The sequence below is a fragment of the Vicugna pacos genome, chromosome 7 (assembly GCF_048564905.1).
Source record: "Vicugna pacos chromosome 7, VicPac4, whole genome shotgun sequence".
NCBI lineage: Eukaryota > Metazoa > Chordata > Mammalia > Artiodactyla > Camelidae > Vicugna > Vicugna pacos.
The window spans coordinates 13911912-13972609 of NC_132993.1; the positions used below are offsets into that span (position 1 = coordinate 13911912).

Consider the following 60698-nt stretch of genomic DNA (forward strand, 5'->3'; position numbering starts at 1 on the left):
TGTCTTACCCGAGAGTGACTTAATGTAGATGAATAAAATATATTGCTCTAGTTGAACTGAAAATAGGCACATCTCTTCTATGAAATTCTAATAATCTTCTTATTAACTTTTAAAAAAAATTTGCATACAGTACAATCTTCAAAGTTCTTTTGAACTTGCTACCTTCTGAAAATTCAGTTATCTCAATAATTTTCAAAGTCTTAAGTATAATGATTTTATAAAGCCTCTTCTTTCAATGTGTTTCCTCAAGCCTCCCTTTTAAATGTTTTCTTTTAAAATAGTTATCTATGGACTATTTTACAGTGCAGGATTTTATTTGTGTATGCTGGTTGTCTCAAGCCATTCTGCACAATGGTGGTCATACAATGAGTGGAGGTAAGAGTGACAGGCAGTATTGGCATGGACCACTAGTTATGGTGATGCTCAGGCCCTAAAACATGCAAGAGAGAACCAGCAATTATTTATCTCTCAAGCTGGGTAAAAGCTACACAAACACATACTGGATGGAAACAACAACCAAATCAGTACAGCTTAGTTGACTGCTGTGGTGTTTAATTAGCTCTATTTTAAGACTTTTCTACACTTAGCCCTCTTCCCTACTCAAGGTGCAGCAAATTACTTTGATGTTTATAATGCATGTATGGATCTTATTTTGGCTGTGTCTGTATTAACTGTATTACAGTCAGTGGTCTAGAGTATCAAGGCCACTGCCAGCACACTGGCATGTTCCAGCTCTCCATCCTCTTTCTTGCCCTGTTAACTGCTAGAGAACTCAGATTACCCATGGCAGCACCCAGATTCATGACTTACTTATCTTCATATGTTGCCTCTGAAGTCTTTTCTAAAGCCTGATGTTTCTGTTTGAAGCTCAGAAGACAATGATTTAATAAAATATTAGCAGATAATTTCCAATGGTTATTTCAACAGATTTAAATCCCCCACCACCACATAGGTAAGTCAAAGTCACAGTACACAAAAGTTAAGCATGTCTCCATCACCACTTCATCTGAGGATTTCATTTCTGTAGCTGGGGGAACTACCCAGCTCAAAGTCCTGGCACACATGGGAGGGAAAATGTCTGTCCCAGAGTTCTCTGAAGTCAGTATTCCTCATGAAATGGGTATTCAGGATGGTCAGACCACCTGCCAAAACAATTCCCCCAAAGGGAAAAAGTTCACTTCAAACATTGCACAGCTGTATGTGTTACTAGCATCCTTTGATAATTTCACTGACCATTCCCTCTTTCTCTTTCTTACTCACTCCACCTCTGTTTTTCACCGACTCTCTTCCTCTGTTTTCTCTCAAGCCAGCCCCTTTTACTGAAGCTCTGGACAGCACCGTGTGTGTGTGTGTGTGTGTGTGTGTGTGTGTGTGTGTGTGTGTGTGTGTAGGGAAAGGCTGGTTGCCTCCACATTAACATTTTGCTTAGAACAAAAGCAAAAGAGGTGAGCAGTACCTGCCTGTTTTACACGCCTATTCACAATTCCTTCCCTCCTTCTCTCTTGATATAAGCTGCCTCCCATGGTTACTTCTGTTGATAGCTGAATTTTCAACACTTTGAAGGCATGTAAGGAATTTTGTTTGTGGGAAGTCAGACAACAGGTGAAGCCAGAAGCTCCAAATCTTATAGGCAAACATTTGTCTTAAAACTCAAGGTTCTTCCCAACCTGGTGTTCTTTCTACTGCACTCTCATGCCTCTCTCCCAGGAACTGTTCTTGTTGACAAATGTGCACTAATCTGTGCCCACTTTGATTTTTAAGAAAGAAATAAAAACGTTGTTTGAATATCTGTGCCGCTGTTGTATTAACATGCAAACACTATGATTTAATTCTTCTCAAAGTCTTTAGCCTGCAATGCCTTAACCTAACCAATGGGAATGTCATAAATGCCAGAACTCTTTTAAGGAAAAAGGTTTGTAGAAAGTTCCTAATTCAGAACATGCTGCCCACTGGCCTTTAGCCTATGCCTTCTGTGGACACAGTCCCAGTTCATAAGAAGGCTGTTGGCTGACATTTGACAATCCAACACCACTGGGCAGTCCTTGAGTAATGATCCCCCAGAACTCACATGAGCAATTCCACGAAGCGGACATTTGTATTCAAGGCTTCGATGTCCTTCATTTCTTCTTCAGTGAGAGAAAAATCAAAGATCTGAAAAAAAAGAAATAAAAAGCAGACATTTACAATAGTAGAACATGGATCATACTTGGGAACAGGAGTGGGGCCAGCAGCGGGACCCCTTCAAAGGTTTATGAACATTTCTGCAAATGTCTAAGAGGAGTTGGGCTAGTGTTGGGGGGCCACCCCACTCATGTGGGGCTGGAATTCTTTCTGCCCTTTGTCTTTGAGACAATCCAGCATGGACATCTTGCAAGAAATTTCAAATGCTCTAAAACAATACGTGTTCAGAACATCTCCTGAAATTCTAAAAGTGAAGAATTCTTATTATTTCTGTATAAGATGCTGAACTTTTGATTCTGGACTATGGCCTTTGTAAACTTTAAAAAAAAATATTGCTTAGTCTCTGAATTTGCTTATGTATTTTTTAAACTTTTAATTTTCTTTGCTTTATCCTCTTAATCCTTTCTCTCATCATTTTTAATATTTCTTTTTCTGCCTTTTAATTCTAAATACATTTTCATTGTTTTGTTTTTTCTTAGCTTGTACAGCTTATACTCTGGTTTTATAATTGTCCTTTATTAGCATTTTAGTAGTTTATTTTAGCTTATTTATATTTTTAACTCTTGGTTTATGTGTTTATAATTTATTTTCTCTTACTTTATTATTTTATATTTCTATCCCTTAACTTTCATTTTAGTATTTACATTTATAAATTTTAATTATATAAGTAATACATAAATACATGCTCTTTGTAAAGAAATGAAACACTACAGAAGTACATGGACACATATGGAGTGAAAAATGAAAGTTCTTCCTGATACTTACTACCCTAGTCCTATTCCTCTTCCCATATATTCCTTCCAAACATTCAATACACTAAGAGCAAAATGCAAAAATTGTGTCATATTTTTATATTCTGCAACTTTATTTCACTTATGTACTATCTTATGGTGATCTTTTCTGTCAAAATATATAGACTGACTTTATCCATTTAACCACTGCATCCATAGTACAGTTGTAACACAGTTTACTTAGTCATTCCCCTGAGGATTGTTTGTAGCTGCTCTTTTCAGGGAATTCTTTCCTTTGATTATTTATTACCTAAGTATTGGAGTTTATGAGATTGTATAAGGAAATTAAAGTGTGCATAACATAAAAACAGTGATGAATGAACCAATCACTTATAAAATAAATCCTTACAAATTTCTTTTTTGCTCAACACCTTCCCTGACCTAGTGGTGCTATTTGTTACATGACCTCACCTCCTTCAGCACAGGAATAAAGGTGTAGCCCAAGGGCAATCAAGGTATCTTGTTCACTGGACAGTGATTATTATGGGAGTAGCCAATGACCCACAAAGGGACAAGCAGGTATTGATAGAGACCCTGACAGAAGCCTTTATCTGTGATCATCTTTACTCAATATGAGGACTAGATTAACCTGGACTGTTTGTACCACCATATGGAAAGAGGGGGTGGGGAGAACTCAATCCTTTCATAAATCATTTGAATACCTGTGTCCAGTCATGACTGATCTATCCATGGACTTCCCAGTTATGTAAGCCAAAAAATTGTGTCTCTTTTTCTTTGGTAAATTTGAGTCTCAGTCTTTCATGTGGTAGCAAAAAGCTCTGAAGATAAATTGTCTAATATCATGGATGTCTTCCCATGTCAGTACTTGTATTTTCACTTTATTATTTAAAAATGGGTATAAAAGTACACATACTGTATAAATTCATTTATATTAAATTCTAGCAAATGCAAACTAAACTACAGGGATAGAAAGCAAATCAGTGCTGGCTTGTGGCTGTGGACCAGGAGGGATAGATTACAAAGGGGAATGAGGAAACTCTTGGAGGTGATGAATATGTTCTTTATCTTGATTATGGTGATGGTTTCATGGGGGTGTACATATGTCAAAAATTACCCAGCTTGACACTTTAAATATTGTAAGTTCACTGCATTTCAATTATATCTCAATAAATTTCATTTAAAAAAGAAAAATTAAAATGGCTATATAATATTTCACTGCACAAATTAACATAATTTGTTTTATAAGATCCTATTGAAAATTGTTCCCAGTTTTTTTTAACTGATAAAGTATGCTGTAATAAACACCTATGTATGTGTGCACGAGCATGCAAATACATCTATAGGAAAAGATTGTTGGGTCGATGGATATGTATATTTGAATTTTGGTAGATATAGAAAAATGACATCCTTCTCCTTCAAATCTTACACCAATTAATATTTCTAATATTTTATGAAAGTGCTTGTTTTCCCACATACTGTCAACATTCTGATTCTTTTCCTATCTGAAGGGATAAATATTATCTCATTTTTATCTTTATGAGTAAGATTAAAAAAATCTTACTTTTGAAATTTAAATTATTAACTGATGGATAACTGATTAACTTTACATGCTACTTTTGTATGGCTGCACTTACCTAGCAGTGTAGTCTTTGGAAGTATCACAGTAAACTAATCAGTCCATTGTCTGGGGGCCTCTTTCCTCTCACCCATAGGTCATAACGCTGACTGCAGATTACTTATAGAGGGAATAAAGGGGGTTCATGAAGTCTAAATGATCCTCTTCAATAATTTCCCAATTTGTACCCGACTTTTTCCAGAGCCATTAAGAAGGTGGAAAGTTGACTATGATAAATTTCAAATTTTATACCTTCTATTCCTGCTGTGCAGGCAGAGAAGTGCGTAGGTAGGGTCCAGAGTCAATAGGTAAGGAAACAGAAGAAATAAGGGAGCTAGATAACATACAAGGAGCAAAGCAATCCCCAAATTACTAGGAATTGTCTCAAATTCAGCTAAAATTAAATCTAGATATGGGCAGAGTTGGTTGGGGAGCTGGTCTATAAAATAACATATGAAAGTATTGCAAATTTCTTATTAATCTGGACAGAAAATTCCCTAAAAAAAAAAAACTACTTTTTACATTTCTAGAAGTGGTTCTCTTACTTGAAAGTTTTCTTTGATCCTTTCAGGGTTAAAGCTTTTAGGAATGACAACCACTCCTCGCTGGATGTTGAAGCGCAAAACAACTTGAGCTGCTGTCTTACTGTACTTTTTCCCCAGTGAGTTTAGAAGTGGATCCTTTAACAAAGGTGGGGAAGATACATTCACCCTTTAAAAAAAAAAAAGAGAGTATGCATCATACTTAGCTCGAGTAATGAGAACCAGTGGTTAATCTATCATCACCCTCTGCCACCCCCCTCCTCACCCCATTCACGTTTTAACCTATCCAGGACACTTTGAGGTCACCTGTAACCAACTTCTCTGAGTGCAGAGTACTCAATGACGATTTGCTCTTACTATAGGAAGATTAAGAGAGGCAAATTTATAGAGCTGCCTCTTCCAGAGGGTAAGTAATATTTCTTTGACAGGTTTTATAGAAAGAATGGGGTTGGAAGTAGGCATACAGGGAAAGGCAAGAAGGCTGAAATGGAAGAAACAGAGGTACAACTCTTGGGATCATCTTAGAGTAGAAAATTTTCTACTTAAGTTTGTGGAATACATCACAATAGAAGTGTTGTCATTGAATACAGAGATTTTAAAAATTCAAAAACTTCAGAATATGGCCATAGAGGCTCTTTGTCAAATAATAATCAAACTAAGATTTGTTGAGCATTTTCTGTGTTTCAGGTACCATTAGGCATTTCACAGGTAAAGTATAACCAATTGTTACAAAATCTCAGTGAGGAAGGTTTTATTAGCTCTATTTTTGTCTGTGTGGAGAATGACTTGAAGAGACTTACGGTCACACAGCCGAACAGAGTCATTCCAATCAAGCAATTTACATTTACATTCACACTCTACACCAAAGGAAGTACTGGAGGAGACATACAGCATTACCTACCAGGTCGGATTCCTAGAGGTCCCCAAAGGGCTGTATGCAATAATGACAATATCATGTTGTTGGCAAAATTTCAAGAGCTTTGGCTGGGTGAAATATGGATGGCACTCAACCTATGTGTTGCATTGGAGAGAGAGCAGAACACAAAATTAAGGCTTTGTAGATGAATGCAATTTCACATAATTTTTTAAAAGTTCCTCAATAAAATCCATTGCAAAGTATTACGGATAGCTAGGCAAATCTTAAATATTTTTTTCTGATAAAGAAGGTTACATTGTTTATATATGGGTGATTATTAATTAAAACAAGATTAGTGAGGTCACCATCTGTGGGTTAATTCTAAAATAACTGGGGAACGAATTCAATTTTTACAGCTATCATAGTGTAAAACTTGAATTGAACAGACTCAGTTATTTATAGTAAATATTCTAGCAAATACTATTTTCCATAATAAACATACATCTCAAGGTTCAGATTACAGTCTTGGTAAGTGAAAGTGACAGGTTGCAGAAGCTCTGTGTCCCTAGCTATCAAACACCTAAGAATATTTTCACAAGAGATAGAGTGTGTACAGAACTAAATATAAAGATGTATTTTGTCTTCTTGGTGGAGAGTTCTTTATACCACCAAATGTAGGCCTACTTTTCTTTTCTATGTCTTATTGACAAGATTCCTGCACTAAAAATACTTGTGTCAACAAAAGTTCTCAAAGTTTCTTAAACATTATGGTAGTTTTTGACCTACATGTTTTTTTTTCTTTTTAATTAAAATCAACCAAGGCTTAATTAAAATATTTTAATTGTATAATTACTATTTTCACTATCTGGAATACTTAATATATAACAAGTCACATTTCTAGAAAGCACAAGAAAATGCTATTGATGAAGTGAAAATGTAAAGTGGGGCCCTTAGACGTGGGTCTTTCTAATTTGATAACCATTTTTTCCATGTCAGTTTTTCCTGTTTCTTTTCTTTCCCCTGCCCCCTCATAATCTTGCTCCCTCCTTTTCCCTAAGACACTTTAATTACTTCCCGTACTTGGGAACACTTCTTAATTCTAAAAAGCGACACATAGACTAAAATAGGTTAGGAATCATAATGTCCATGGTATAGTAGTCCCTCAGTATCCACGGAGGATTGGTTCCAGGAACCTCCCCTTCTCCCCCCATCTCCTGCAAATACTGAGGCCTGCAAGTGCTCAAGTCCATTCTATAAAATGTACAGTGGGCCCCCCGTGTTTGCACGTTCTGCATCCATGGATATAGAGGGCTGACTGTATTTCTTCCCCTTTCTACCCTTTCCCACTCCCAGCATTACTCTGCCTCTTCAGTCTCTTTTCCATTTTCCATCTTATTTATTATTGGTAGACTAACCTTTCCAAACACATTTTTAATCATGTCACTCCATTACTTAAAGACTAAATATGAATTTCTTAATTTCATGCCTACCTGCTTGTTCCAAACACATTTAATTTTCCCTACAGGGACTCCTTTTTTTTTGTAAACAAAGTTTATTCTAGGAAGAGCAACTTGATAGATAAAACCATTTTAGAATTTACATATGTGTACTGTTCATTGTTTCTAAGAACAGTTTAGAGCTTTAGCTTTTTAAATTTACATAGTTATCAAAGGAATAAAGCCAACCACAAAATAAGAATCACCAGAATGCAGTAATGCAATCATAAAGGACAAACGTGCTTACACATTTCAAGAAATCAGTCATCTAAGCTATAAATAATAAGTAGTTCATTTGTGTCTTTTTTTAAGATTCAACATATAAGCGATATCATATTGCATTTTTCTTTTTCTTTCTGGCTTACTTCACTTAGAATGACGATCTCCAGGTCCATCCATGTTGATGCAAATGGCATTATTTTATTCTTTTTTATGGCTGAGGAGTATTCCATTGTATAAATATATCACAACTTCTTTATCCAGTCATCTGTTGATGGACGTTTGAGTTGTTTCCATGTCTTGGCTATTATAAATAGTGCTGCTATGAACACTGGGGTGCATGTGTCTTTCTGAATTATATTTTCCTCTGGGAATATGCCCAGGAGTGAGATTGATGGATCATATGGTAAGTCTATTTTTAGTTTTTTGAGAACCTCCATACTGTTCTCGATAGTGGCTGTAGCAATTTACACTTCCACCAACAGTGTAGAAGGGTTCCTTTTTCTCCACACCCTCTCCAGCATTTATCCTTTGTAGACTTTTTAATGATGGCCATTCTGGCTGGTGTGAGGTGATATCTCATTGTAGCTTTAATTTGCATTTCTCTAACAATTAGTGATGTTGAGCATCTTTTCATGTGCTTGTTGGCCATCTGTCTGTCTTCTTTGAAAAGATATCTACTTAGGTCTTCTGCCCATTTTTTGATTGAGTTTCTTTTTTTTTTGATATTAAGGTGTATGAGCTGTTTGTATATTTTGGAAATTAGTCCCTTGTCAGTCACATCATTTGCAAATATTTTCAGGGACTCCTTTCTAATCAGGTTGGAGTGCTGTTACCTGTCTCTGGCCTATTAAATATGTATATATACATGTGTATATATCTGTATGTATGTATATACATGTGTATATGTGTATTTGTATATGTAGTGAACATTTTTATAATCTACTTTTTGAAAAAAAGATTTTATATGGTTTATAGGAAAAGGTATACATAATAAGGCTAATACAATTTTAAAAACAGAACAAACAGGCATGTGAATATCCATTCTGTGACTGAACAAATTTGGGAGTTTAAAGAAAGTTGCATTGGGCAACATATTAGAAACATGTATTCAATAAAAACTTTTGAATTAACATAAACTCAAATATATAGTATAATGAATACAATAGAAATCTTTGCATAAACAGTTTTTAGATTTAAAAAAAAGACTAGGGCATATCTCTAAAGGAGCATTCAGTGAAGGAAATTTCGATGGGGAGGGGAAGGAAGTGGAGGTGGGGGTGAGAGTGAATAAGCTAATATGATCCAAGTGCCTATGACCTCAGAGAACCACATTCCTTGTCTTCAGAGAATTTATCTCAGCTTCTAACTACAAATAACTTTCATGATTTTTGATTAATGTCTGATCCAGGAGAGCAAGGACTGCATTTATCTTTGGTCATTTTTGCTTGCCTAGAACCTAGCAAAGTGCCTGGCATAAGGCAAAGCTTGATGACTGTTGAATGAGTGAAAACAATAATTATACAGAGAGGACAGAGCCAGAATCTTAGGAAATCACTTTTGATGCTGCAGACTATTGCAGGCTGGGCTTCATAAGGGCTGCAGCCAGTGGGGACATTTCAGGTTGGGACCAAATGCTAGTTTAAGGTAGAGGAGTGGTGATGGTTTCTGATGTTACAGGGCCTTGATGCCATCCTTATTTCTAAGGAAAAGTGTATCTAAGCACACTTGCCTTTCTTCTTTGCTAGGAACTGGGTAGAGCCTTTTGTAAATGGGCCAGTGGAGCTGTGCTCTTTACTTTTTTTGTTTGCTATGTAAAACTGATGTAACTTGTCAGTGTCTTGGTGTGTCTGGGACTTTCACACCACTTTTTGGTAATGCTGTAGTTTTAGATATCAGAATCTCACAGGGTGAAGTTCAGAAGCTGGACAGAACCCATAAAGGAAAATAACAAAAGTCCTTTCATAAATTAACCCCAACCCCTTCTGTCTTTCCATGAAAAACTGTTAAATTTTAATTTCACTAATGAAATCCCTCAAAAAATATTTACTGATTCTTGTGTCAGGATACCTGTGACTTAGGCATAGTGAAGAAGATCAGGAAAAACTGAAGAATTTGGGAATTTCCCTTATTCCTTCTCTTCTTCCTTTCCCTCCCTCCCTCCTTTCTCCCCTTCCGTCCTTAATTCATAGAGTTAGGTGTTGGAACTTGGCGTGAGATTAAATGGCTTGAGGAGATCCACAGTGTTCTTGGAATTAGGCTGGGAGAGCACTAGGGGAAACTAGGAAGGCTTTCAGACAAAGCCAGGAGTGGAGCCTGGAGGCATGTTTCTTCAGATGAACATCGTAGAGGGCAGTTAGGAATCCTGGGATGCTCAGGCTCTGAGAATGAGTATAGAGTGAGGTTATATTGTATGTGAATTTGTTCATGAAGCCAGTGAAAAATACAATTTGTAAATCTTATGTTAGATTTAGTCTAATGGGAAAATTAGTTTTTAAATATGTGCATTTTGAGTTATGCAAGGACTTCATTTATGTATCCCTTGCACATAAAATATGTCCACTCTGTATAATGCACACAATGTGCTCATCATATTCCTGGGTTAAAAGCTGCTCATTTTTTATCTCTGGAGTAGGTACACATGTACCTACGGCACACAGTAGTGGTTGGCTGCCAGGAGACCCACATTTTGATCTGTGCCATGGCTAGAGTTTTGATGTATTCTGCTTTCAGACACCACAGAACACGTGAATAGGCTCAGGCTATGATCCTCCAACACGCCTTGTTTCTCTTTCAGGGTATGTTTATGAAGCTGATCGATATTCTTGTGTCAACAGATCAGAGTATTTACTCCTCGGCATGAGGGAACACATGGTCATATTTTTACTCTGTTTTTCATTCTCAGGTCAAAAACTCCATCTCAACTGGATTAAAACAAACTGTAGTGTATATATATACAATGGAATACTACTCAGCCACAAAAAGAATAAAATAATACCATTTGCAGCAACATGGACGGACCTGAAGATTGTCATACTAAGTGAAGTTAAGTCAGAAAGAGAAAGAAAAATACCGTAAGATATCACTTATACATGGAATCTAAAAAACTGAGACAAATGAACTTATTTATAAAACAGAGAGAGACTCATAGACATAGAAAACAAACTTATGGTTACCAGGGGGGAATGGGAGTGGGATAAATTGGGAGTTTGGGATTTGCAGATACTAACTACTATATATAAAGTAGATAAATAACAAGGTCCTACTATATAGCACAGGGAAAAATATTTAATACCTTATAATAGCCTATAATGAAAAATAATATAAAAAGGAATATATATGTACAACTGAAGTACTATGCTGTACACCAGAAATTAACACATTATAAATTGACTACACTTCAATTTTTAAAAATCACCATCTGTTGCTGTACATTTGTAAGAAACCAGTTTGTCATTTCAACATTTTTATAACAAAATATTGTTCTTAGGTGTGCAGGAAGGAGATGTTAGAGATATGCTGGTGAGAGATACTTAAGAATCCCTATACTTAGGAATAAAGGGATGGATTGAGATCAATTAGGAAGGCAAAGGTTGTTGTGCTCTGTTCCTGAGCGCATATGGTATGTTGCTAGCTGAGGTGTCAATTCGGAAGCTGTGTGTCTAATAGAGCAACACTTCTGTTTTAGCTGTGGGCTGTTGTCATGATATAGGTAATGATTCATTTCTTCTGTTATAAAGTTGTATCAGACTCTTTCGACTTTCTAAAAACAATGAATTCAACAAACAAGTCCACCATAATCCCAATATGTGAATATTTACCAGATCCAAGAGCATTTTTTAGTGTAGCCTCTTAATGTTTTATGAAGTAGGGGGAAGAGGGTATCACAATCCCTATCTAACAAGGTAGAGAATAGTATTTTGTTGTGATTATAAAAGTAATATAAGCTTGCTGCAGAAGACTTGAAAAATACAGTAAAGCATAAAAAAGAAAACAGAATTTACTTGTAAAATTCACAGCCAGAGATAAACAGAGTTAGTATTTTGATTTATTTCTTTCCAATATTTGCACTTTTTAAATAATATAATCACTTTCACACCATGTTACCTTTTGTATCCTGGCCATTCCATTTAATATCCTGGCCATTTCTCTTTTCCTCAAAAGTGATTTAAGAACATCTTTTGTTAAGATTTCACATATTATGAATGTTTTAAAGTTTATTTAAGCACTTCCCTAATTTTTCATATTTATGTTGCCCCCCCCTTTTTTGCCATTATAAACAGCACTGTGACAAACACACACATGGGCATTCTGATTTTTTTCACAAGGATAGATTCCTAAAAATAGAAGATTGAACATTTTTTAAGACTCTTAATACTTATTGCAAAATTGCTTTTCAGTAAGGTTGAACCAATCTGCATTTGCCAGCACTCCACCACTTGCTTTCATAAAACATTATACTAAAAAATAAAACAAAAGCTTTGCTAATTTGATACACAATACAAAATTACACTTAAATTTCATAATTACTAGTGCAGCTGAACATTCTTCATGTTTACCAACCTTGCAATTTATCTCCTGTGAATTTCTGCTCATTTCTTTTTCCCATTTTTCTGTTGAAACTGAGTATTTTTTCTCATTGATTTTTATTAGGCTTTTAATTAATAAGGATATGATCCCCCTTTTCTGTTATATTTTTAAAATATATAATTCTCTATTTTTGTTTGCTTTTTGTTTCTAATATTTTTAGGGTTTAACATTCTTACACCATTACATGTGTTGGTTATCTTTGTAATTTTCCCATGGCTTCCTTTTCTATCTACAGCTCAAGAAAACTAAAATTTTTCTGTAGTGTTCACAAATAATTTCCTGTTTTTTCTTGAACTCCTGATTAAAAGGACATTTTGGAGTATGATATGAGGGAAAGGTCTATATTTGACTATCAATTTTCCCCACACTATTTACTGAAAAATCAAACCCTTTGTCATTAGTTTGTGCCATTTTATTTTACATTAAGTTTTTATTTTACTTGGGGCTATTTCTAAGACATTTCTTATTTTCTATTTTTTTGTATGTTGGTTCTTGTACTAATCTTGCATTATTTTAAATACTCTCTGTGTGTCAATATCTGGTAAGTTTTGTTCCCGCTCATTATTTTTCTTCAAAAATTTTTTGGGGTTACTTTTGCCTGGATTTGAACTTTCAGTTCTTTTTTCTTAAGAGACATAAATTGACTTGCCCAGAGTCTAATGGTAAGATATACGTAGAGTGACCACAAGACTTTCTGACTCCTAGTACAGATTTCTTTCTGTTAAGTAATGGATTATCCCACACTCCCCAAACCTCCACTTCCCCTCACCTCCCTCCCCTGCTCAAGCTGTACCTGGTTGCTGACTGGCTTATACTTCAGTCCTGGTTTGTTCAGGATGAGCTCCAGCTGCCTGCGGTTAAAATTGGATACTCCAAGGGATTTCACCAAACCAGCATCTTTGCAAGCTTCCAAAGCCTGTAGCATAAAAGCCAACAGATCAAGAAAGCAGCCTCCAAATAAGCAAGAATAAATACTTATAGGGGGGACTAAAAATTCTTTAAAAATGAATGTCCCTGGGTATACGCTCCATGAAGTGAAAAAAGGTGCAGGAGAAAGGCAAGAATTCTGTAATTGAGTGATTTGGGGAAATACCATATTGTATCTTCCCTTTGTATTTTCGTAATGTATACCAACACAGTAATGATCTTATTTCTTAAAATATGTGGAGGTTTTCTATATGGCATGATACCTGAAAATTCTTATAAATGTCTGTGTATAAATGTGTAGAAAATATATATTCTCCTATTTTTGGATACAAATCTTTCTGTTTTTCTCATTCATACATATGTGTATGTATATACACATATACACACATTATATAGAAGATTAGATCAAGCTTTTCCTGGCTTTTCAATAATTTAAAGGAATATGTCAGAAATCTCCCATTATATAGTGATTTCATCAATGTCTTTCTCTAGTCTATCAATTTTTGCTTTATATATTTTGAAGATATTTTATTTGGTATATATGTGTTTAAAACTGGTATATCTTCTTAGTAAATTAAATAAATCTTTGTCATTATGTTTTTTGCACTTCCCTTTACATTTTAGAATTAACTTTTCTATTTCTTTTGGGATTTTGATTGGGATTACGTCGACTCTATCCATGAATCTGGAGAGAATTAACAACTTATCTGTATTCAGTCTTTCCATCAAAGAACGTGATATAGCTCTCCATTTATTTAGATTAAAAAAAAATTCTCTCAATGGAATATTGTAGTTTTTGTTATATAAGTCTTGAACATATTTTATTAAATTTATCTCTAAATATTTAATACTGTTTTTAAAAAATTCAACTTCTAATTATGTATTGCTAGTAAATAGATTATATATAGATATGGATTTTGTTATTTCTTCTATATCTTATGGGTTATTTACATATATGTTTCTTAGTCTCCAAATATTTAATGATTTTTTAGGTAAGTTTTTGTTATTAACTTCAAATTTAATTTCAATTTCATTAGATAGCCTGCTTTGCATAAAGAATATTTTAAATGTATTGAGATTAGTTTTGTATCTCAGAAAATGAACTATTTTGTGAATTTTTCTATATGTACTTAAAAATAGCATTCTGTTATATTTTGGCAAAGTATTCTATAAATATCAATTAGGTCAAATTGTTTGATAATGTTTAAATCTATATTGTACAGATTTTCTGTCTACTTATTATCTCAATCATTGAGAGAGAGATTTTGAAATCTCTGACTATAATTGTGGATTATTCTTTTCTCTTTTCAGTTCTCTTAGTTTTGGTTCATGTATTTTGGAGTTCTGTTATTAGATGCATAGCTGTTTAGGATTGATCCCTTTATTATAAAACAAACTTTATCTCTGATAATACTCTCTGCTCTGAAGTTTTTGTTGATATTAAAATAACTACTCCAGCTTTCTTGTGACCACTATCAGCCTAGTACATCTTATTCTAGCCTTTTACTTTTTAAAAATCTTTTACTTTCAACCTATTTGTGTCTTATTATTTAAAATGAGTTTCTTGTATATAAAATATAGTGAGGTTTTTGCTTTTTATCCATTCTGACAACCTCTGCATTTTGACTGGGTTGTTTAGACTATTTACATACACTGTGATTATTGATGCCAATGAATTTAAATGTCCCACCTTGCTATTTATTTTCTATTTTTCCCATCTATTCATTTTCCCCCTTTTCTTACTTTCCTGCCTTTTCCTGGATTAGTTATTTTTTATTATTTCATTTTGTCTCCTTTATGGGCTTGTTTACTATACTCTGGAAGTTTTAATTTTCTTTTTATGTTGATATTTTGAAGTTTCACTATAAAGCACCTAAGTATGGGTTTCTTTATTGATAATCCACACCTTTTCAATATTTTGGGGATTTTTTTCCCTTCAATTATTGCCTCTTTTTCTTATTTCTTCTTACTTTTTTTCTAAGACTCCTGTTGTATGGATACTGGAAATTCTAATTTTATCATTTATATCTCTCAGCTTTTCATATTTTAACTTTTAAGTTTTTTTAATGGAAGTACTGGGGATTACACCCAGGACCTGGTGCATGGTAGGCATGCACTCTATCATTGAGCTATTCTCCACCCACATATTTCATATTTAAAAATTTTTCTTGTCCTTTTCTTCATATTGGAAGACTTCCTCATTCTGATCTTTCAAGCTTAAATTTTTTTTCCTTATCTGTATCCATTCTATTTTTATCCCATCTATTGCATTTTTTATTTTTCCTAATTATTATTTTTGCCTGCTTTTAAAAATGTTTTCTTGTTTTTATTTCATATTGCTAATATATTTTTTAATTTCCTTTAATATATTAATTAGCTAATTAAAAAGTTCTTGGGTCTCTGTTCTGTTTATGCTGGGATGGGTAATTGAGATATGTTGTTTCTTTGTGAGATAAATGCCTTGTTATTTTGGGCTCTGAACTCATTTTCTCCCAAGCATATTGGCTACACTGTCAGGCAGTCCCAGTCATCTCCAATGAGCTCAGGCGTGAGTTTATGGTCTTTCAGGTAGAGAGCCCCAGACACCAGAAAACCCAGTTAGTGCCTCCTCACCCTCAAAACAATCCACAGTTCAGATTTTCAGCTGTTACCTATATGGGGGGAATTCTATTAGAAAGAGACAATCATTAGAGTATAATTTCCAGCTTTTGGAGTTTGGATTGGGAGATGCAAGGAAACTACTGCCAGAGCTCAGGTAGTAACTTATGTTTTTCCCAACTTCTCATAAGTGCAGGACTTTAGTTTCCTAAAAGACATCTAAACATGAGTCCCAAGTGTGGAGCAGACGACATCCGTACCAAGAGTATAAAGAACTTCAACAGTTCCTCTCCTATATTATCATCTTACTGGTTCCTGGGCTGCCTTCTACTTTAGGTGAAAGCTACCATATTACCTCATAAACCAGTTCAAAATATCTATTAACACCCCCTACCCCCAACCATGAATCTATAAGGGTTTTCTCTTGATTTTCCCCTAATTTCTCACTCTGTGATCTTGGGGAAGGAGCCCATAGTTTGTTCAGAAGTGGAACCATTAACACTGCATTAACATCACTAGACAGATCTTCCAGACAGAAAATAAACAAGGCAACAGAGAAATTAAATACTACAATAGAAAAACTAGATTTGGTGGATATTTTCAGAGCTTTACACCCCCAAAAAATAGAATATACATTCTTTTCAAGTGCACATGGAACATTTTCCAGGATTGATCATGTACTTGGACACAAAAGAAACCTCAACAAATTTAAGAAGATAGCAATTATCTCAAGCATCTTTACTGACCACAATGCCATGAAACTGGAAATCAACAACAGAGAAACAAAGGAGAAAAAAAGAAAAGCATGGAGATTAAACAATATGTTATTGAAAAAACAATGGATCAATGAGGAAATCAAAGCTGAAATTAAAAAATACCTTGAGACAAATGATAATGAAAGCACAACCACTCAAAACCTATGGGACACAGCAAAGGCAGTGCTAAGAGGGAAGTTTATAGCGATACAGGCCTTTCTCAAAAAAGAAGAACAATCTCAAATAAACAAGTTAACCCACCACCTAAATCAATTAGAAAAAGAAGAACAAAAAGCCCCAAAAAGCAGCAGAAGGAAGGAAATAATAAAGATCAGAGAGGAATTAAATACAATAGAGATTAACAAGACCATAGAAAAAATCAACCAAACCAAAAGTTGGTTTTTTGAAAAAGTAAATAAAATCGACAAACCTCTGGCCAAACTCACAAAAAAGAAAAAAGAGAGAGCACAAATTAGCAAAATAAGAAAGGAAAATGGAGAAATTACAACAAACAAAATAGAAATACAGAATATCATATGAGAATATTATGAAAAACTATATGGAACCAAACTGGATAACCTAGAGGAGATGGACAAGTTTCTGGAAACATACTGTCCACCAAAACTGAATCAAGAAGAAACTGAACACTTGAACAATCCGATCACTAGAAAGGAAATAGAAATAGCAATTAAAAACCTCCCTACAAATAAAAGTCCAGGACTGGACGGCTTCACCGGGGAATTCTACCAAAAATACAAAGAAGAACTCATACCAGTCCTTCTCAAACTCTTCCAGACGATTGAAAAGGAGGGAATACTCCCAAACTCTTTCTATGAAGCCACCATCACCCTGATACCAAAACCAGGCAAAGACACTACAAAAAAAGAGAATTATAGGCCAATATCACTGATGAACATAGACGCCAAAATCCTCACCAAAATTTTAGCAAATAGAATCCAACAACACATAAAAAAGATTATACATCATGACCAAGTGGGGTTCATCCCAGGGACACAAGGCTGGTTCAACATACGCAAATCAATCAATGTAATACATCACATCAACAAGAGAAAGGACAAAAACCACATGATCATCTCAATCGATGCAGAAAAAGCATTTGATAAAATTCAACACCCATTTATGATAAAAACTCTCGCCAAAGTGGGTATAGAGGGAACATATCTCAACATAATAAAAGCTATATATGACAAACCTATAGCCAGCATAGTTCTCAACGGCGAAAAACTCAAAAGCTTCCCACTAAAATCTGGGACAAGACAAGGATGCCCACTATCACCACTCCTATTCAATATAGTCCTGGAAGTCCTAGCCACAGCAATCAGGCAAGAGAAAGAAATAAAAGGGATCCAAATTGGAAAAGAAGAGGTAAAAGTGTCATTATATGCTGATGACATGTTCATATATATAGAAAACCCTAAAAGGTCCACAAAAAAGCTACTAGAGCTGATCGAAGAATTCAGCAAGGTAGCAGGTTACAAAATTAATGTTCAAAAATCAGTTGCCTTTCTTTACAGTAACGATAAATCAACAGAAAAAGAAAGTAAAGAAACAATCCCCTTTAAAATAGCACCCAAAGTAATAAAATATCTGGGAATAAATCTAACCAAGGAGGTGAAAGAATTATACACAGAAAACTATAAACCATTGATGAAGGAAATTAAAGAAGACTTTAAAAAATGGAAAGATATTCCATGCTCTTGGATTGGAAGAATCAATATTGTTAAAATGGTCACACTGCCCAAGGCAATCTACAGATTTAATGCAATCCCTATCCAATTACCCAGGACATATTTCACAGAACTAGAACAAATCATAATAAAATTTATATGGAACCATCAAAGACCTAGAATTGCTAAAGCATTACTGAAGAGAAAGAATGAGGCTGGAGGAATAACTCTCCCAGACTTCAGACAATACTATAGAGCTACAGTCATCAAGACAGCATGGTATTGGTACCAAAACAGACATATAGACCAATGGAACAGAATAGAGAGCCCAGAAATGAACCCACAAACTTTTGGTCAACTCATCTTCGACAAAGGAGGCAAGAATATACAATGGAATAAAGACAGTCTCTTCAGCAAATGGTGTTGGGAAAACTGGACAGCAGCATGTAAAACAATGAAGCTAGAACACTCCCTTACACCATATACAAAAATCAACTCAAAATGGATTAAAGACTTAAACATAAGACAAGATACAATAAACCTCCTAGAGGAAAACATAGGCAAAACATTATCTGACATACATTTCAAAAATTTTCTCCTAGAAGAAATAAAAGCAAGAATAAACAAATGGGACCTAATGAAACTTACAAGCTTCTGCAGAGCAAAGGAAACCAGAGATAAAACAAGAAGAAAACCTACGGAATGGGAGAAAATTTTTGCAAGTGAAACTGACAAAGGCTTGATCTCCAAAATATATAAGCAGCTCATACGACTCAATAAGAAAAAAATAAACAACCCAATCCAAAAATGGGCAGAAGACCTAAACAAGCAATTCGCCAAGGAAGACATACAAATGATCAAAAAACACATGAAAAAATGTTCAATATCACTAATTATCAGAGAAATGCAAATCAAAACTACAATGAGGTATCACCTCACACCAGTCAGAATGGCCATCATTCAAAAATCCAAAAATGACAAATGCTGGAGAGGCTGTGGAGAAAGGGGAACCCTCCTACACTGCTGGTGGGAATGCAGTTTGGTGCAGCCACTATGGAAAACAGTGTGGCGATTCCTCAAAAGACTAGGAATAGACTTACCATATGACCCAGGAATCCCACTCCTGGGCTTGTACCCAGAAGGAAATCTACTTCAGGATGACACCTGCACCCCAATGTTCATAGCAGCACTATTTACAATAGCCAAAACATGGAAACAGCCTAAATGTCCATCAACAGGTGACTGGATAAAGAAAAAGTGGTATATTTATACAATGGAATACTACTCAGCCATAAAAACCGACAACATAATGCCATTTGCAGCAACATGGATGCTCCTAGAGAATGTCATTCTAAGTGAAGTAAGCCAGAAAGAGAAAGAAAAATACCATATGAGATCGCTCATATGTGGAATCTAAAAAACAAAAACAAAAACAAACAAACAAACAAGAACAAAGCATAAATACAGGACAGAAATGGACTCTTAGACAGAGAATACAGACTTGTGGTTACCGGGGGGGGGGGGGGGGGCGGGGTAGAGGGTGGGAAGGGATAGACTGGGATTTCAAAATTGTAGAACAGATAAACAAGATCACACTGTATAGCACAGGGAAATATACACAAAATGTTATGATAAATCACAGAGAAAAAAATGTGACAATGAGTGTGTATATGTCCATGTATGACTGAAAAAGTGTACTGAACACTGGAATTTGACACAACACTGTAAAATGATTATGAATCAATAAAAATGTAGAAAAAAAAAAAACATGATCCATAAAAGAAAAAAAAAAAAAAAAAAGAAGTGGAACCAGAATTATTTTTCTGTTTTTTTGTGTATTATTTTGTTTTAAGTTTGTTTCTTTTAGACATCATATTATTGATTTTTTAAAATTTGATTTGAGAAACTTTAAAAATTTGTGAGTTTATCTCATTTACATATTTTTATTTACTGTTACAGTAGAACTTATTTCCTTTACTTTCTTTTTCCTCCCACACCTCTCTCTTCCTTATCTTTGGCATTCTTCTCTTCCATCAAAACAAAATCAAACATTTCTCAGCATCCAGAAGTGGATATTTTATACATCTTTGCTCATGGTTAGAAATACCTGTTTTGACTATTATTTTTCATTGGGAGTAAAGGTTGGAATTCTCCATAAATCGAACAAGAACAATCAGATCACAATTTTTAAACGTAGTGTTTTAAGATAAGAGGCCCACTTGAACTTACCTCCCAAGTGGCACATAGATCTGATTTGCTATATAACCATTTGCCATTTTCATCTTTAGGATAGATTTCATCTCCAGGCTGCAAAAAAACAAAACAAAACAAAAAACCCCAAACAAACAAACCAAAAATCAAGTGTAATTCATTTTATTTATATCCAGGGATTGAAATGATGGAATTTCAGTGTCAATATTCCAATATACCCTGGCCCTGGGGAAACAATTCAAGATAGATAGATAGAGAGACAGACAGAAATAGATTTTTTTTTCCTCCTCTTTATGGAACTACCCAGAAATACATTTGTCCAACATATATAACATATCAGTCTCATTACCTCATTATTGCTTTACTTATTAATACATTATTGTTGTTTTTAAGCCATAAAGTTTTCTTTTGATGACAAGATTACTCATTTTAAAAAGTGAAAGTTGAGAATTAGGAGTTTTAGGCTAAGTGTTTTGATAGTCTATCCTTACCAAATTTGAGAACAGCAAGTTTCTTACTCTTATAATAAACTAAAAGTCACCACTAAGGGTGAGAGGAAGAAATTCTTCAGCTAAGAAAAGTATAGCTGATGCAGTGAATGCTCCCTAAGTATAAGGGAAATGTACAGCATGTTACTTCTCAGATCTGGCTAACTGTCTCTGGTTCTTTTCTTTTCTTCTTGGGCCTTTTCTATTTCACACACTAAGTGTCAAACCTCCTTCTCTAACTTTTGGGTGATACTTTCTCAATGACGACTGACTATGGTATGGAATACTGTCTTTCAGATTTCTCCTTTTTTGCTACATTTAAAAATGGGACATATTTCATATGGGCTTGGAAATGGGATGGAGAGAAATAAAAGATGATTCTTAGGTTCCTTGGGTGGATGGTAGTGATCATTTCCTGAGGTTGGTCAAGGAATTGAGAGTTTTGCATTGGATATTTTGAGTTTGAAATGACCATTAGACATTCAAGTGGATATTTAAGATGAACAGAGACGTCTCAGAGAGTGGCTCAGAGAGAAGTCATGGATGAAGATAAAATGTGAGAGTCCTTGGCATATAAAATGGCATTGAACCCATGTGACTGGATGAAATCACCTAGAGAGAGAGTGTGGCTCAGTAAGATAAGAACACTGAGGCCAGAGTGCTGGGCATAACATGGAATTTGGCAAAGAAGAAGGTGCCACAGAATCACGAGAGGGTAAGATCACAGAATTCACAAGATGGGAATGTTTAAAGAAGGATGTAGTAGTTAACTGTGCTGAAAGAGATCAAACAATATGAGGACAATGTGTCTAATGGATTTGGTTGGCAGCATAGAAATTTTTGCAGACCTTGATAATAGGATTATTGTTGTTGTTGAAAATCAAGCAACTGGACAAAATCCACTATATTCTTTAACTTTTCCCCTAATTTTTCCCTCTGCCATCTTACCTACATGAAACTTTCACCTAGTGATACACTTTCTCTGTGCCCTTTTTGGCAGAGATAATTTCATCTTAATCTTCTGTTTCACTGAGAGTAGGAAAAGGACTCCTTTCTCCTCAAAGCCATGTAATCATTCATATTAACTACCCTGCCTGTTTCTGATTTTTAAACCCTTTAACCTTCTCAACATCTATGACCCTTACTTCCACTCCAGCCAGTCTTCCTCCTTATTTCTTGCCTTTTGTATTACCTAATTTTACTTCTGTTCTGAAATGGCTTTATGCCTCTGTCATGAATTCCGTTAAAAAGTGTTCACTTCCCCAAATTTTAATGAGGTCTTTATCAAACCTGAACCCATTTTAGATACATCTGTGATGTCCCCTTAAGTTTCCACTGTGCTTATTTTTTACTAATCCCTTCATCTGGATAAGCCCATTGTCTTTTTCCTTCTTTCCTGCTCCTGACTATAAGGCATTATCAGCAGAATAATTCAACCCTCTAAAAATCCATGCTATTGACTCTCATTCCTGTTCAGCATAACTTCACCTTTTTAAAATGTCATTTTTTGTGTATTTTGTTGTCCTGAAATTGTGTCTGCTTGTTAACTTGGCATTTAAAAAATAATAAAGTGCTAAAATATTTTAGCAAGAAAGGTTTTTCTTTAAAAAAAATCATGAGTCAAAAAAGCATGTGATATTTTGGTTTCAAAGATTGATTTCTCAATTATATGAATTATAGGTTCAGTTGGGCGATAATGTCATTATGTGAAATTTCTCACTGTTAAAAGTTTTACCTTACCTATGTCCTTAAACCTTGATCCTGTTTAAGAACAGAAATAGAATTTCTCAATTTAACTTCTCCAAAAAGATTTTACAAGTCATTAGTCAGCCACAGAGAAGTAAATTTCATTTTCTTACCTTTAAATACAGGTTCTTTCCAAATCTGTAAGACTCATTTTAGAAATCTGCTATTTAAACAAGAATTGAAGTTAGCTGAGAGAGGAGAAGGGCTGAGGTCATAATCCCAAGAGCCTGAAATCAAAAAATCGTTGTAGTCCACAGGGTATTGGGATTATTAGGCTTGTGGGGATAAGGCGGGGGCAGTGCAGTGTAAGAGAACGAGTATGGGGTGGGCATTAGGGGACTCAGGATCTAGTCCCAGTTTGGATGGACTTTTTTAAGCCTGAGTTAGCTAGTTCATTACTTGTGGTCTCAACTTTCTCTTCTGTGAAATGAAGTTATTGGGATACATAACTGCTAAGGTCACATCTTGGATGTGACCATAGAGGCAAGTCAATAAAGAAGGTGCTTCCACAGAACAGAATAGGAGCAGCCAGTTTGGCCATGTAAAGAAGTTCTGGCCACTGCAGCAGCACAGAGTCCTCGTTCTTCCTGTCCAGCAGGATCTGATTTATGTCATGGACAGGTGGCCAACTTTGTTTTCAATCTCTCCTTCCCTCAGTGAAATTTTAAAGTGGTTACTGCTCTTCAGCCGTGTATACTGGGTGTGTTGGTGGCAGTTAAATTAACAGAGTCCACGGATTGAGAACATTGATTTGAACTAAAAGAACAGATATCACATCGAAGTCCTGATGTTGGAGCTGGCTTCAAAGCCCTGACTACTCTTTGGGTTCTTCTCCTTCAGAGAGGGTGGAGGGTAAGTTTTCATTCATATTTAGTATTTTGCATTACATTGACCAGGGATGTTTTTGTGACTGTGTGAGAAGATGCCTAAAGAAGAAGGATGTGTCTGGATACTGGACAACTGAAATGTGGATAGCAGTTAGGAGACTGCATGTTGGTTTGATAGAGAGCATTTAAAGTGTAGTTGTAAAGACATGATACAACAGGAAGTGAATTGGATTATCAATCAAAAAACTTGGGTTCCAGGCCTGAGTCAGCTATACATAACTTTCCGGGCATCTGTTGAGCTAGGTCAGTACTATCTAATCTAAGGTAACAAAAGCACCATAACATTCTACGATGTTAATTAATGAACTAGCTTCATGCACAAAGCTGTCGGTTCATGGTTGCCTAAGAGCAGAGGCTTAACCTTTAGGCATGTGAACTCACTTTAAAAGCCATGGGTATTTCAATGATGTAAAGATCCACATAATCTAGCTGAAGGACCTTGAGCGTCCTCTCCAGAGTTGGGCGGACCATCTCTGGGATGTGATTTGTAGCCCACAGCTGAAAGAGTAAAAAGGAGATAGTTAACTAACATCCACACTATTTTTTTTTTACAGTAATGCAGCTCTTTATTCCTTATATATACTCATACACATTTTATTCACTCATTTCATTTCACAAATATATGTTTTTGCTGCAGTATCATCTGAGTATAGACTGAGCTGATAAAACTCTTGAGTATATCACCCAGAGTATAACTTTATCTGAATATAGTACCAGAGACTTAAAGATTCACCTGAACCACAGAGTAGCTAATTCAGCAACAAAGTCTTCCTCTAATCGACCCTCAGCACTTTCATTTTTCCTCAGTATGTAATTAGGAAACACGTATCTGACTAGCAGTTCTGACCTGGCATTTTATTTTCATGTCATGGATGAAAGGTGTGCTTCATCTGAGCAAGAAGTATGTTTGTGTGCATTGACTTCACTGGGTCCTTCACATTGTGACAGGTGATGCAGAAGCTGGTGAAATTTTAAATTACTGTAAAGGTCTAAATTCCTTTTCACTAATCCTTTGTTTTCATTGGGTACATTTCCTCATTTCCCAGGAAAATTCTGCCAATTCTTACTAAAGAATTAATCTCTCACTGAACAGATGATGTCACCAAAACGGTAGTATAGGAGACTCCAGCCTCGAGTCCTCCAACAAAGATCAACAATTAAAACAGATATTCACGAATGAAAAAAGGGAGATGTTAGTCAAAGGGTACAAACTTCCAGTTATAAGTTCTGGAGCTCTCATAAACAGCATGGTGATTATAGTTAACAATACTGTATTATATACTTAAAAGTTGCTAAGAGAATAAATCTTAAATGGTTTTATCACAAAAAAGAACTGGCAGTTATGTAATGTGATGAAGGTGTAAGTTAACACCAGGATGGTAATCATTTTGCAATATATAATGTATCAAAATAATGCACTGTACACCTTAAAGGCATATACAAAAGAAAAAGAAGGCTGCCCCCCTTAAAGAAAGTTATGGCAAATGCTTCTGTCATACAAACCACCTCCCCACTTCTCTCCATTCCTCAATTTTTCTGCTTTGTAGACTTGGCTCTTCCCACGTTGACTTAAATCAACGCCCATGTATGAGGAAAGAGCTTTGCCCTAACTTTCAAGGGGCTAATTAGTCCTTGGATTCTTGGCAAGAGTGAGGAATTTGTCAGTTAAGAACTCACTCTTCTTGGTGAGTTCAACATTCTGTATCAGAGAAAAGTGATGTTACATCCACCAAGTATGTAAGTAGAAGGCAGGTGAAGAGAAGAGCTCACCTTTCCGCAGTAGAAAATATCCTCCCTCCGCACCTTTCCTTCTGCTATCTTCTCCCTGATGGCCTCTCCCACTTCGTGTTCGTTGTAATAGACGTAGGCCCCATCAAAGTGCCGGTACCCCACATCGATGGCAGTTTTCACTGATGTTGCACAGGTCCCCTTAGGGGTCTAAAATGACAGGGAAGTTGGGGTAAGAGAGAAGAGAAAATGGGTCTTTCCTTTAGTTTAATCATTCTTTTAAAAAATTTTTATATTTGGGGTTTTTTTGGGGGGGAGTAATTAGATTTATTTGTTTATTTAATGGAAGAACTGGGGATTGAACCCAGGACTTTGTGCATGCTAAGCACATGCTCTACCACTGAGCTATACCCTCTCCTCCTAATCATTCTTAATCAGGACACTTGGCACCTACATCATTTTATAGTGAAAATGACAAATTCCCAATTCTATGCTGTTGTGATTGGAAGATGGTATCTGAGGACAAGAAAGAGACCTCCTAGGCAGCTTCCCACCCTCAACGGGAGATTCATACATCCCAGGTTTGCCCTTAGTTTTGAGGATTCAGAAATATAACTTGATCTTAGAGCATTCTCTAAGATCATATTTAAAAATAAACTCAAAATGGATTAAAGACCTAAATGTAAGACTGGATACTATAAAACTCCTAGAGGAAAACATAGGCAGAATACTCTTGGATATAAATTGCAGCAATATTTTTTTCAAAGCAGCTCCTAGAGTAATGGAAACGAAAGCAAAAATAAACAAATGGGACCTAATTAAACTTAAAAGCTTTTGCACAGCAAAGGAAACCATAAACAAAATGAAAAGACAACCTACAGAATGGGAGAAAATATTTGCAAATGATGAGACGGACCAGAGACTAATATCCAAAATATACAAATAGCTCATATAGCTTAATATTTTTTAAAAAAATCAAAAAATGGGCAGAAGACCTAAACAGACATTTCTCCAAAGAAGACAGACAGATGGCCAACAGGCAAATGAAAAGATGCTCAATATCACTAATTATTAGAGAAATGCAAATCAAAACTACAATGAAGTATCACCTCATACCAGTCAGAATGGCCATCATTAAAAACTCTACAAATAATAAATACTGGAGAGGGCCTGGAGAAAAGGAAACCCACCTACACTGTTGGTGGGAATGTAAATTGGTGTAGCCACTATGGAAAATAGTACGGAGGTTCTTCAAAAAGCTAAAAATAGAGTTACCCTGTGATCCATCAAACCCACTCCTGGGCATATATCCAAAGAAAACTCTAATTCAAATGCACCCCAATGTTCATAGCAGCACTATTTACAATATCTGAGACATAGAAACAACATAAATGTCCATCGACAGATGACTGGATAAAGAAAAAAACAAACACACACACACACACACACACACACACACACACACTGGAATATTACTCAGCCATATAAAAGATTGAAATAATGTCATGTACACCACAGATGGATGAACCTAAAGATTATCATATTAAGTCAAGTAAGTCAGACAGAGAAAGACAAATATCATATGACATCACTTATATGTGGAATCTGAAAAAAAAATGATACAAATTTTATTTATGAACCAAAAACAGATCCATGACATAGAAAACAATCAATGGTTACCAAAGGAGAAAGGGCAGGGGAAGGATAAATTAAGAGTTTGGGATTAACAGATAAACATTACTATATATAAAGTAAACAATGAAAAGTAATATACATATGTATATGTATGACTGAAACATTATGCTGTACACCTGAAATTGACACAACATAGTAAACTGACTATACTTCAATTTTAAAAAGGTTAAAATAAAATAGATAAACAACAAGGACCTACTGTATAGTACAGGGAACTATATTCAATTTCTTGTAATAACATGTAATGGAAAAGAATCTAAAAATATATATATATGTGTGTGTGTGTGTGTGTATCTGAATCACTTTGCTGTATACCTGAAACAATCATGGTAAATCAACTATACTTCAAAAAAGAAAAAAGATAAAGAAAAAGAATTGTAACTTTATCAATTTTACCAGTGACAAGAGATTTCATGGTAGCCTTGTTATAGGAGGGCACAAGTTCCTTGAAGATGGCTCGATTATAAATCAAAGGTTTGGGTAAGCAAACTTAGATATATCCACGGAATGGAATAACACTCAGTGATAAAAAAAAGATACATACAGAAACATGGATGAATATCAAAATAGTTATACAAGAAGCCAGACCAAAAAAGAATAAATACTTAAAGAATCTATTTGTGTGAAATGCTAGAAAATGAAAACTAATGTATAGTAACAGAAACAGATCAGTGATTGCCTCGGGTAGGGGTAGAGAATGCAGGCATGAGAGACAGGGAGGGATTACAAGGGAGTACAAAGAAATTTCTGTGGTGATGGATAGATTCACCATCTTGATTATGGTGATGGCTTCACAAGTGTATACTTGTCAAATTCATAAAATTCATAAAATTGTATACTTAAATATGTGCAATTTCTTGTATGTCAATTGTATCTCAGTAAAGCTGAGCAGGAAAAAGATTGCCAGGAGCATGTTACATTTTTCAAAATAAATTTTTTTAATCAGATTTTGCAGCCAAAGCTTTGTTCATTTCATTAACCTACATGAAGCATAAGAATGAGAATATCCTGACCCCAAACATCAACAGACCCAAAACACCAGATTTCTTATACTTGAGGTATAAGTTTTCCAGTTTTCAAACTGCACATAAATTATTGTTCTTTAGTTATGATGACACTTAAATGTACAAGAGTGTTCCTCATTTTAGTTACATTTTTTCCTTAATGAGAAATGGAAGAATTGATGGAGATTTTTATCAGGATAACTAGTCTCATCATATAAAATCACAAATCATCTTTTAGGTTGTATATTGGGGAGAGGTTTGATTCTATTTGTAGATTTTTATGGACTTCATATTCAGATGATGATCATTCCCATCTCGTTCACAAATGTTGAAAATTACTTGTGCTTGCTTCTATATTTTGTGTTCTAACCAAATGCTTGACAAAATCATGTCAGGTATCTATTGATTTGTTGTAGAATGAACGAGACAAGAAACCTCTTGTATTTCTAGTGAACTTTATAGTCCTGGGCTGGAAATAGAGTGTTGGGAGCATAAGCTGTATTGTATACCCCTATTTCAGTTCAAATCTTATCTACTGAGTAGATAAGAGGATATGAAAAATGAACCGAATGGCTATACAGATGGTATTAGAAAATAGGATTCATAGTCACAAATGTGAAAAAGTTGGGAAAGGGAGACACACTTTCCAGGAATGTCAGAAATACCTCTTTGGTTACTTAACATGATCAATAAGGCTTGAACAGAAACTGAGGCAAAACCCCCTAAATTGTAAAATGAGATGTTATGGATGACAAGTGTGACAACAAAAGCACAGTGGAAAGAGAAGGGTTGGGGAAATTTACAGGGGACTCACAGACATAGGAAACAAACATGGTTACTGGGGGAAGTAGGGGAAGAGGGTGGGAAGGGATAAATTGGGAGTTCGAGATTTGCAGATACTAACTACTATACATAAAATAGATAAACAACAAGTTTATACTGTATGTCACAGGGAACTATATTCAATATCTTGTAGTCAACTATAATGAAAAAGAATATGAAAAGGAACATATGTATGTATATGTATGACTGAAACTATGAGTTACACCAGAAATTGATACATTATAAACTGATTATACTTCGGTGTAAAAACTGAAAAAAAATTAAAAAGCAACAAAAGAATAAAAAAAAGAAATTTACAAAGGAAAAATTAAAATACTGTTTTCTTTCTCTAGTGTATACATAGCACTAATGAAAAGAATAAAGCTCAATATGAGATAGTAAATATACCTCAGAAATATCACTGAGATTTTGTGGACTGGAACTGATAATTTAAGTACAGAGCTAAAATAAATTTGGCCAGGTGGATATAGCTCAGTGATAATGCACATTTAGTATGCACAAGGTCCTAGGTTCAATCCCTAGTACCTCCATTTTTAAAAAACCAAACAAAAAAAATACCCCAATAAATAAATTTAATACAAGGGGAAGAGCCCCAGAAAAAACAGCCCCAGACTGTATTTTCCAAAGTTAACTCAAGAAAAAAAGCATAGGGGAGAGAGCATTTAGGATAAAGAAAGGAAAAAAGACAAAGGCTAAGGCAGAAAAAAGTTGGTATTGACTGTTAGCCTGAGTAATATATGGATGACGCTTTATTTAATAAAGATTATGATAATAAAGTTAAGTAGTGAAAGTCTTCAGTTATTCAGTTATTATTAAAGAGCTTTTTCTTTAAAAAAGCTAGTATACTCTTTACTTGCTAAAAATATTCTCTTAGATGGCCGAATCAGCAATGAGGTGAATTACTATTTTGGACTTAATTCTAATCAATATAGAGGAACTATTTGGAAATGTGGACATGAGAAAAATAGTTCTTTGTACACTTTAAATGTAGCAAAAGCAAATTCTATATAAATTCTGACAGATTCACTGGGAAATTCCATTTTAGGAAAAGATCAGAAAGATCAAATAGAATACTATGTTTGGAGACTCAAATAAGTGATATGATAGGAGAATCTAAAATGCAAACAATTTGACTTCATAATTAAGAACAATCTCAGTAAAATAATTATGTTTCCTGAACTGGGCAACGGCACCTTTTCTCCACTTAAGAGATGGAGGAGTCCTATGAAAATGAGGGGCCATCCTCCAGGATGCAGCATACACCCTAGGTCAACAACCATTACATGGTGTTGTATACCAATAAGTAGAACATATGAATCTGAAAACCCACTAGGCTTAGCATCATTCCCATTGACCCAATTTGAACATGTGTGCTTCCCATCCCTGAATTTTAGGCTCTGTGATCTAAAGGTCCTAGTTCCCAGGGGGAAACTAGGCTCCTTATTTCCAGAGTTCAGCATTCAAGGAGTTTTATAATCGGAGGTGGCAGGGCTCCTCCAGAGTTACACAATAGGACAGGGAAGGAAATATTTGGCACCTAGGCCATCTAATGATATACCCCTTTCCAATTTTGATAGTTAATGGACAGTGAACTGAGTAAATGAACTGAAAAGGGTAAGTTGACCAGGGACTCACACAACTCTGAGATGAAGATTTAGGACATAATATTATGTAAGCCACTCAGACCAGCAGAGATACTGGCTAAGGGTGTGGGAAATCTAGGATGGGTAGTCTCAGAGGGAGACGATATGTGTAAGTTGCAACTTGAAGACAGCTTTAGTGGCAGAAGCTTGTACTCATTCTGCTGAGCTACCTCTAAAATTTTTTCCAGGAAAGAGACCAAACAGAATTCTCGAAGAGCTTTTCCCAGGGGCAAGCTTAGCACACAAAGCCAATAGATCCAGTTGGCACCAGGGGTAGACTGTAGTGAATGTCATGGTGTATCCCACAGCAGAGAAGCACTCATTTCCTCAACTGTCAGGAGTGCTGGCTGCTGATTACTCACATCCATTCCCTCTATGGATGATACAAGGGTGTAAGAGCCTGGTCCCTTAACACAGGAACTAACATAGTGTTGTAGGTCAATGACACAAAAACGAACAAACTCATAGAAAAAGAAGCAAGATTTGTGGCTACTAGAGGCAAGGGTGGTGAGGGGAGGGGGACTTAGATGAAGGTAGTCAAAAGGTACAAAATTTCAGTTATAAGAAAGTAAGTATTAGGGATGTAAAGTACAACATGATGAAGGTAATTAGCACTGCTGTACATTATAAATGAATGTTGTTAAGAGAGTAAATCCTAAGTGTTTTCATCACAAGAAAAAAATTTTTTCTATATCTTTTATATTGCTTTTATATGAGATGATGGATGTTCACTAAACCTATTGTGGTAATCATTTCATGATGTAAGTCAAAACACTGTGTTGTACACCTTAAACTTACACAGTGCTATATGTCAATTGTACCTCAGTAAAACTGGGGAAAAACGTCCTTGAAATAGACTTTAAAAATTGAACTATATTGTTAGAAATGCATGTTCAAGTTGTGAAACCATTAGAAAAAAGCAAGAATATAATTGCTGTAAAAGTTAGAGACCAATTACTGCTGGAGGGAGGGAGGGTTTTGGACTACTAAGCGCACATGGTGGGCTTCTGGGGTTTGATACGTTCTAACTTTGGGTCTAGCTGGTCGTTACTCAGATTTCAGCTTTAATAAAAGTATTCATCCCTCTGTATACTTTTAAAATTTAAATATTTAAAAAAATAAGGAAGTAGATCAAAAATAAAAGATAAGTGACTAAAATAAATTCAAAACCTTAGATCCAAAGAACATAGTAACGTGGGCCTGAAACATTATTTTTTGGTCTTGGATCTACCATTTGTTCTCCTTTGTCTGGATCCAGTTGCTTGCTAAGCTTTGTAGAGTCTTCCCCAGTGATTTGTAGCCTTTAGCCAAGTTATTTCCTTTTAGGCTCCATCCAAATTATTTTCCTTGTAGCCACTAACCAGTTTCAAGTTCTTGTTATTTTTTGCCTGATTTATTACAGAAGTCTTCTCACTTGACCTCTATGTGTTCCATCTCTTTTCATTTTAATTCATTTTAACTTTGTCAGGTTACTGGTTTTAAAATATGAACCTATGTTTTTCTTTCTGGTATTTTTTTGTTACCACCTACCCCCACCACCAAACCATTTTGTGCAGCTTGATGTGCAGCATTCATTGCCTCTGGAGAGGAATGACATAGCAATAAGCAGAAGTCAGTTCTTGATATTTGATTTCTAAAAGCCAAGGTTTCCTTGACAAGAGTGTGAGTGTGAAGGGGTCACAGGTACTGCAAAGAACTCAGGAGATACTCTACTAAAAGTGAAAAACAAATATTAACTGAAATATTTTCTTTGTTCCTTGACCCTTAAAATATTTAGCCCATATAGCATTTTACAAAAATGTAAATGAATTGCCATTACTTAAAAATTATTAATTACTTCACAGTAGTCTCTGAAAAATGTGAGAAGATCAGCCACACTGGACTTCGGTTTACGTATGACAACTGGCTGTCATGATGAAACGGCTATCCTCATTTAGTACGGGGAGTGGAATTGCCAGTACTCTGCTTACTGTGTCTTCGATCGGCAATAGTCTCCTGAGTGTCAGTTCCATGTGTTTTCTTTTTGCTTGTAGCAAAGAAGAAAATAAAGCTTTTCTTGCTCTAATATGTACTATCAAAAGGGGAAAGCATAACAAAACTGACAACAAAACCAGGACCACTTATTTATGCTTTCTACCTAGTCCCTGGTCCCTTTAGGCAGATTGTGAGACCACCCTCAACCCTGACAAAGATTCTTTCAGTGACCAAATTCTAATCAGGCTCCTTTGAACTCTTTTCCAACACGGACTTTCATGCTCATTTCTGCTCTGTCCAAGCTTAGCAAGAATCCTGCTAAGTCAGTTTAACCACAACCTCTCACCCTCCACACCTGACCACTCTCGCTATCAAATCGGGTTTCTCATCGTCCATGGTGACCCAGGTGATGCCTAGTTGCCCAGCCCTGTCTTCAACAAGAATCCTGTTAAGTCGGTTTAGCCAGAATTACTTAGTAATTTTCTACCTACTGACTCAGACCCTGCTCCTTGGTTATGAATTCCCATTTGCCCATGTATTCAGAGTTGACACCAGTCTCTCTCCCCGACTGCAAAATTCCATCAGTGGTCCCTTATACCAATCACGGCAGTTTCCCCTTTGAATAAAGATTCCTTTATGATGTTTTAACGTGTCATTAAATAATTACTGTTCTTTAACATCCTGTCCTCAGATTAAAAGCAGATTGAAAAAAAATACTTGGTGTAAGAACAAGGCTTTGCCTTCTCCAGGTGAAGCAAGGTTCCCTGGTTAAAGAGGAGGGGGGGGGATTAAATGGGCATTGAGGAAAAACCAAGGAATATTTAAAAGATGGCACATGCCTGAGAAGGGGTCCAAAGCCTTGTGCCCCCGCCTCCTCCAGCTCAGGGACAGAATGAACTTGATGCTTCAGACTCCTCCTAGGTACTCACCAAGAGCCTGGACTTTACCTCTCCTTTGCCCCCATATGCAAAGCCTTTGGCTCACTCTTCAGAGTGTGAAAACTGCAGCTACAGAAATCTCAACCAGGGCCACCCAGGAGGGAATACTGGATCCATTACAACCCCAGTCTACCCTCCTAGGCCACTCCTTCCCCATAGCCTGAAGTTTCTGACCTACCCCATGACTGGATTTGTTCATTGTTACTTTCATCTTTGAACAAAAGTTCCCTCTCTTCAAGCACGTCAGCTTTTCTTTATATTTTAGTTACACATGTGTTTATTTTTTCTGCCTTCAGTCACTCCACTTACAGATTTTAAATCCCTTGTTTCTAGCCCATTGTTTCAATCTCTGTGTTAACCAGAAAAATGCCTCACATACGGTAGGCAAATAATGAATATATGAATTATTGCCCATTTTCCAAAATATTTACCTGGATTTGTGTCATCTGCACACCTGGTAACATTCTTGAGTTTTATTTGAAGTTTTTGATAAATATCAGTTATTAACTCATGGGCTGATATGCATAGAAAGTAAATTAATTTCTATCAAAGCAGAAACAAGGAACAAGGTTCAAAATTCTCACCTATTAGCTTTCTCAGATGTAGCTATAGGGTAGGGAGAGAGACAGGAAGAAGGCAAATCTGGTGGAAGGCTATCATAGACTATTTTCCCTGTAATGAAGACATTCTGGGAAGCTATCATAGGGAAATGTCACACATACTATTTGTACATTTTAGTTTTCGTTAGTGATAATCAAGTGAGGAAATACACAGAGAGCTTGGTGCTACTAAATGTTGGTTCCACCTTAAATTCCCTTGACTCCACAGGTATGAAGCACCTTTATAAGAAAATTGGGCATATTAAGAGAAAGAAACCCTTTGTAAGTTAGAAGAAGCTGGGCTGGTTAGCCTCACACAGCCCCACAATAATGTTCTTCCCAGCTGCTGTCCCACAGTTCCTATTGCTACGTGTTACAAAAGAGTCTAAACAGGGCAGAAGTCGGAGGGCAGGGTCAGGTTAGTCTCTCTTATCCTATTTTAGCCTTCCACCTCTGCTCCCACCCCACCTCCCTATGAAGACAAACCTTGATCTTCCCCGGCACCCTGTGCACTCTAACTTCTGTATCAAAATGGAACAGGATCCCAGGACAAATATGGACTGGCTTGATAATATACACAACACGCGAGGGAATTCCAGTTCACCAGTTACTCAGCCTGTTGTGCTAGCTCTTGAGGAATGAAAGGTTTTGAGAAGAATCTCAGGCACACCACGGAGAGAAGACCAAATTTTGGCATCAGGTTGCACTTCTAGGACCAAGATTTTGAAGTTAAATCTAATTTGGTACTTTAATTTCACCGTGACTGACTTGAGCACAGGTCCTCCCAGTGTCTGTCTCATCAGATGGTGAGAGAGTTGTCAACTGTGTGGCTTGGATCAGAAAGCACTGAGTGCTCCGAGGTACTCTACCCTCCCTGCTCTCCATCTCCCCCTCAACCCAGGTCTACCTTCCCTAAATCCTCCATGGTGGGTATTTTTCTTCACATTAGAGTCTGATTTGGGGAGACATACCATTAACTCCGTATTTCTGATCACAAATGTGGTTAGTGCATGCACAATCTTCATTTCTAACAGAATTCCTCTAACGTCACATTCTCTAATTGGTGTATGTCTTTTCTGAAGTGAGTTACAACTCTTTTCGGGAAATGACACAAGACTGCTTTTGAAAGTCTCCAACCTGTAGCATTTACTATTACTAGACACATAATAAGCACTTAATAATATTTATTGGTTCATGCAGCACTTTGAGCCCCACTGAGTTTCAGGAGAGAGAGAGATGCAAGTAAGGAACCATATAATTGACAGGGAGCCATTGAAAGAATTAATCGGAGGTGTGACATAATCAGATTCACACTCTAGATCTATCATTCTATCTGTCTGTCTGTCTATCTATCTATCCATCCATCCATCCATCCATCCTAGATACTTTCTGGATATATATTCCTAGATACTTTCATATATAGAAATACATATAGAAAGTTGTAGTCAGAAACATGCAGCTTCTTTGACATGGCACATATTTATATCAGGCAATATATTCAGAGGATAGGATCTTGGCCCAAACTACATTGGTTCAAATCCCAGCTCTCTTTCTTAGCATTATAAATTTGGGGCAGTTAATCTTTCCATGCCTCAGTTTTCTCATCTGTAAAATGGGGTAAAGTGATATCTCTTTCATAATGTTGTGAGGATTAACTTAGAAAATGCATGTACTATAAAGTACTTACAAAGAGTTCCTGGCATATGGTTAAGAAAATTTTAGCTATTATTATTGTATCCATTTACATCTCCATATCCTCTCATGCATATAGATATAGATATAGATACACACATATATACATACACATACATCTCCTTTCACAAACTCATTCACTCATTTGACAAGCATCAGCTGAACACCCATCACATACCAGACACTATACTGAGAATATAGAGCTGAATAAGACATGGTCTCTTTCCTAATGGATTTCACATCTTGTGGGTAAGATAGCAGAGAAACAATGGCTACAATATAGTGTGATAAATGCCACCATAGAATTGAGCACAAGGGGCTACAATAGAGTTGAACATGCAGGAGGGGCAAGTTGTGGTGGCTGGCAGATGAGTTTCTAGGGAGAGGTATCCTTGAGTTGTCTTGAAGGTTTAATAAAAATTAGCCAAGTGGACAAATCAGGAGAAAGGGTGTTCCAGGTAGAGGGCAGCACGTTCAAAGACACGGAGATGGGAGAGTTGTTCAAGGAACCCAGGTCGCTATGTTTTACACATAGAGATGGAGGCATGGTGGTAGATGCTGCTGGACCGACAAGTCTTGACTGAACCATTAAGGCCCAATGTGCAAGTAAGGAGTGTGGCCTCTACCCTATAACTGATAGGGAGCTACTGAAATAACTAAGCAGAGGTGTGACATAATCAGATTCATATTCTTATGCCTCTATGCTTCTCTTTCTGCCTAAAATTCCTGTCTCAGCTCTGTTTCTCTAACTAATTCAGACTCAGCTTTACACAGTTCATTTATACATGATCATTCAAATTTCAGTAGCATTTCTAGATACCACCATTTATTCTGGCAATCAGCATTAAATGTCGAATTGCAATGCAGAAAACAGAGAGATATTTTTATTACAAGTAGAATCTTTTCTGTGTTTTAATGGAAACACACTTCAGTCCTCCTGGTCAAGTTTATTCCCTTTCCTATGTTTTCAGATTCTCAGACAGCATTTACTCTTCACTGTTCTATGATTAGTTATTAAAGAATCTGTCTTCTGTATTCGATTTTTGATCCCTAGACAGTGGAGATACATTCTCTTCATATTTGAAGCTTCTATAGCCTAGTGCTTCATACATAGTAGGTTTTCACTAAATGTTTGTTAGACTGAACTAAAAAATCTCAAATATGAACTTAAAAAAATCACAAACCATAAACTCAGAAATTTCATGTGCATCAGTTCAATCTAATAATCAGCATTCAGCTGAATTTTAGAAAAGGAAGCAGAAAGGTCCCATTCTTTAAGCCAAGATACTTTAAGATAATTAACTGATCTAGTTTAAACTTTGAGTCAATACTCATTCAGCCAAATAGCAGTCCTTGCAAGCTGCATTCATTATTACAAAAAGTCAATCAATGAAATCCATTCAAAATGAATTACAGCTTATCCTTTAGGAAGGTGTTAATAAAAAAAAAAGAGGGAGAGAACGATCAGCTTACCAATTTAGGTTCCGAGTAGGTACCAAGTCCAATGATAGGAATGCTGTTTCCATCACTTAGAGGTATGCGATGATTTGCAGCACTGAGGTACATCTTAGAGAGTCTACGGTTTCAAAGTTCTAGAAATGATTCTGACCACCACAGAAAAGCCTTTTTGAAAAGTTGTCCTAATACATATTTAATCAAAGAAAGGAGGGCCAGAGGGAGGAGCAGAGGGAGGAGCAGTAGAGGGAAGTTTTTTTTTTTCTTTTCAGGTTGTTCTAGAAATCCTGACTGAGGTTGTCCTTTGAACTTATCAGAGGCATGAAAATAGTAACCCATTGAACTCTTATGCTTACTTCTCTGCAAAGAAATGATTTTTAGAAAATAAAAGGAAACAAATCTAGCTGGCTTCTATCAACTGGAATGCTTTTGTTGGCAAGTAACAGAACTATCTCAAATTCTCTTAAACAATAAAGGAAATTTATTGGTCTATATTCCTGAAAACTCCAACATTAGGGCTTGCTTCAGGTTAAGACTAGTTTCCTGGGTCTTCGCTAGAGATTCTGAGCTAGCAGGTATGGGAAGGAGTCTGGAATTATTATCACCTAGTTAAGTGGGAAACTGGACTAGAGGAAAAAATGCTATGGCCAGAAACAAGTTTCTCACTGTCCAGTTCATTTCTCTGCCTCCTTGCTCTCTCAGCAGACTCTCCTCTTATCACTGAAAGATGGTAACCAGTCCTTGGAGTGACATGGTTTCAGGTTCAAATCAAACAAAAAACGGGTTCTACTTCACAGCTCACACAGTAATCCAGATATAGCGTCTTTGGGGCCTTGACTGCCTTTTTCTGGTCCATGGATCCAACCACTAAGTCAATCACAGGAGTCAAAGGAAATAAAGGACTGATTGCTTTGAGATAATTGGAAGCCATTTCTAAATTTGGAGTTGGAGCTAATCCCACCTGGGAAGATTCTAGAGATTGTTAAGAAAAAGGAAAGAAGTAGCAGTTAGTGAAACAATTAGAACATATTTATCACTCTTCCTCCAAAGGATTGTGCTGTGTGAAAAATGAGTGTTCCAAACGTGGTGACCTTAAAGATAACTGTGTCCATGACAGTGAAAGGGACCTGAAGTTTGTCTCTAATTGACTTTTCTCCAGGATACTCATTCTTGCCTACATATATGTGATCAGACAGTGGACACAGTAATTATAACTAGGCAGGGTGGAATATGGGCAGTAGTGGACTTCAACATCAGTTGTAAATCAGTACAACATTTATTGTGTACCTTTGTGTGCCGAGATGTTGGCTGTATATGTTTATTTTTCTTATTATTGACTATTTTGGTACTTAGCACTATGAATTTTAGCATACATACAGATTTGTCACAATTGGGATACTGAAAAACTATATAACCCAAAGAATTCCTTCATGGTATCTCTTAATAATCATACCCTCCCCTACCACCAACCCCTAAAAATCACTGTCTTCCACTGCTATAGTTTTATATCTTGAGAATATCATATGAATTGAATTATACAGTATGTGATCTTTTGAGACTGGCTTCTCTCACTCAGCATAATGCCTTTGAAATTCATCCAGGCTGTTGCCTGTATCAAAAGCTTATTCATCTTTATCGCTGAGTAGTAATATGTATATATATGTATATGTACATTATATATATATATATATATACATACACACACACATATATACAGGTTGTTTCTCTCTTTGAAGGACATTTGTTTGTTTTCTGTTTTTGATGACTGTAAATAGAGCTCTGTAAATATCTGTGTACAGGTTTTTGTAAGAACATTAGTTTTTATTTCTCTTGGCTAAATACCCAGGAGTGAGATTGCTGGGTCATGTGGTGTGTTTAATTTTGGTAGGAAGCTACCAAACTGCTTTTCAGAACGATCATATCATTTTGATTCCTATTAGCAATGCATGCAAATTGCTATTGTTCTGCATCTTTGACAGCACTTGGTATTGTCAGTATTTTTTTAATTTTAGTCATTCTGATAGGTTTGTCATACATTGTTAATTTTAATTTGCATTGTGGCTAATGACTTTCAACATTTTTCATGCCTCATTTGCTATCTCTGTCTCTTCCTGGTAAAGTGCCTGTTCAAGCCTTTGCCCATTTTTTAATGGACTTGTTTGTCTTCTTAGTGTTGACTTTTGAGATTTCTTGGTAAATTCTTGATACATGTTCTTTACTGAATATATAGCTTGAAAATTTTTTTCTCCATTATGTAGCTTGTCTTTTCATTCTCTCAACTGTCTTCCATGCAGCAAAAGATTTTAATTTTGATTAAGATTCAAATTTTGTTTGTCCTGTATTTTGAGTTTTATGTCAAAGAACTTTTTGTCTAACCCTAGGTCACAGAAGTTTCACTCTATTTTTTCCTATAAGTTTCATATAGTTTCATGTTTTCCATTTAAACCAATAATCTATTTTGAGTAAATTTTTATATAATCTAGCATATTTAGGTAAAGGTGCTTTGTTTTGTTTTACCTAAGTGTATCCTATTATTCCAGTTCCATTAGCTGAAAAAATTTTGCTTTCTTCACTGAATATCTTTTGCACCACTGTTAAAAGTCAAAGGTCGGGGGGAAGGTATAGCTCAGTGATAGAGTACATGCTTAGCATGCGCGAGGTCCTAGGTTCAATCCCCAATACCCCCATTAAAAAATAAATAAATAAATAAATAAATTTAATTACCTATCCCCATCAAGAAAAAAAAGTCAAAGGTCATATTTGGGTAAATCTGCTTTTGGACTTTCTACTTTGTTTCATTGATTTATGTGTCTCTTCCTTCACTGATATCACATTGTCTTAACCATTCTAACTTTATAAAAGGCTTTAAAATCGTATAGTGTAATTTCTCCAACTTAATTTTTTTCCAGAAGTGTTTCAGCTATTCTTATTTGTTTACTTTTTGTATAAATGTTAGAATCAGCTTTTGTATCTACGAAAGTTCTGCTAGAAGCTTTTTTTTCTTTTAATTGAGTTAAATCTTGGGGGTGGGGGTACAGCTCAAGTGGTAGAGCACATGATTAGCATGCATGAGGTCCTAGGTTCAATCCCCAGTACCTCCATTTAAAAAAATAATTAAATAAAAAATTTTTTTAATTGACTTAAATCTATAGATCAATTTCTTATCTTTACTACACTGAGTCTTTGAATCCATGAACACAGTATTTCTTTCCATTTATTTAGGTCTTTAGCATTTTAAAGTTTTCAAAATATACATCCTATATTTGTTTTGTTAGATTTATACCCAAGTACATGTATAAATAATTTATTTTTTAAAGCTATTGTAAATGGCATTTTAAAAATCCTGTTTCCAACTATACATTGCTAATACATAGAAATAGGATTGATTTTTTATGACTTCAATCATTTTGAATTTATTGAGACTTGATTTGTTTTTGTTGTCTGACATACTGTCTATTGTGGAGGATATTCCATGTGCACTTGAGAAAAATATGTAATCTGCTATTTTGAGTAGGATGTTCTCTAGGTGTGTTTTAGATCTAGTTGGTTCATTATTCAAGTCCTCTGTTTTTAAACTGATCTTCTGTCTAGTTGTTTTATCTATTCCTGAGAGTGGAATACTGAAGTTTCCAACTGCTACTATAAAACTATCTATTTCTCCTTTTAATTTTGTCAGTTTTTGCTTCAAATACTTTGTGGACATTTTGTTAGAGGCATATATGTTCATAACTGGTATCTTGATATATTGACCTTTTTGTCAACACATAATGTCTTTGTTTCTTTTAACAATTACTGCCTTCCAAGTCCATGTTGCCTGATATTGGTATAGCCATTCAAGGTCTCTTTTGGCATTTTTTTGTTTTTTGTTTTTTGTTTTTTGTTGCATGGAATTTCTTTTCACCCTTTTTTTTTCAAATTACTTGTGTCCTTGGATCTAAAGTGAGTCTCTTTTAGACAACATGTATTTGTATCATTTTAAACATCTATTCTTCCAATCTTTTCTTTTCAATTGGAGAGTTTAATCCATTTACAATTCAAGTAATTATTGATAAGAAAGGATTTACTTCTGCAATTTTGCTATTTGTTTTCTGTATATCTTATTCTATTTTTATTTCTCAATCCCTCCACAACTGCCTTGTTCTGTGATTTTTTTTTTCTAGTTTACTGTTCTGATTCCTATCTTGTTTCTTTTTCTGTTTACTTTAAAAAGTTTTTTCCTGGATGTTTTAGTCAGCTTGAGTTCCTATACCAAAATACCATAGACTGTGTGGCTTAAACAACAGCCATTTATTGCTCACAGTTCTGGAGACTGAGTAATCCACAATCAAGGTATTAGGTAGTTAGGTAAGTGGGGACACTGGGCAGATAGGTAGAGGAGAGGGCGAGGGCCTGGAAGATGGTGTTATGCCCACCTCCAGCATGAAGGGACTTTACTTCCGACAGCCACGAATGCCCGGTAGCAGAAAGGACTTAACAGGACACAACCCAATGCTCATTGTATTATAATTAACATTGTGCTTTAGGACCCCACCCCACCACCAACCATGGGTTTTTCTGTATACACTGTAGGTAAGGACATGTGCAAAGGGCCCAAACATGACTAAGCATTCCAGGGATAAGCGCCATCAATCAATCAAAAGACCACCTCTAAGTGAGGGTGTAAGAGAAAGGGGAGACAAAATCCATCATTTTCTCCTCCCTTGGATCAGCCCACTTCCCATACTTGGGGGTGTACTTTTCCTTTCCTTTAATTAAATCTTTTTAAAATCTTTCGCTATACAACGCACCATCTCCTGACTGCAAACTTGTCTTTCAGGTATGACAAGAACTAAGGTCTTTATCTTTTAGGATAACAGAGGTACTTACTGACAATTGAGTTCCTGATGAGAGCTCTCATCCTGGCTTGCAGGTAACCATTTTCTTGCTGTATCTTCACATGGTGGGGAAAAGAAAGGGAGGGAGGGAAGGAGGGATAGAGGAAGGTAGAGAGACCACAAGGTTTTCCTGGTTTCTGTGCACTGTGGTTCCACTACTGTTCTGTTCTCAGATTTTGCAGTGATCTTTGGATTTATCTTGCATATACACTACCTGATGGTAAATCTGAGACCTAGGCAGTGGTCTACCTGGTAGTTCATTTCCCAAAGTGTATGGTAAACTGAATAGTATTAGATCCAAGCATACACAGTTCATGGGTGAGCCCAGAGTAGTTCATAAACAACTTTATGGGGTCGCTTCCCCAAATCCCTCTCTCACTGCAATTTCTTTGTTACCTTCTAGTTCCTTAATGCTCTCTTTTTGGTCCTCCATCTAGAAAGCTTTGATTACCCTGCTACTCTGTTGTGTGCTTCCACAGCAGCACCTGAATCTAGGGCCATGTGACAAGAGAATATAGAGACAGTATAAAAGCAACAGAGGTTGGATCCATTCTTGCGGACCTGCAATTCCACTGAAAAGAGAGGAAGGTTTCCTTTCTGCACAGTTTTGGCTCCTGCTGGCCTGTATTCCTACCATGGAATTTCACAGAAACTAGGATAGGATAATAGAGGGGGAAAAAAAGAGGCCAAAAACTGGGGAATTTTCAGATTTCCTAAGTATTATGAGTTTCCCTCTCAAGCCAGAACTAGAAGCCTTCTCCTGAGGTTCTCTTTGTCTGTACCCTGGTTGGCAGGGGATACTGAGAGGACCCAGTGGCACCTGATTTCTAGTCTTCTTTTCCAATCCACCTGCTGCTATTTACTTTTCAGAGTCCTGAAATAACTTCCCCATATACTAGTTCATGTTTTATAGCTGTATTCAGTGGGAGGTCAGGGTAGAATATGCTTACTCCATCTTACCTGGAGCTAAAACTGTCACCTATTTCTAAATTTAATTTTAAATTTATTATACATGTTGACTAAATTGATCTGAATTTACATTTGGATTGTTTTCTTGTGAGAAATGGCTGAAGTTACTCTTTATATATTGATACTTTCAAAATAAATTGACTTAACTTAAAATAACTCATTTTCATTCAGTAAATTGCTTTGCTGATATAAATTCAGAAATAATTTTAATGGTCACAATAATATGATTATTTTAGAGTATTTACTATGTCCTTTACATGAATTATCTCATTTAATTTTCATAATTTTATGTGGTGGGTGTACTGAGTTGTACAGAATCTCCCCAAAGCTCATGTTCACCCAAAAGCTCATGACACCTAGGAAAGAATGTCATGTGATAATAGAGGCAAAGATTGGAATATACACCCACAAGTCAAAGAATACCAAAGATTTCTGGCAAAAAACAGAAGCTAGGAAGAGGAAAAAGTGGATTTTTTACCTAGAGCCTTCAGGGGAGTACAGCCCTGCTGATACCTTAACTTTGGATTTTTAAACTCCATAACTGTGAAAGAATATATTTCTTTTGTTTTAAGCCACTCATTTTGTGGTAATCTGTTATGGCAGTCCACGGAAACTAATGCAGTTCATAATATTATTATAGAAAGAGTCTTGAGGTCAAGAGAAGTTACTTGTCAAAACTGCTCAAGAATTGGCAGAACTGTCAGTCTAACTCCGGAGTCCATGCTCTTATCTAATGCCCTTTAGTCATCCTAATGGAACTGTATTAGAGTTGACAAATCAATCAGCCACAAAAAGTATTTTAAAGAGATTGTGCAAATGACTAACTCAAACAAATCATAATTAAGTGAAAATAAGTTGAGACCTCCACATATATAATGTACTTATAATGCCAACTAGATACTATTATCTCTATAGTCTGTTAATAGAAAAATCCTTACTTTTGATCATATTAGAGGTAAAAGTTGATTTGATCTGTTTGCTGGCTAGCTAATATCTTTAATAATTATAATGGGCAAAAGACCTGAACAAGCAATTCTCCAAGGAAGACATACAAATGATCAATAAGCACATGAAAAAATGCTCAGTATCACTAATTATCAGAGAAATGCAAATCCAAACTACAATGAGGTATCACCTCACACCAGTCAGAATGGCCATCATTCAAAAATCCACAAATGACAAATGCTGGAGAGGCTGTGGAGAAAGGAGAACCCTCCTACACTGCTGGTGGGAATGCAGTTTGGTGCAGCCACTATGGAAAACAATATGGAGATTCCTCAAAAGACTAGGAATAGACTTACCATATGACCCAGGAGTCCCGCTCCTGGGCTTATATCCAGAAGGAACCCTACTTCAGGATGACACCTGCACCCCAATGTTCATAGCAGCACTATTTACAATAGCCAAGACATGGAAACAGCCTAAATGTCCATCAACAGATGACTGGATAAAGAAGATGTGGTATATTTATACAATGGAATACTATTCAGCCATAAAAACCGACAACATAATGCCATTTGCAGCAACATGATGCTCCTAGAGAATGTCATTCTAAGTGAAGTAAACCAGAAGGAGAAAGAAAAATACCATATGAGATCACTCATGTGTGGAATCTAAAAAACAAAAACAAAAAAACAAAGCATAAATACAAAACAGAAATAGACTCATAGACATAGAATACAAACTTGTGGTTGCCGAGGGAGGGTGGGAAGGGATAGACGGGATTTTAAAATTGCAGAATAGATAAACAAGATTATACTGTAAAGCACAGGGAAATATACACAAGATCTTATGGTAGCTCACAGAGAAAAAAATGTGACAATGAATATATATATGTTCAGGTATAACTGAAAAATTGTGCTGAACACTGGAATTTGACACAACATTGTAAAATGATTATAAATAAATAAAAAATGTTAAAAAAAGAAAGTAAAATTTGAGGAGAGCTGGAAAAAAAATAATAATTATAACAACAAAAATAAATTTCTTGAGTATATCCTATGACAGGTGCTTTACATGGTCCCATTTGGTTAATCATTACTAGTAACATCCCTGTAAACAAATAAAGTTAGTTTTATAAGCTTCCTGCAGCAAGAATACTTGAAGTCTGTGGGGAAGCATGGGATGCCTTAGGAAGAAAAGGCTCATTGTAGAAATTGGGCATATATTAGGGTATATTTGAGGGTAAGGCTTGAGGATGCTGGTGTGTGTGTGTGTGTGTGTGTGAGCGCGCACCTTCATAAAGCAAGGACAATATAGTGATTAAGTACTTTAACAACTTTTATCTAGGAGGCAGAAGGAACAGAACATGGCCAGAGTTGCCAAAAGAGGAAAAGTAGCAGCCACTCATTAGCCAGAGATGAGATATTTGGTAATTTTTGTGGTTGCCTAGTGTCTTCACTGCATAATAATGGAGTGGACTTAGTTTTTTCTTATTTCATTATGGTCATGAAGAGTCCTCATTTGATGCTGATAATCTGTGAAATTATTATGTTTATTATGTAGAAGAAAGTATTGCCTAGTGGTAGAAACTAGACCAGCTGCCAGCTGATAGGTATAATAGGGCTACTTTTTTTTTCTTTTTCAGTCCCCACTTTTGGCCAAGGACAGACAGTCAGGCTATGCGATACTAATCTTTGATGTTCATGTCTTTCCCATTGTCAGTATTCTTCTGATTAGATTATCTAGGGAATGTTACCTCTAAGCTGGACAAGAGTTGGTCTCTCCATTGCAGAATGAATTGTTGAATCATGCGATGTGAAAGTGGCTACACAGCTGCATTTAAGAGTCTAGATAGGATGTACTGACCAACTGCAATTCAGGCAGTTACCAGAAAAAAATTACTATTAGTTTTGTATAAAACTATTTATCAAGGGGCCTAGATGACTAAACCCAGGTCTCAAAAGTGTGCTTAAAAATCCAGCTGGCTCTATTCTAGCCCTTGTGCGTTTGCATCATGGTATGTTTTTTCTGGCATAAACTCTTGGTTGGTCAAGAAGAAATCAAGGGCTATTCTATGTGACTGTAAATACCCTGGCTGATGAATTTAAACTGGTATGATGGGCCTCTGGTGGTAGTATCCACATAAGAAATTGTACTCGTGGGGGTCACACACTCTATGGAGAATATAAATATTGCCTATCTTAATAGGAGTGGACCAATCACTGTGCCCTGTAGGCAGACATATTTTAAGTCAAGTTAAACAATACCTGTAAAACAGGACATAGTGACTCTGAAGAGAACAAACTGACCACTGCAGTCAGGGTGGCTTGTTTCTCAGTAAACAGAGTTTGGTCAGCAGGGCTTAATGATTGATGTGGATGTCCAATTTTTACAAGGTTGAAGATTGGAATTCATAATATGAGAGGAATTTTTAGTACCAGAAGAAATCTGCATAAGGAAAGCTATTCTGAAAATGTTTTTTAAAACACTTACCACTTTTTTTTTTCAGCAGGGTCAAGTGGGTATTGACCTACCAGTTAGATTTACAGCAGTGACTATGGTCTGAGAAAAATGCGTGAGAATGTTTTGTCTCTTCTAAATGACACAAAAAAACTGTAGGGATTTAGAAGGAAGGAAATGAAATTGTAGAAGAGCATACTGAGAACCCTTTAATCAGTTGCCAGGGAGCTTCAATGTATGCTATTAGACAAGATGAGTACAAAACAAACCCAAAGAAAAAGAGTGTTGAGCTCTCTGAAAATGAATCTTCTTCCAGAGATCTGAGCAGAAACTGTCTACTTTATGTAATCATTAATTTCAGCTGAGGGTTTTGAGTCAACTGTTATTTGGGGAGATTATTCACTTCTGGGAGAGTTCAAAGAACTCTCCGCTTGAGGTCTACTAATGAAATGGAAGTCCAGTGATTTAGAGAAAATGATGTTTGTTTTTTAATTGAAAATATGAATCCAAAGATCACTACCCTACAGTTTTACTACTGTATTAATTATCAACAGTACCTGGTAAGGTCCTATTTGTTGGAGTTCAAGGCAAATCTTCCCTTGTTTTCTTTTCCAGAAGACACAATCTTCAGATTTCAGGTCATTCAGAGATTGCTTCTGTGGTTAATTTGGAAAAGCCACTCATACCTGTTTAATGATAAGAATAGTAGTATTTACTCATACCAGCTTGCAGTAAGGCAAAGAATACGATCAGAGTGAAATTTCTAAATGCACAAAGTGGGCTGTTATTGACTCATAAAGGGAGAGCCAGACTGTTATTAAAGATCTTTGAAAGGTTTTGCCTTTTACTCAAAAATTTCATTGTCCTTATCTTTAATCTTTACAAAAATATAGAGAAACCAAGGAAGTCTAAAACTAAAAATTGTCAAAGTTCTCAGAGACTAAAATTCCACATCTCAAGGTATTCCCATTAGTCTTAATAATAGTCTGGCAAGAAAAATTCTTAATCTACCTTAAAAATAAGCAAAGAATGATCAAAATATACTAGAATATAGTGACTGGATCAATATTTGCTCTTCGATTTCATGTTAACTGGCAGGCTGGCCCAGATAACTGTTATTTGAAGTGAATTTTCTTCTAGAAAAGGCTCATATGCCAACAGTGAATTTGAATCTGGGTGCATAACTTGCTTGACAACCTCTAGTTTTTGTGTTTAAGTATGAACTATTAAGGAAAAAAATTAAATTAGGGTTACTAAACAGTGCATTATTATATCTGATTGATTACTGAAAGGATTCACAAGACTCAATTTGTACTTATGTTACAGGCAACAAACATAGCAATATTATAACTACACATATTATATATTATAGCAATAATAGCAGGAGAAGGATATGCATTGGGAGGGGTCCAGAGATCTCAGGTGCAGGCTTCCTTACTGTTCTACTGCTGGGTTGCTCAGGATACACTTTGTCTTCAGGTTTTGAACCTCCACTGCCACGTGTATAAAGCATCCTGGAGCCAGGAAGTCCAAAGCCTATTCCAGGTGAGCTGGTGGCCCAGGCATATTCCAGCCACATGACCAAACTGACATGGCAACTCTACTCAAACCAGTTACAAATTGTAAATACAATTATTAATACTGAATGTTGTTGACAGGAAGGTTAATCTATCCCGAGATAACTCACAGATCAATGGTTACAGAACCTTTACTCATATGTCCCTTAGTGTTGCCAAGGATTGATATCATGCTCCAGGCAGTTCTGGATTTAAGCATTTGGCCAATTCAGATCAACAGATCAACAGACATTAGCGCAAAGGGGATATTCAAACGTCTGGATAAGGCACGAGTAATTTCCTAACACAGGTTAAATAATCAAGGGATTTTTCTTGCTTAGGCACGGAAGGAAAATTGTTGGGTTCAAAATGCTACAGCTATGGGTAGGTAGTGTGATATGTGTCAGAGAAGTGATGAGGACAATAACCTGTCTCCAGGACCTTTAATTTATCCCATAAAATTTATTATAATTGTTTCCAATTGACAAGAAAATTTAAGTCTAAAATCCAGGAGGGGTAAATCTTTTAATACACAGTTATTTTACCAGTCCTTTACTTAAGCATGGGTTTTTTTTAACTTGAAAAGTATATAATTATTGATATGTATACATATTAATATATGTCATTTATACATAATTAACGTGGGAAGATAACTTTTTATTTTGACTTTTTCAGGCTCCCCCTATTTTCATCTTAAATTTCATAAACAAAAAATTTGTACAATTGTTTTAACTTAATGAAAATTTGAAGAATGCCAACCAAACCTGATTATTTTTACCTATTTTAAAAATAATTTTTTGTGGTACATAGTGGTCTTTCCAGGAAATTCAGTGATAGTTTAGTCATCCAAAGACATTTTACTTGAAAAGTTTTCCCAATTTGGGACATTTGAAAGGATTCATGAGACTCCACAGAGCTGAGTTAGGAGATGCTCTGATTTAGAGGTAAAGGATAGAGCAAGCAAATAAAGCAGGCAAGAATGACAGGTCAGAGAGGTGGCCTCCCAGGGTACATGTTCACACATAGAGTCACGTGTCCTGGTTGAACCATCTAAGATCTAGGTGAGGTGTCATCCTAGCCTGGAACTCAAAACTGAAATTCCCAGCATGGGTGTTTGACTCTGGCCAGCTAACTTAACTGGCTGGGTCAGTTGCACACCATCAGTAAAGAGATGGGTCTTGGGGGAAAGTTGATTTCCAGGGGAGTTTCATTGTTTAACTAACAAACCATAAAACTGGCCCTTTTTTGGCCAAGAGTCAAAAATGTCATCCACGAGATCCAGAGATAAAGGTAGAGTTTTTCCATTGTGTCTGTAAATCAACTCTGACGTCCATGTTGTTTTATTTTTCTGAATTTGGGGTCTAAATTTTGGAAAGGCAAACTCAAGAATGTTCAGAGGAGAAAAGTTATAAACGTAAGACATAAGTCTCTAGAGGCAAGCACAAATTATATGGAATGTTTTATTTTGTCCAGGCACTATTTTTAAAGGACATCACAACCAGAAACAATAATTAGTAGAAACTTTTAACTCTTTTAAGCAATAAGGAACTTCTTGTTAAAATTATTTAAGAGCATGCCAGAATTAGTGAGGGCTAACAGAATACTGTGACAATAAAAAAGGCACTTTTTTAATTGAAGAAAAGTCATTTGGTACTATGGCACAAAATAACTGAGTCATTTTACAGAAAGACAACCCAAATTGTAATTTTCTCCTTTGGGTCATGTAATATTCTATTACTGATGAATTAACTATTCATACAATAGTTTGTTATAACAGATTTATTAATATGTAAGTATTTATGTGGAAGTATTAAGACATATAAAGATATATAAATATACAAGTATATGAGACATGTGAAGGTTTTAATTTTAGTCTTAATATATAATTAATTTATAAGTATATTAAATAAATGTTTATTATATTGAGTTTAAAATCTTAATCATGTGCAACAATTCATTTAACAAATTATACTTATTATCCTGTTTTGATATTTGTATTTTTCTATATCTACTGTTAAGCCTGTAAGGACTGCCTCTACATCAAAGCCTAAGAAACAATAATAAAAACACTTGTCAATATTATGTGACTGACCACTTTTGGTGGGCATCTAGTATTTTGTCTGCCTAGCACTCCTGCCATCTTCTGGAGGCAATCTTCCCTCCATCGTTTTAAAAATTGCTTCTTTACTTAGTCTAGTCCTGTGGTTAGTATAGAGGCTGTTAATCATAGTATCTTTCCTACTTCCTGGCCAGTGTCAACTGGTCCAGAGGGCAGGCACATAAAGTAGGCAGGGTCAATCAGAGTCACTGCCATGAAGAAGAAGATAATCTGAGAGAATGTAACCGACAAGCAAAGAAAAGCAATGACAAGTGATGGTAATGTCCTGGTGGTGTTTGTACTCCATGATTCAGGCATTCCCAAGATCCAGCCCTTCTCACTGCTACATGGACCAGAAGGAAGTGTATACTTATACAGAGTGTGACTTATATGGAGAGAAATGCGAAATATAGGAAATTTGATCAAAAACAAATCAGGAACTTTTTTAGTAGACAATATAAATGTGAACAAGGTTTGAAAGATTCACAATATATATTTGCATTATACATGAAGTAACCCATTATGTATGATGTTACCCATATGCAAAAATTTCTTCCAGGTTTATTTCCAGGTAGAGCAAGGGCAGAAAGTAATTCTACATGATTGCAAAAGTGATGTTTATGCAGCTGATTCTGATAATGCAGCCTGATAATTTCACCAGGCATTAAAAAAAAGTTACCTAAAACTTGGAAATCATATGCAGGTACTGTTTAACAAGTTTCTCCAAGGATTACTTAATTCTCTATGGCTCTTTGCTACTTGAAAAAAATCTACACATTGAATTTACACGTTAACTGTAGACTTCCATCTGTTAGGAAAGATAATCCCCAAAGTTGTGGTTGTATTGCTCTGTGATACATTAACCAGTTTTGTACCTAACCCAGAGACTTTTTTTCCCTAAACTTTTAAAACACCTTTCCTGTTGGATTATATAAACTTGTTTGTAAAATCCTCTTGGAACCAGCTTCACCATTTTATCTGTTCTGTTCTTATTAATAGGTGAAATAAATCTTTGATATTTGTTCATATTATATTTACATGCATCAGATTTTCAATGTTTTGAAAATTACAGTGTAACAGAATATTTGTGGAGAGTAGTCCCGTCCTTAAATTGGGTGCCAAAATTTAGGGGTAAAGGTAAATTTGTTTTGAGTGATGCACTCAAATAAGTGATCACTCGTTATGTAATCCAGGGCTCTGGAAATTTTTTAGCCACTTTACTCAACATTTTATGGGAGACTTCTAGAAAGACTAAGACCACCATGGCAGTTTAGTATTTGAATCTCTCCAAACGCCCTTCAGACTAGAGAGAGAGTAACTAGGAGGGAAAGATAAAAAAGACAACAGACTACAATGAAATTGGTGACAAAGTAACCTCCACGAAACCTAGAATACCAGTGGGTGGGGCTACATGACCTGAAAAAGCAGGGTCCTCTGTAACTCAGACTTAGCTTCTGTAGAAGTTGTGGACAGAGAAGTTCTGATGTCCAGAGAGCTGCAGAACACAGAAATTCCCCTAAAACTCTTGAGTCATCAAAGAGAGGACCTAAATCTGAATGGAATGCTCAGGAAGCAGATCTGAAAATAACCAGTGAAATCGAGAAACTGAGGATCCAATATGTGGGTGAGCACAAAGCCTATTAGTACCCCTAAGGGCTGCAGGAAGACCAGCAAGTCTTGAGGTGGCCTAATTCTTTTAAGGACCTCAGACATATGCAAGAAAAACTCACTGCAATAGGGACAGAAACACATTTTGAGAAAAAGACTATTGGGAGTAGAGCAGAAATACTGAGACCAAGGGAGCAAAAAGTTTCAGCTACTGATAGAATGGGCCCAGAGGAAAGCAAATCTTAAAACCGTAGAAGTGGTTTCATGGGGAGGTCATATTTTTGGATTCTTGATGGTAACAACAGAAGCCCCAGAGCAGCAAAGTTAGAAAAACTATTCTGGCTTATCCCACACTCTACAAAAATATAAAATACAAAAATCCTTCTCAGACAAAAATACAAGAAAAGACATCTTCTTTAAATATGCACAACAGAAAAGGACTGCACTCAAACCCCAAATAAAGAAGTTGAAAGGAAAACAAGAAAAGGTGAAAGTGAAGTGCATAACATAGTAACGTATACAAAAGTCAGACCAGAAAAAACTGTGATCACTCCACATTTGAAATGTGTAAACTGATATTACAAAATGCATTCAAGGAAATTAAAACAAGTACATCTTTTTTACCCTAAATTAGTTTATAAGTTTAATACACGCACAACAAAAATGTCATGATTTTTTTTGGTCTGGAGCTGGACAAGTTGATTATAAAAATCTTATGGAAAAACATCCAAATAAGAATAGCCAGGACAACACTCCAAGAATAGGAATGAGGAGAGCTAGTCTTACAATGTTAAAAAAAAAAAAAAGTGACCTTACAAATATAGAAGAAAAATTTTCTAACTCTGTTCAAAATTCAAAGACAAAAATAATAAAACTCTGTGTGTGCCATATATTTGGGACATTCATCAGGATTGATGTTGCTAACTAATGAGCAGCTCCTAAAAAAATGGAGAAGAGCACCAACACATTACTCAAAACATTGCAAAATCAGATTAAAAGAATTTAAAATGGCCCTTCAATATGTTAAAAGTTCAACCTCTCTCACAGTAAGAGACATGCAAATTAAAACTAAACTGAGAAATTATTTTTCACATATCAGACTGGAAAAAATCTGCCCCATTGGAGAGGCTATGTGGAAGCAGTCACTTTCACACTTCGATAATGGGAATGCAAGATAGTACACTCCTATGGAGGGAAATTTGGCAATATCTAGTAAATCACGTACACGTTTACTCATTGATCTTGCAATCTCTGTTCTAGGATCTATTCATAGACACACTGGCAAAGACAAAAGTATGCGTGCACAAAGTTTTTGCCACATAATTTAGTCATGTTTGCAAAATATTAGCAAAAAATCAGAAGAACCATGTGACAAGGACAGTTTTCTTGGCCCCATGACTGAGTCTTCAGTAGTCTATTCCAGTTTTATAAGCCAGCTGCTTCTGGACCATGACTTGTATGGACATAAATCGATTGATATACTTTCTTGGCCAATAAATGTGATCTTTGGTCAGAGGAATTGTTATTTGGTAAGTAATTACAATGCATGAAGATTCTATAAATATTTATATTCTGGAAGAAATGTTGTGAGCAAGGAAGGCATATCTGTGCGGGTGTCAACTTCAGTGAGGACAAACACTGCCTCCTTTTTGTTAGAAGGGATCCAGTGTAATCGATCTATCAACAATGAAATCAACACAGTCCTCCAGGGAATTGGGCAATTTTTGTTGCTGTCTTGTTGGGTACTAAGAAGTAACACGTTTGTTCTCTAAGCGTCTACACAACTAGCTAGACACTCCCCATGAATTTGTGTTGATCTTAGGTCAGTGATTATTTAGACTTACCCAATGGTTGATTCTGGGGAACTCATGTCTTTCTTTCCCTCCCACTTCCTTCTTTCCACTCTTCTTTCTCTTTCCTGGCTTTAGCCACAATGATTGAGTTATTTTAGTCTATTTCTTTCTTCTTCCAGTGGTTGCTGGCATCTGTACCCTGTCTTGTGAAAAGCTGGGCATTTACCTTTGTTTTGGCTTTATATGAGGTTTCTTAAGTATATATGGCATTGATCTGGGGGTAAATCCAGGACTCTGGGGCCAAGGGTTAAGGAGCTGATTAAATGTAAATTTGCAGATTTTCTATAAACTCTGCTAAATAATGCAATATTGTAGAAGAAAAAGGAAATGCATTATCAAATATGACTCACTATAATTCATTATATATGTGTGTGTGTGTGTTTCTTAGAAACGAGCTCTTAGAGGTGAGGTACATGGTCTGGAAAATTCTGTATCCTTAATGACTGGCATTTATTTCTATAATATAACATAGGCTGAAAAAAGGGTTTGTTGAAATTCAGTTTACATGGATGGTCTAGCCTCTGGGTAACAAAGCCTAGAACTGCAGAGTTGGAATAAACTTTGAAAAGATACTGCAACATTAACAGGGTAACACAGATTATACTCCATTATATGCTATTACAAGATAATGGCTATAATTCCCTGTGCTGTACAGCATATGCTTGTTGATTATCTATTTTATACATAGTAGTTTGTATCTATAACCCCATACTCCTTATTTGTCCCTTTCCCCATCCTTCTCCCCTCTAGTAACCAGAGTTTGTTTTCTATAAGTCTTTCTCTGTTTTGCATATACGTTCATTTGTATTACTTTTTAGATTCCACATATAAGTGATATCATTTGTCTTTGACTTATTTCACTACTCATAATACTCTCAGGTCCATCCACATCTGCTGCAAATGGCAGAATTTCATTCTTTTTATGGCTGAGTAATATTCTGAGTATATATATACATATATATACATACACACACACACTACATCCTCTTAATCCAGTTATCTGTTGATGGACATTTAGGTTGCTTCCATGTATTGGCTATTGTAAATAGTGCAGCTATGAACATTGGGGTGCATATATCTTTTCAAATTAGTGTTTTTGTATAGTTGGCTATATACCCAGGAGTGGAATTGCTGGGTCTTATGGCAGTTCTATTTTCAGTTTTGGGGGAGCATCCATATTGTTTTCCATAGTGGCTGCATCAGTTTACATTACCAGAGTGTACAAGGGTTTCTTTTTCTTCACATGCTCTCCAATATTTGTTATTTGCAGACCTTTTGATGACAGTCATTCTGACAGGTGTGAGGTGATACTATTTCGATTTGCATTTCTCTAATAATTAGCAATGTCGAGCATCTTTCCATGTGCCTGTTAGCCATCTGTAAGTCTTTTTGAAAAAATGTCTATTCAGGTCTTCTGTCCATTTTTTGATTAGAGTGTTTGTTTCTTTGGTATTGAGTAGTATGAGCTATTTATACATTTTGGATATTAACCTCATGTTGGTTATGTCATTTGCAAATAGTTTCTCACATTCCATAGGTTGTCTTCATTTTGTCAATGGTCTCCTTTCCTGTGCAAAAGCTTTTAAGGTTAATTAGGTCTCATTTGTTTATTTTTTTCCTTTTATTTTTCTTGCCTTAGGAGACAGATCCAAAAAAAATTGCTATGATTTGTCAGAGTGCTCTGCCTATGTTCTCTTCTAGGAGTTTTATGGTTTCAGTTCTCAGATTTATATCTTTAATCTATTTTGAATTTATTTGTATATGCTGCAAGGGAATTTTCTAATCATATTGTTTTACATGTAGCTGTCCAGTTTTCCCAGCACCATTTGTTGAAGAGATTATTTTTCCTCTATTGTATATTCTTGCCTCTTTTTTTCATAGATTAATTGACCATAGGTGCATGGGTTTATTTATAGGCTCACTATTATGTTCTATTGATCTATGTGTCTATTTTTGTGCTAGTACCATGCTGTTTTGATGACTGTAGCTTTGTAGTATAGCCTGAAATCTCAGAGGGTGATACAGCCAGCTTTGTTATTTTCTTCTCAAAATTGCTTTGGCAATTTGTTCTAATTCTGTGAAAACTGTCATGGATATTTTGATAGGAATTGCATTAAATTCTCCTTCTGTGATTGATTTCTAGTTTCATGCTGTTGTGGTCAGAAAAGATGCTTGAAGTAATTTCTATCCTTTTAAATTTGTTGAGGCTTGTTTTGTGCTCCTTTCTCTACTGAATTGCCTTTGCTTCTTTATCAAAAGTCAAAGATCAGTTGACTGAATCTATGTGGGTCACCTCAGGGCTCTCTATTCTGTTCCATTGATTTATTTGTCTGTTCTTTTGCTCATACCACACTGTCATCATTACTGTAGCTTTAGAGTAAGTCTTGAAGTCAGATAGTGTCAGTCATCTAATTTTGTTTTTCTCTTTCAATATTATGTTGGCAACTCTGGGTCTTTCTTCTAACTTTTTTCTTCTCTTTCAATGTTGTGTTGGCTATTCTGGATCTTTTGCCTTTCCATATAAAATTTAGTTTGTGGATATCCACAAAGTAACTTGCCAGGATTTTGACTGGGATTGTGTTGAATCTACAGATTAAGTTGGGAAGAATTGACATTTTGATAATATTGAGTCTTTCTGCCTATGTACTTGAAATCTCTGTTTATTTAGACCTTCGATTTCATTAATCAGTTGTATAGTTTTCCCTCATACAGATCTTGCACATTTTTAAAAATATATATTTACGTATTTCATTTTTTGCTAGTGTAAATGTTATTGTGTTTTTTAAATTAAATTCCAATTGTTCACTATATCTGTGAGTCTGTTCCTGTTTTGCTATATACATTCGTTTTCTTTTTTAGATTCTACATATAAGTGAAATCACACAGTAGTTGTCTTTCACTAAGCATGATATTTTTTCATTTATTCCTTCTCTAACACTCTTCTTTTTTTTCTGTAGCTCTGAGTCCCTGACCTATATAATTTTCCATCTTTTTGAAGAATTTAACATTTCTTGCAAAGCAGGTCTACTGGTGACAAATACTCTCAATTTTTGTTTGTCTGAGAAAGTCTTTATTTCATTTTAATTTTTGAAGGATAACTTCACTGGATACAGAATTCTAGGTTAGTATTTTATTTCTTTCAATACTTTCAATATTTCACTTCGTTCTCTTCTCATTTATATAGTTTCTGTAGAGAAGTCCAATTCTTACCCTTGCTTTTCTATAAGTAGGTTTCCTCTTTTCCCCTTGCCAATGGCTTGTTTCAAGATTTTCTGTTTGTCCTTGAGATTATGCAGTTAGAATATGATATGTCTAAGCATAGTTTTTTGATATCTTGCTTGATGTCCACTTTGCTTCCTGGGTATACAATTATTTGTCTATCATTAACTTTGAGATAGACAAACATTAAACATTATTGCTTCAAATATTTCTTCTGCTCCTTTATCTTGTCTCCTTCTGGTATTTTTATTATACATGTGTTACATTTTCTGTAACTGTTCCACAGTTTCTGAATATTCTGTTTTCTTCTTTTTTCCACTTTTTATTTTAGTTTTGAAAGTTTCTATTGACATTTCTTGAAGCTCAGTGACTTTTCTTTACCTGTGTCCAGTCTATTGATGAACCCATCTAAGGCATTTTTTTCATTTCTGTTAGTGTTTTTGAGTTCTAGCATTTCTCTTGATTCTTTAATTTTTGAATTTCTATATGTTGTATCTTCGTTAAATTAATATTTGTTAAGTCGTGCCCCAGCATGTGAGAGAGTGAGACATGCATGGTTCCACAAAATCCCAAAAGGAAAAGTGAAACAGAGAAGTTTATTACTCACAGGCCCTTGGAGGAGGAACACAGCACACCTCAAGGGGGCACACCTTGGGAAGTGGGGCTACATGGGGAGGTCAAGGCAGGGTGCAGGTAAAGAGAGCAGGGCAGGACCTGGGGCACACGTTTTTATTAGGGTTTGTAAGTGAAGTGCTTTGGGGTTCCCAGACTAAGGCCAAATTGGTCAATTCAGATCTAAAAGAGCAAGATTTTGGTAAGCTCCACAGGGATCTTATCTAAAGGGCAACCAAGGGGAAAGCACTGAGAGGCAGGGGAAAGTGCTTGTTACAAGGGTATTTGGGGAAGTCATATCAGGAACTCAATTTACTTGTGATTGTGCAAGCTATTACTTAAGGCATGCACTCATAGGAGGGGCTAGGGTCAGTTCAAAGCTCCTGCAGTGTGCTTGACCACATAAACTGGATGCAGTGATACCATGGAGTAGTTCAGCTAAACTCTCAACACCCTTTCTCTGCTTACATTATCCACCTGTTCTTCATCTTTTCCACTTTTTCCTCTAGAGCCTTTCGCATGCTAACTATAGTTGTTTTAAACTGCCAGTTTGATCATTACAACATCTCTGCCATACCTGAATCTGGTTCTGATGCATGCTCTCTCTCTTCAATATGTGTCTTTTGTCTTTAGCATGCCTTGTAATTATTTGTTGTTGAAAACCAGACATGATGTGCTGGGCTAAAGGAACTGAAGTAAACAGGCCTGTAGAGTGAGGTTTTAGGTTTATCTGGCTAGGGATCAGAATGCATTTGCTATTTTTTTACCTGTAATTGTCAGATGCTAAAATTTCTTTGGTGTCTTCATCAACTGCCTCACATACTGTCTTTTGGGTTCCCTAAATACGTCTTCTTAAATAAGGTCTGAGGCTTGTAGTTCTTTCAGTCGTAACGTTATTATTATATAGGAGCCTCACTGATGTGGGGGTGAGGTGTTGGGGGAGAGATGCTATCTGTAATCGTATGATTAGGTCTCTATGTTTTAATGAGCCTGTGCCCTTGGGATTTGACCTTCACAAGTGCTTTTCAGTCCTCCTCCTCCTTGGGTGAGACAGGAAGGTTAGAGGGGGCTGGAGTTGGGTCTCTCCCTTTCCCTGGGTCAGTTAGACTCTGGTAAAACCTTGGTCATTAGGCTGATAAAAGAGTTTCTTCTGGGGGTGGGGGTATAGCTCAGTTGGTAGAGCGCATGCTGAGCATGCATGAGGTACTTGGTTCAATTCCCAGTACCTCCATTTGAAAAAGAAAAAAAAAAGAGTTTCTTCTGATATCAGGCCTTGCTAAGAAGAACAGGCTACTTTATCCTTTGCCCTGCCAGAAGCATGAGAAGATTTTCCTCTGATCTTCACTAGGAGAACATGGTTGAACTTCTGGAGGTAAAATTCACAAACGTGTGAGGATTCCCCTAAGACTCCTCTCCAGCCTTGAGTTTTTAATTCTCAAACTTATCCACAGTGACCATCCAGCAATTCATTAGTTACAGTTTAGGTTTTCCTTCCCCAGTACTGGTTCCTGTGTAAGTTTTTACCCTGATCATTTGTGGTTGTCTGTACCTGCCTAGCTCCCCAATTTGGGGGACAGCAGTTTGCCCTGTTACCTCAATTCTTTGAAGGCTCTAAGAAGAGCTGATTTTCAATGTGTTAAAGTTTTTCTTGTGTGGATAGAAATGATGGCTTCTAGGCTCCTTATATGCTAGACTGGAAACCGGAAGTTTCTCTCTACAATTTTTACTACAGTGGAACATTACATACTGTTCTCTTTAGCAATTCCATGTTGTTTAAATAGGTAGAAGGATCACATATGTACTAGGAAACATGAATAAGAATATTCACAAAAGTATATACATAATAGGAAAACCACTGGAAAGAGTCAAATGCCGATGACAAACACACACATGATTTGTGGTATATTCACACAATGGAATAGCACACCTAAATGAAATTCAGTAAATAGCAGCTACACAGAACAAAATTCACAACTCTCAGTAATATAAGGAAAAAAGAGCCTCAGAAAACAACAAAGAGTAAGATGTCCTGTCTAGGATGTTCAAAAGCCAACAGAACTAAAATGTATATTGCTTGTCACAGATATCTTATTATTCCTTGACTGTAAGATGCAAATTGAGGAAAAAATTTTGAAAGAGAAACACTGGAACCACAAACTAGAAACAAAAACAGCTCCCTCAAGTGGAGATAGCGGTAGCTTGGAGTCATGGTGAAGTCTTTAGAACAGAAGCAAATCTTCTGTGAGTATACACAGATTTTGCACAACGCAAGCTTCTACACAAGAAGGAGACTCACTCACTACTAGAGTAATTGGATATCCATATGAAAAAAAGTCAGTCTTGATTCCTACCTCACTTCATACAAAAACTTATTTTCAGATGGATTATAGACCTAAATGTGAAATGTAGAATAGTAAAGCTTCTGGAAGAAATAGGAGAATGACTCCATTACTAGGGGTAAGCAAAATGTTCCTAGACAGAACGCAAAAAGCACTAACCATAAATGAAAAATCGACAAGTTGGACTTAATTAAAATTTTAAACTTCAACTCATCACAACTCACTCACCATTAAGTAAGTGAAGACAAACCACACACTGGGAGAAAATAATTACACTATATATACTGTAAATACGTAACTGTAATACATACTACATATAAGTCCTTGACAAAGAAGTTACATGTAGAATATATGAAGAATTCCTACAAAGCAGTAATACAAAAGATAAACACCCCAATTAAAAATAGACAAAAGACTTGAAAAAGTTCTTCACAAAGAAATATATCCAAATGGTCAGTAAGTATATGAAAAGGTATGCAACATCATTCATCACTGGGGAAATGCAAATTAAAATCACCAGTACACGCCCACTAGAATACAATTTTAAACTATCAAAAGCAGGTGTTGGTGAAGATGTGGAGCAAGTGAAACTCTCATGTTGCTGATGAGAGTATAAAATGGTAAACCACTTTGGAAAACAAAGTTTCTAATAAAGCTGAACATATACAGTAATTTCACACCAAGGTACACACTATCTAGAGAAATGAATATTTTCACAAAACAGTTTGTACAAGAATGTTCATAAAGCTTAATTCATAGAATCCCTAAATAGAAAACAATCCCAAATTCCATGTATAGGTGAATGGATAAACAAATAGTGCTATATACAGACAATAGAATATTGCTGATTAATTTAAAAGAATTAAGTACAGATACCATCAATTCTCATCATTCATGGATTCTGTATTTGAGAATTTTCCTATTTGCCAAAATTTATTTATAAGCCCAAAATCAATATGGCATTTTCATGGTCATTCATGGAGCTGCACAGTGGTGGAAAATCTGAGTCACCTGGTGTGCAAGTTTCTGGTGAGGCTGAACAAGGC

General features: G+C 35.9%; 1 protein-coding gene across 1 annotated transcript; it reads right to left on the reverse strand.

The window, feature by feature from the left end:
- Positions 1-595: 595 nt before the first annotated feature.
- On the reverse strand, positions 596-37331 carry AKR1D1 (aldo-keto reductase family 1 member D1). Its single transcript, XM_006210016.4, has 9 exons — positions 37141-37331; positions 25322-25489; positions 23933-24049; positions 20449-20526; positions 13045-13167; positions 5992-6101; positions 5094-5259; positions 2069-2151; positions 596-1142 (listed from the first exon to the last, which is right to left on the reverse strand). Exons 1-9 carry the CDS (start codon positions 37231-37233, stop codon positions 1100-1102), a joined length of 981 nt encoding a protein of 326 aa, XP_006210078.1. The 5' UTR covers positions 37234-37331; the 3' UTR covers positions 596-1099.
- Positions 37332-60698: the final 23367 nt, after the last annotated feature.

Bases quoted from the DNA above. Each gene is read 5' to 3' on its own strand.
- AKR1D1 (XM_006210016.4), bottom strand. From the start codon at position 37,233: ATGTACCTCAGTGCTGCAAATCATCGCATACCTCTAAGTGATGGAAAC. The intron at 13,168-20,448 runs GTAAGTTCAAGT...TTTATGCTACAG, and splicing joins ATCTATGTGCCACTTGGGAG to GCTTTGGAAGCTTGCAAAGA. The intron at 6,102-13,044 runs GTACAGCTTGAG...TGCAACACATAG, and splicing joins ATAAGCCAGTCAGCAACCAG to GTTGAGTGCCATCCATATTT.